The sequence below is a fragment of the Rhipicephalus microplus genome, chromosome 4, assembly GCF_043290135.1.
Source record: "Rhipicephalus microplus isolate Deutch F79 chromosome 4, USDA_Rmic, whole genome shotgun sequence".
Taxonomy (NCBI): Eukaryota; Metazoa; Arthropoda; class Arachnida; order Ixodida; family Ixodidae; genus Rhipicephalus; species Rhipicephalus microplus.
This window is the reverse complement of record NC_134703.1, coordinates 226,333,749-226,405,837: the sequence shown is the minus strand read 5'-3', so window position 1 is coordinate 226,405,837 and position 72,089 is coordinate 226,333,749. Positions and strand designations below refer to the sequence as shown.

At 44.7% G+C, this 72,089-nt stretch overlaps 1 long non-coding RNA gene across 1 annotated transcript; it reads right to left on the bottom strand.

Annotated features, from left to right (window-relative positions):
* Nucleotides 1-36,089: 36,089 nt before the first annotated feature.
* Nucleotides 36,090-53,877, bottom strand: LOC142814115 (uncharacterized). The gene is made up of 3 exons (XR_012894815.1): nucleotides 53,543-53,877; nucleotides 41,539-41,714; nucleotides 36,090-36,831 (listed from the first exon to the last, which is right to left on the bottom strand). It is a non-coding gene; the product is annotated as an uncharacterized LOC142814115 (long non-coding RNA).
* Nucleotides 53,878-72,089: the final 18,212 nt, after the last annotated feature.

The window sequence follows — 72,089 nt, the reverse complement described above, 5'->3', positions numbered from 1 at the left end:
ATGGATGTACTGACCCAACAGGCAGAATGCTAGTGGATATGTGTGAAGGCATGATTTAGTAATTTATAACAGCCCAGAGAAATGTGAAGGGCAGATAAGGTGAGAGATGGGAAGGCTAGGTTGAATGATCAGCTAAGGGCGATGAACATAGATGAATATAGGTCCAGAAGCTTAGGTACTGATCACAAACGTATCAAGCTGAGTTTTGGAAGAGAAATGAAATCGGAAATGTGGCATTACGAGTAACCACACAGTAATATTTATTTATAAAGACAAATAGAAATAGCAACTAAAGAGATTCAGAAAATAATCACTGAATATACTAAAAAAGAGTGGACGTACACAAATCTAGCTTGGTTATTTGAGTTTGAAATTGCTGAGGTGCGAGTCAAAACAACCGAAAAAAGCAGACAGAAACCCAAGAGCTGGTGGGTTCAGGAAGTTAAGAAGGCCATAGTAAGGAGTCAGGAAGCCTCCAAGGAGCACAGGTGTGCTCTAAAAAAGGGTGAACCTGACAATGACGTGAAAAAATGGGACAGCATTTGAGCTGCAGAACAGAAGCGTCTGATTTGATCAGTGACAAGATTAGAAGAAAGGGGGCCCAATGGATGAAGAAGGATAGAAAGGCAGCTGCAAAGTTTTGGAACCATCAAAATTTTCTGAGTAATACGACAAGCATGAAACAGAGGTTTATAACTACAGTTGAAGGCGTCAGACTAGAAGGGGATGAGGAAATGGAACATATAAAAACAATGAAAGTAGAAACTTTAAACATCAGGAAAGCGCTGCGTCCTTACTGAAAATTTCTATACGGATATGACCCGTATCATACGAAGATATTGCATACAGGTGATACAGGGATTACAGCCCATATAGGAGGTATAGGGATCATGGCCCATTTAGGGGATATAGGGCTTATGGACCATACAGGGTATATGCGATATACGGGCCATACAGGAGTTGTAGGGTTTGTGGGTAATATGGGTGATAGGGGTCCGATCGATTCTCTCGTTCCTCCTGAAAATCATAATGTAGAGCAAAAAAAGAGAGAACGGTCACACAGCACCACACACCATATAATTTTAAGCAAGCGTAAACTAGCCCAAGAACAAGTTCTTCTGCAGAACATCCCCTGTTCCTATGGGCAAGTAGTAAGGGTCATAAGTAATGTATAGTAATAAGGCAATGCCAGTTTATAAAGTGTAAAAAATACGAATATGCCACAATGGGCAATATAATGGTGTTTCAAAAGTGCAGTATACTAAAAGGGTGGAACAAAGTGTTGTATGTAGTGTAGTGTTGGGACATAGGAGAAAAACAAGAAGACAAATATTATAGCATCCTAGAATTTATTTATATGATAAAACATATTGCAACGAAGTGTTTTTATCTATCTCAGCCTGGTAGGTGCATGTATATCTGTTGGCTGATTCACATATTTTGCAAAAATATCTGCACAATAATGGGAAAGTACATAAAGCACTTACTAAATATTTTACATATTTGTTTATCTCTAAGTTAAATCAAAAAGCAAAATACCATAAAAAGTACTGAAACAAAACTTTGTGGCTCATATAGCCTGTGACATCGATTCCCTTGAACATGCGTATATCTACAAATTTGATGAAGAACTAGAGCTGAAATAGCCAATATATGAATATTGAAGTTGGCTTTCTTGATTCAGTGCTATATACCACACCTCGCATAACTGAATCGCTGAAAGTGACCTGAAGCTGAGTCCAAATTTCCAGGCGCCACCATTGTTGCCGAGCTTAAAGGTGGCACACCTACATTATTGACATCATAGTCGTTGAAGCCCTTTGGTCACACTATTACTAGCAGGCTACTATTCAGTGACTGCTGTGTCCATGCCTGATGTAAACATGTGGAACATGAGGATGTCTCAAGAAAACCTTCGCACCCAAACGACAACGATTAAGTTGACGACAACGACATTGTGCTGCATGTGCAGCAGCAAAAGAATGTGAGCACATGACGCAGGCAGCGCGGAGTGCGTCAGTGTTCTGTGTGTAAGGAGGAAGAAGAACAATACGCCATGGTGGGTCATCTCTTAAGCCAGAAGCGCTGAGTGCGAGCTGTTTGCCCCAGTGCCTTGATTACTGTGTCGGTTGTCACCGCCTGCTTTCACTATTGATAGACCTGCTGTGCAAGTGCTACTTAAGCCAGGAATACCCCTTTTTATGTGTGCCACTTTGCACGCTAGCTGGCATTTCTTACACCCGGTGGCTCGTGTTATCGAAGCTGTGCCAAGATAAAACTAGTCTATTTTAAACAGATAGCCATTGTTCACCTGTCCCATGCTGCAGCAAGCGATCCACCACATTGTGACTAAGAGGCAGTCAACAATGTTAATATTGCAAGAGCAAAATTTGCGTCAATACCTCTTCAAGCAATAATCACTAGCCACAACCTTCAAATTTTTCACTGTCAGAGTCGTGCAAAGGGGTGCCTGTTTGTCCTCTTGATGCGCAAATACTCCAACGCGGTGCTACTATGAGGCTTTTGTTCTGAAGCTGAAGGACTCTCCACAGGAGCTTTGTGGCCTCCTTGCATCACGAACGCAGCCAAGCCCACTGCTCCTTTTTTTGCCTGTCAGATGAACCTGCATTGAAAAACTGTCTCTGTAATCCTTTTTGTGTGTGGCAGTTAACATCGTTACACTCCCTCTCAAATTGTCGCTATTACACTTAAAGGTTTCTAGCTTAACCACTTCGATGAATAAAGTTTCAATAGTGAAAATTGACCCAAGAGGTTTCAAAATTTTGAATTCAAACAAATAAATAGAAGGTCTAACAGAAGAATATGCGTGGAGCTCTAGGCACGTGCATGAGTTCTGATCTGTGGCCTTAGCACATCATTTAGAACGGCACATGTCTTTTCTACTGAGAACAAAAAAATGGGGTAGATGTTAATTAACAATAAGTTGCGGTACACAAATATTCATATTCATGAATATCTTTTAAATAATGTTTGCTATTCGATTCAATTCGTATTGAAAATTTCGCTATTGGAACTATTCTAACTTACCAAAGACAAAAAATACGGTCAAGGTCTGACTGAAAGGGACCCTCCAAACTTTTAATGTTTCACCTCATCACACTCGTACTGCGTGAAAGCTGCCTTTCTGGCTCTGCTAGGGTCGCAAATGTACTGACTCTAGAAAAGGCTGATTCTAACAAGGAGATGATAGATGTGGCAGAGGCAAGGGCTTATTTGGCTTATTTATAGTGGTTTTTGACCTGAAATTTGATCAACTCTTTGGCTGCATGAAATCGTGTATATAAACACATTTGTGCATACATAAACTCTTTAGAACATTGCCTTATTCTTTATAAGGCAACTACAAAACGCTACCCTACCAAAACTTCATCAATTTTGCCAAAAGGAAAACTTTCATCTCTTAAGAATAAACTTTGGAAGCCTCTCCAACTTTTTTCTAGAAATTCACATGAAGTATTTGAAAAAATTCAAGAAGCATTCGAGAAATTTTAGAAAAATATTCAATTTGCACTCACACTTGAATATTTGAATGCACTTTGGCACCCAAACTACAACCATAAGTTTCAAGAGAAGTGAGAAAACCAGAAATAGCTGAGCAATTGATCGCACAGTCATGCCACAGAGAATTATTCTTCTTATTCTTCAAGCACTTTGATGATGTTTAAGCAGGCAAAACCATATAAAGCATAGCCAATTAAGAGCCCACTTGCGCCAGAGAGACGTTTTCCTCTTGTTCTTCGAGTGCCTCCACAGTTACAATAAATGCCCAGTAATTTGAGGGCTTGGATCATCTACTGTCATCACTTCACTCGTTTTCAAGTTGTTTTTATAAAATGCAGCAGAAGGCAGATATACAGAAATTAGGCATGCTAACATGGGTATTTCTTTCAACAATTTCAGTAAAGTATTCACAACACTCTCCATGAAGCAATTTAAGTGGCCCAGCAACCCTTTTTGAGCATGATCAGAAAATGCTGCCGAGGGTAGTCGAGGCACCTGAGAGCATGTGAGACAGACATTATAGGGCAGCACGCAGCCTGTTATTTATAATTTATAATCAGTCACCTGAAAAACACTGTTTTCTCTCAACAAAAGAGGCTCCAAATCCAACTGACTGCGCTTCAAGTGCAATGTGTACAAGCACAACCCGAGGCTGCCACATGCCCGTGCACCTGTTCGTGATTACACTGAGAAGAAGCCCCATGTTTGATGAAAATAAAAAGGGATGAATAAAAGCGCTCAATGTCAGGACGCACGTTTATAAATAGGCATAGCTTCTTGCCCCCTAGTCCTCCCCTCCTGCATGGCTTTGAGTGTGCTCACTCAAACGAAAGGTTAAAGAAAGCACGTAAAGCATGTGACGAATTCCTGTAGCTCTGCTAGTACTACGCAGATTGCAAAATTTTTCCCAACAGTCGATTTGGGATGAATACGTTTCTCGAACGAATACATTTGATGATTACTTGGAAAGCCTTTTCAGGGCTTCTTCATTACAAGGCAATGCGAACATGTGCCTGGCCTGAGGAAAAATATATTTCCTGATTGAGTGTGAACGACTCCCAGATGTGTTTTTAACCTGCGCAGGGTGCTGCTCAATATAAGCCCGCAGAGACAGGGTAAATGCAGAAGTTGTTCATTTGTTGAGCAATGTGTTTTAATGAGGAAGAGTGCTTCGGGTGTCCAGAGAAGTGCTGCATTATTAAGAACTGCCATCGATCATCTTACATAGCTGCCGAGAAAAGCACTGATCAGAAAAAAATATGAAACAACGCAGTGTGATGTTTCGCATACCAAACAGCTCCTTATGCTACCTAATTAGGGCATCAGTCAGTCAGTCTATGATGAAGGCTTAATATATAATACTGTGCAGTCACTGAGGAGGTGTTTTGAAAGAGAGTCTAACACAGTGACACTGAAAAGTAACAAGTATTCACCGACTGCAACAGGTGTAGTAATTGTAATTGTTACTGCAGCAGGTGCAGGAACACTGCAGTAATTGTTAAATCCATTTGAGATGTTAAGAGACTTAACTAGTCGTTCACTTAGAACAAATTATTGCAATGGCAATTATTTATACACTTTCAACAGCTGCTACTTTTGAACATAAGGGAGCAGTTACGAGTTCCGGTGCGTGCTATTTAGATAAATATCACTACACGGCTTGTTTGCGTGGTCTACTCTCAGCATTTCTTTTCGCTGAGACTATTGACAGCACGAAAAACCACTCACTCTCAGCAGCAATCACATTGTCTTTTACCAGTGTTTTTTGTGAGATTGAATCTGAAGAGTGATGTGCTAATCTTTGCATAGCATTCCCATTTACTCCTATTTCATTCATTGCTTCGTGCTTGTAACAAAACTCTGAGCTCACACTTTATCTTCGGACCCCGACCGGCATTTGCTGGTGTGCTAATACAGGGATGCAACAGCTGAGATACCACTGGGAGCAACTTTGAGAGCAGCAAAATGTTACTTTTGGAGCACGAAACTCCAAGTTCGGAGCATGGGATGGAAAAAACACATGCATTTTTATCATGACATTGCGAATTTGAAGAGGTAAAAAAAGAAGGCTTACATTTAGAGAAAGAAAACAATTAAAACAATAAACATAACCTAAACTGTGTAGTTTGATCATACTATTTAATACTTTTACTTTCACTTTTATTCCTTAAAGACCTCACCAGAGGGTATTACATAAGAGGTGGGTTACAATATGTATAACAGGTTGAACACTTCATTATATGGTATATTGTGATGTGATCGCTTCTATGAAAGCAGTAGGGCTTGAGTTAGCGATTTCTTGTGTAAGGTCATTCCAGTTGTTGGCTGCTCAAGGAAAAAAGAAGATGCAAGGGTGACTGTGTGAGCATGAGGACGGACAACGTTTAAGGGGTGACCAATGCGATAAGATATGCGTGATGGTGGCAAAATATACGGTGCTTGATATAGCGCGCTGTGGCAGAAATTATGAATGGTTCATGAACTAACGATGTGGCGTCGATTAGAAAGTGTTCGTAAACTGGATTTTGATTTCAAAGATGTTATGCTGATATCGTATGAAAAGGCGGAATGAATAATACGAATGGCACGATTCTGAAAAGCCTCAAGGGCGTTTGTGAGGAATATCTGGCGAGGATCCCAAATGGCTGATGCGTATTCTAGTTTGCGCCATATTAGTGCATTGTAAGATAGTAACTTGACATGCTGTGGAGTGCTTTGTAAATAACGTCGTAAAAACCCAAATGTTTTGTTAGATAATGCAGCAACGTTGTTCACATGCGCACACCAGTCGAGATTTTTCGATATCGTCACGCCTAAGTATTTATATTGGCATACGGTCTCTAGTTGCTGGTTTGCTATTTCATATTTGAGTTTTAACGGGTTAGGACTGCGAGAAAACGACATTGTTTTGCATTTACCAGTATTTAAAATCATTATTCAGCATTGACGCTAGTCCTTAATGTTGTACAAGTCCCGTTGAAGAGCAGACTGGTCAGTAATGTTAACAACTGAACTATAAATAACACAATCATCGGCGAACATGCAGATTTATTTATTTCTATTTATTTATTTAATACTGTAAGCCTTTCTCAGGTTCATACAGGGTGGGGGAGCAAATATACACAGTCGCGTACAAACCAGGCAATATCGCACATAGTGGAAGAAACACAATCACAAGATGATGGTGAAAATAAAACTTGAACGATGAAAGCAATTGTACGAAATCATGGACAGGTCACAAAACATCGAGGTATCAGCAGGGGGTACAGTGATCAGTGTGTTCAGAAGCGCTCAAGAACATCAAAAAAAACAAAAGTTGCTTTTAGTCTTCATAAAACAGGTTTTCTAGATTCCGAACAAATAAATCTGCAGAGGAAAGGTTAACGCATTCACGTGGCAATTTGTTTCACTCTTCCACTGCTGACGGGAGGAATGAATATTTAAAAGTGTCACAGCGTGACATGAATGGTCTGATGCGCTTATTGTGGTTGGTACGAAGGGAGTGATGGTTAGGCGGCTTTATATAGTTGTCTTTATCTATGTTTAAACCGTTGTGATACATAAGACAAATAAACTTAAAGGAAGAGACACGGCGACGGGCTGCAAGCGTCGGCAAGCATGCCCGCCTCCGCAGCTCAGTGACACTGTCATGCCTCGAATACATAGAATAGATAAAGCGGAAGGGCCTTGCGTTGGACGATTTCTAATTTATTGGAAATATATTTTTGGTGGGGGTTCCAAACAATGCTGGCGTACTCGAGGATCGGCCTTATGAGAGATTTATATGCTGTTACTTTTACAATAGAAGGCGTCAATGCAAGTTTTCGACGCAGGAACCCTAGCTGGCGATATGCTTTTGTGTATGTGCTGCTTATATTGCTGCGACATAGTACCTGCATTCAAACAACGCGCCCATCACCACGCGCACAGGGACATACATGCGCGCCGTCTAGTGTTGCGCAGAGATGATGATGATAGCACGGGAATCCAGCTGACCCCTGCTGATGTGCGCCACGCGCTTGGGACTCTTCTTGAAGAGGCAGAAGAAGAAGACATCGTTGGTGTTCTGCTGTAACGTGCTACGACCATAGTCCCTCTGAGTTGCGGGCACAGGTTCGCCCTTTAATAAATACGTTTTATTACACCCCGAGTCCTTCAACATCGTTACATTTCTGGTGGAGAAGCTGGGTATGAATCAAAGCCCTACGAACTCAAGACAGCGTAGCCCCGACCACCAGCGAGTTGATCTTGTGGAGCCAAACCTGTGCATCAGAGGACCAGTCGCCGTCTTCGAGGTGATTCACCAGAATTCAGTCGACTCCACTTCACGCCAAGAAGAACTCAGTCAATGGACGCCGCCACCATGACAAGTCATGTAACACTAGCCCAAGTGGTGATAAATCAGCCTCACCAGCCACCAGTATTTCATGGCGACTCGTATGAAGACGTAGAAGATTGGCTGAACCTCTTTGAGAGAGTGGCACGTTTAAACGGTTGGGACGAGAGAGAGAAGCTCCGCCGCGTATACTTTGCTTTTGAGGACTTCGCAAAGACGTGGTATGAGAACCATGAAACTTCCTTTACGACCTGGGATGAATTTCGGCGACAAGCTCTGGCGACTTATGCCAGCACGGATCGCAAAGAAAAGGCGCAGGCTGCGCTCGAATCCAGGAACCAACTCACCAACAAAAGTGTCGCAATGTATATCGAGGACTTGATCCGCCTGTTCAAGCGCGCAGATTCCCACATGACTGAAGACAAGAAGCTACGCCACCTCATGCGTGGGGTGAAGCAAGAGCTATTCGCTGTTATCGTCCGAAACCCACCGCGAACAGTTGCGGAGTTTCACATGGAAGCGACATTCATCGAGAAAACGCTGGAACAGCGGGCTCGACAGTACAATCGAGACATAAACTATGCACCTGCCAATGTCTTCTCTGGACGCCAGCGAAGTGACATGGACGCCCTGCGAGAACTCATCAGGTCGGTGATCAGGGAAGAGCTCTGCAAGTTGCAAGCACCTCACACTACAGCAACACTGTCTGTCGTCGACGTAGTACGAGATGAACTGAGGCTGATGATACGTGGCCCGGAGCGTGCGCCACAGCCGATCCAACGCATCCCAACGTACTCTGAAGTACTCGGACAACCCCCGGCGCACACTAATGCAGCAGTTGCGATGGCCTCACCTTGCCCACAAACGGTACGCTGCGCACCTCGTACACTGGAACTGACGGCTACCTACCTGCCACAAGCCCGTGGTGTAGCTCGCTACGTGGATCAAAGGCCCCGGAAAAGTGACATCTGGCGTGACCATGAGCGCAGGCCTTTGTGTTTCCATTGTGGGGAAGCAGGTCACCTGTGTAGGTTCTGCCCTTACCGACAGGCAGGATTACGGGGCTTTCCGTTGTACGCACCATGCCCTCGAAACGGTGAACGGCCAACGGAGATATAAGAGTACTTGTCCGCGTGCCAGAGCCCACTCACTCCACGCCAACATCAGCCAAGATCGCCGTCGCCCAGGCGTTACCGATCACCCAGCCCACGTGCTTCTTCCGCACGGTCTGGGCACCGTTCTACAAGCCCACACCAGGAAAACTGAAGCAAGCGACCTGTGGAGGTGAGGCCGCTGATAACTACAGTTGCGAAGATCCTCCATTACGGTTTCAAAGTGACGATGCTATGTTTACAGAGGATAAGCGCAGCAGTGCGAAGATTACTTCAGATTTGCGGTTGAAAATAGACGGATACGAGCTAAATGCTTTAGTTGACACCGGTGCTGATTATTCAGTAATGAGTCACAAATTGGCAAAGAAACTGAAAAAGGTTGTGACAAAATGGAGTGGGGCACAGATACGCACGGCAGGTGGCCACACTATTACACCGCTCGGCAGATGCACCTCGAGGCTCGAAATAAGAGGCTTTACTTACGTTGCTGACTTCATCGTGCTGCCGGACTGTTCAAGGGAGCTTATACTAGGAATGTATTTTCTGCAAGCCAATGGAGCCATAATTATTCTGCGCAGATACAGTGTAACGTTTTCGACCGAACAAGCTATGTCGGTGGAGGAATCGGAAAAGCGACGTCTTACTGCTCTGCGTGTTGTTGATGATGACGCCACAGTGCCACCACGCTGTAGTGTAATGGTGCTTGTTGAAAATAAGGCATTTTGTGACCACGAAGGAATAGCGGATGAAAACGTAGAGCTCTTTTTAAACAAAGGAATTCGCGTGGCGAGGGGTGTTGTTCACTTAAGGAATGGCCGCTCCGTTGTCCTCTTTACGAATTTTGGGAAAGAATGTCAGCACATCGCGCAAGGTATGGCTATCGCCTATTTCCACGAGTTCTGCATGGCGACTGAACTATGCAGTTTAGCGACAACGCCAACAACTCCACAAGAGACCTGCAACGTCGACGCATCAGTTAACGTCAACCATAGACTCCCAGAATATCAAAAGAAACGATTGTTCGCCCTTATAAAAGAGTTTTCGGACTGCTTCTCAACGTCCTCTAAGGTGCGACGCACGGCTATTGCAAAACACAGGAATATAACAGAAGAAGCCACGACACCGATTTACCAACACCCATATCGAGTATCGCAAAAGGAAAGAGACGTCATCAAGAAACAAGTGGAGGAGATGCTTTAAGATGACGTGATCCAGCCTTCCAGCTGTCCATGGGCGTCTCCCGTAGTGCTTGTTAAAAAGAAAGATAACAGCCTTCGAATCTGCGTCGACTATCGGAAACTGAACAGCGTAACGAAACGGGATGTATACCCTCTGCCGCGTATCGATGATACACTCGATCGACTACGGTGTGCGAAATACTTCTCCCTTGATCTCAAGAGCGGATATTGGCAAATTGAGGTGGATGAGCGCGACCATGAAAAGACGGCATTCATAACCCCAGACGGCCTCTACGAATTTAAAGCGCTTCCATTCGGCCTGTGCACAGCGCCAGCTACGTTTCAGAGAATGATGGACGCTGTCCTCGCGGGACTGAAATGTCAGTCCTGCTTGGTGTACTTGGATGACGTTGTCGTATTTTCCGCTACATTCGACCAACATCTAGAGCGACTCCGCACAGTAATAGAAGCCATTCGTTCAGCAGACTTGACCATCAAGCCAGAAAAACGCCACTTCGCTTTTGAAGAGCTTCGATTCCTTGGACACGTCGTCAGCTCCGATGGCGTTCGGCCAGATCCCGAAAAGACAGCTGCCATTGCGAAGTTTCCGACACCCAAAGACAAGAAGTCAGTACGTCGCTTCCTGGGTTTATGCACGTACTATCGGCGATTTGTGGAAAATTTTTCGAACATTGCTGAACCACTTGCTAATCTGACAAAAGACGAGGTGCCCTTTATGTGGGAAAGTAAACAACAGGAAGCATTTGATGAGTTAAGAACACGCCTGCAAGCCTCTCCAATCCTCGCTCACTTCGATGATACTGCCGAAACTGAAGTTCACACTGATGCGAGTAACGTCGGCTTCGGAGCCATTCTAGTCCAGCGGCAAAACGGCCAAGAAAAAGTGATAGCGTATGCCAGCCGCAAGCTTTCGAAAGCTGAGAGAAATTACTCTGCAACAGAAAAAGAGTGTCTCGCGGTCATCTGGGCCATAAGTAAATTTCGGCCGTACCTCTACGGTAGATCATTCCGAGCAGTCAGTGACCACCATTGCCTGTGTTGGCTGGCAAATCTTAAGGATCCCTCTGGCCGACTACCAAGATGAAGTCTTAGGCTACAAGAGTACGATGTTACTGTGGTATACAAATCTGGGAAAAAGCACAGCGATGCCGACTGCCTGTCACGCGCACCAGTGGAGACGAGTGAGCCGGAGGAAGAAGACTTCCCGTTTCTAGGCGTCGTCCAGGCATCAGAAATCGCTCAACAACAACAAAATGACCACGATTTGCTGCCGCTTATACAGCGTCTCCAAGGACTCAACGTTAAAGTCCCACGCACTTTATCCAGAGGGCCCCCTTCGTTATGTCTTCGAGAAGATGTCCTTTACAAGAGGAACTTCAAGCCTCATGGTGACAAGTTTTTACTCGTTGTATCTGCATCTTTACGAAACGAGATTCTGCACGCATGTCATGATGAGCCAAAATCTGGACACATGGGTGTCAGCCGTACATTCGCCAGAATTCACCTAAAATACTACTGGTCAAAACTGTTATCATCAGTTCAGCGCTACGTGAAAACTTGCCGTGAGTGTAAAAACGCAAAACTCCATCCGTGAAACCTGCAGGCCTCCTCCAGCCAATAGAACCACCACATGCCCCATTCCAACAAGTCGGTATGGATCTCCTAGGCCCGTTTCCGACATCGGTTGCACACAAGAAATGGATAGTCGTAGCCACGGACTATCTCACTCGCTACGCCGAGACTGAATCGCTGTACACCGCAACAGCTCTTGAAGTTGCGAAGTTCTTCATCAACAACATAGTCCTCAGACATGGTGCACCCAGCCTCGTAATTACAGATCGTGGCCCAGCTTTTACTGCAGACCTAATGAAATGTCTGATGCGAATGACCCATACAGACCAGAGAAGAACTACAGCATACCATCCTCAAACAAATGGCCTAACGGAGTGCTTGAACAGAACTCTGACTGATATGCTTTTAATGTATATCGACGTCGAACATAAACTGTGGGATGAAATATTGCCCTACATCACGTTCGCATATAATACAGCCGTTCAAGAAACAACGCGAGTGACACCATTTGAACTTGTATTCGGCCGAAGAGTCACCACTTCACTGGATGCCATGTTACCACTGAATGATGAAAGCAGCAATCCACCTGACCTAGACGACTTCCTGGAAAGAGCCGAGGAAGCACGACAGATGGCGAGATACAGAATACGCCGCCAACAGTGTATCGACTCCTATCGGTACAATCAGTGTCGTACCGAAGCGCGTTTTCAACCAGGGGACAAAGTATAGATATAGACTCCAGTGCATCGCCGTGGACTTTCTGAAAAACTTTTTAGCCGCCACTTCTGGCCTTACGAAGTACTCCATCGTGTAAGCGACGTAACTTACCAAGTCAGATCCGCTATACACGGGAGCTCAAAACGCCGCAACCCTACAGAAGTTGTACATGTAGTCCGGATGAAGCCTCACTATGAAAGATCACCGGAAGACCAGTGACGCCTACCACGAATCTATTCATTGCCTGACGCATCGGGACGATGCGTATGAAGAGGGGCATTATGCCGCGACATAGTGCCTGCATTCAAACAACGCGCCCATCACCACGCGCACAGGGACATACATGCGCGCCGTCTAGTGTTGCGCAGAGACGATGATGATAGCACGGGAACCCAGCTGGCCCCTGCTGATGTGCGCCACGCGCTTGGGACTCTTCTTGAAGAGGCAGAAGAAGAAGACATAGTTGGTGTTCTGCTGTAACGGGCTATGACCATAGTCCCTTTGAGTTGCGGGCACAGGTTCGCTTTTTAATAAATACGTTTTATTACACCCCGAGTCCTTCAACATCGTTACAATATGTGCATCCCACTTCAGTTTACTTGTAAAGGTAACGCCCGAGTATTTAACAGCGTCGTTTCTTGCAATGTTTGTGCCGACCAAATTGTAACTAAAATGCTGGATTGTTTTTCTGCGAGTTATGCTAAGGAAAGCTGTTTTTGACACGTTAATTTCCATTCCGCACTCAAGGCACCAACATGCAATATTAGCTAGTGTGGTATTAAGTCTAAGCTAGTCATCACTTGTGCGGATAGTGGTGTAGATCACGCAGTCGCCAGCGAATAATCTCAATTTAACGTTAGGCTCAAGGCACAAATAGATATTATTAACATATATTAGGAACAAGATGGGTCCTAAAACGGAACCTTGTGGTACTCCGGAAAAAACTTTCAAAGAATCAGAGGCTGTGTTGTTTACGGTTACATACTGGATTTGATTTGATAGATACATTTTTATCCATGCTATTATGTTACTGTTAATACCAATAGACACAAGCTTGTCAATCAATTTACTGTGAGGCACCTTATCAAAAGCTTTGGCGAAGTCTATAAATACGAAGTCGGTTTACGATGGTGAGTTAATAGTACTTACGAAGTCATGCGTTATTTCCAAGAGTTGAGTAACGGTAGACAGGTTTTTACGGAATCCGTGTTGGTTTGGGTGCAATAAGTTGTTATTCTCTAAATAAGTAATTATTGCCTTGTTGATTATATGTTCCAATAATTTACAGCAGCAGCTAGTTAGCGAGATAGGTCTGAATGTTTTTATGGACAGCTTGCTCCCGCCTTTATGAGTTGGGATTACCTTCGCACACAACCAGTCTGCAGGTAAAGAAGCTGTTAGCAGGGATGCTTTAAAAATTGCTTCAAGGAAGGGACATAGTTGCTTTGCGTACCGTCGAAGGAATACAATTGAAATATTGTAAGGACCCACTGATTTCTTAACATCGATCTGCAACAGCAGGATCAAAATACCTTCCGTAGTGACAACGACACCGGGCAAAAAGGATGCACCGGAGCAACAGCGCTGCTTGGTGCGCATGCACGTGTAAATACCGACTGAAAATACCTATTAAAAGCATTGGAAACGACCTGCGCGTCCTTTACGATAGTACCCTCAATTTCTACTTCAGTTGTTGGGTTTTCAGGCCGTGCCAAGAAACGCCAAAATTTTTGCGGCTGATCCGTCATGAAGTGGGATAACGTATGCGAAAAAAAAGTTTGTCTTGCATTTCTAATTTCCGCCTTAAGCTGAGATGCAAGCTCCTTTAAGATGATTGGATTCCTCTTTTTCTTGCGCATTTTCTGTACCCTTCTTTCAAGGTGAATGATACGGTGATTGATCCATGGCGCTTTTCTTTGTGTGCGTTTTAGTTTTGTTGGGATAAAACTTTGTTCACAGTACGTAATTATTTTTTTTTCAGTTGAATCCACATACCATTAACACCCTCACATTCCTCTAGAGAAAAAGCCTCTATAGTGCTGTGTCGAGGTAATCAATAACACAAACACAAACATCATTAGCTCTGGTGTAGTCTTTTACTGCTATCCGTGAATTTTTGCCATCGGGTTTGGTATTTAAGCATTCAAGGCTAAAAGTTATCAACATTTTGTGGTCAGATATTCCATCTTCTACAGTGGCTTTACCGGATGGGTTATCGGAAAGAAAAGCTAGGTCTAGTATAGAGCGAGTGATTCCTTGAATTCGGGTTGGTTCCTGGACCAACTGGGACAATGAAAAATTGAACATTAAATTGTGTAATAGCTCGCTGTTGGCGGTATTTCTAGTACTTGTAATGTTTTCCCAGTCAATAGCGAGATTGAAATCTCAAGTAAGTATTAATTTGTTACGGGGGGTAACCTTATCAACCAGATAGTCATGTATTTGTAAAAGGTAATCATCAGACGCATTTGGCTTTTTGTAGATGCCACCAATCAGTACTGGAGCATCGTGAGCAAATATTGTTCACCAAACGCTTTCGTGATTCGCGATACCCTTTTCTCTACGATATTGCAAACCACGTTTTATTGCAATGGCGACCCCGCCCGCGCGACCGTCACAATCTGACTGCAGTAGGAAGAAGGAACAATTTCAAAATCAAGAATGTCTGGGGGCAGCCACGTTTCAGTTATCACGACAATATCAGGAGTGTACGAAAATAACAATTCTTCTAGCTAGTCAGTTTTGTTAACAATGCTACGGGCATTCAAACATACCAATGAAAACGGTGTGGCGGCTTGCGGGTGTCACGCGTTGCTTTTCGCGCGACAATCGTGACGTGCCCTTCTCAGGGAATCTTGCATTTTTTGCTTCATCCCATACGTACAAGTCGTCATCTATCTTTAGTTTATCGAATACAAGTGTGACCTTAGCACCATTGTCCCGATCTTCCTTTGCTGATTGCCATAGTTTTTTGCGCAGGTCCCGAACTCGTGCGTAAGAGTCTTCGGATATCGATATCGCTGTTCCCTTCAGTTTGCCGCAATTACGAAGGACTGACATTTTTTCAGAAAAATTGTACAGCTTAAGAATTACTGGCCGCTCTTGACTTTGTGTTTTCCTGCCAATTCGGTGCATGCGTTCTACAGATGTAACATTCACCTTGAGGATGTCTTTAAAAATGCCCTCAACAGTCCGCTGTTGTAAATCTGCATTTTGTTCGTTATCACCCTCTTCCACGCCATAGATTATTATGTTATTCCGGCGGATCCTGTTTTCCAAGTCTTCTACCTTAACTGATAGATCTCGCACCAGTTTATTTGTTTCTACACTCATCACCTCATGCTCGGCGAGTTTATCCTCGAATTGCTGTAGGCGAGCTAACTCTTTTTCTATGGCTCCGGATTTTATGCTGAAGCTCAAGCGTGTGTGCTGACGTCACTCGGTTGACCACATGGTAGGGGAGGGGCACTTGAGGCGCTGCTTTCCATAATGGTTCTTCGTCGACAGGGCTGTCCGGCGCAGGCGCGACGATGTTTCCCTGCGGTGGGAAGAGTTACGCCGGGCCTACGACGGAATGCACCCACAGCAGGGCGATATGGACGAAAAAGTAGCGATTCATGAGCAACCGCCCGAACACGGTGCTGCCAAGCCCACTGAAAGACTGCTGAAGATAGCTTCGGGTTTTATGCTGAAGCTCAAGCGTGTCTGCTGACGTCACTCGGTTGGCCACAAGGTAGGGGAGGGGCACTTGAGGCGCTGCTTTCCATGATGGTTCTTCGTCGACAGGGCTGTCCGGCGCAGGCGCGACGATGTTTCCCTGCGGTGGGAAGAGTTACGCCGGGCCAACGACGGAATGCACCCGCAGCAGGGCGATCTGGACGAAAAAGTAGAAATTCATGAGCAACCGCCCAAACACGGTGCTGCCAAGCCCACTGAAAGACTGCTGAAGATGGCTTCGGGTTTTATGCTGAAGCTCAAGCGTGTGTGCTGACGTCACTCGGTTGACCACATGGTAGGGGAGGGGCACTTGAGGCGCTGCTTTCCATAATGGTTCTTCGTCGACAGGGCTGTCCGGCGCAGGCGCGACGATGTTTCCCTGCGGTGGGAAGAGTTACGCCGGGCCTACGACGGAATGCACCCGCAGCAGGGCGATCTGGACGAAAAAGTAGAAATTCATGAGCAAACGCCCGAACACGGTGCTGCCAAGCCCACTGAAAGACTGCTGAAGATAGCTTCGGGTTTTATGCTGAAGCTCAAGCGTGTCTGCTGACGTCACTCGGTTGACCACATGGTAGAGGAGGGGCACTTGAGGCGCTGCTTTTCATGATGGTTCTTCGTCGACAAGGCTGTCCGGCGCAGGCGCGACGATGTTTCCCTGCGGTGGGAACAGTTACGCCGGGCCAACGACGGAATGCCCCCGCAGCAGGGCGATCTGGACGAAAAAGTAGAAATTCATGAGCAACCGCCCGAACACGGTGCTGCCAAGCCCACTGAAAGACTGCTGAAGATGGCTTCGGGTTTTATGCTGAAGCTCAAGCGTGTGTGCTGACGTCACTCGGTTGACCACATGGTAGGGGAGGGGCACTTGAGGCGCTGCTTTCCATAATGGTTCTTCGTCGACAGGGCTGTCCGGCGCAGGCGCGACGATGTTTCCCTGCGGTGGGAAGAGTTACGCCGGGCCAACGACGGAATGCCCCCGCAGCAGGGCGATCTGGACGAAAAAGTAGAAATTCATGAGCAACCGCCCGAACACGGTGCTGCCAAGCCCACTGAAAGACTGCTGAAGATGGCTTCGGGTTTTATGCTGAAGCTCAAGCGTGTGTGCTGACGTCACTCGGTTGACCACATGGTAGGGGAGGGGCACTTGAGGCGCTGCTTTCCATAATGGTTCTTCGTCGACAGGGCTGTCCGGCGCAGGCGCGACGATGTTTCCCTGCGGTGGGAACAGTTACGCCGGGCCAACGACGGAATGCCCCCGCAGCAGGGCGATCTGGACGAAAAAGTAGAAATTCATGAGCAACCGCCCGAACACGGTGCTGCCAAGCCCACTGAAAGACTGCTGAAGATGGCTTCGGGTTTTATGCTGAAGCTCAAGCGTGTGTGCTGACGTCACTCGGTTGACCACATGGTAGGGGAGGGGCATTTGAGGCGCTGCTTTCCATAATGGTTCTTCGTCGACAGGGCTGTCCGGCGCAGGCGCGACGATGTTTCCCTGCGGTGGGAAGAGTTACGCCGGGCCAACGACGGAATGCCCCCGCAGCAGGGCGATCTGGACGAAAAAGTAGAAATTCATGAGCAACCGCCCGAACACGGTGCTGCCAAGCCCACTGAAAGACTGCTGAAGATGGCTTCGGGTTTTATGCTGAAGCTCAAGCGTGTGTGCTGACGTCACTCGGTTGACCACATGGTAGGGGAGGGGCACTTGAGGCGCTGCTTTCCATAATGGTTCTTCGTCGACAGGGCTGTCCGGCGCAGGCGCGACGATGTTTCCCTGCGGTGGGAAGAGTTACGCCGGGCCAACGACGGAATGCACCCGCAGCAGGGCGATCTGGACGAAAAAGTAGAAATTCATGAGCAACCGCCCGAACACGGTGCTGCCAAGCCCACTGAAAGACTGCTGAAGATAGCTTCGGGTTTTATGCTGAAGCTCAAGCGTGTCTGCTGACGTCACTCGGTTGACCACATGGTAGAGGAGGGGCACTTGAGGCGCTGCTTTTCATGATGGTTCTTCGTCGACAAGGCTGTCCGGCGCAGGCGCGACGATGTTTCCCTGCGGTGGGAACAGTTACGCCGGGCCAACGACGGAATGCCCCCGCAGCAGGGCGATCTGGACGAAAAAGTAGAAATTCATGAGCAACCGCCCGAACACGGTGCTGCCAAGCCCACTGAAAGACTGCTGAAGATGGCTCCGGGTTTTATGCTGAAGCTCAAGCGCGTCCCCTGACGTCACTCGGTTGACCACATGGTAGGGGAGGGGCACTTAAGGCGCTGCTTTCCATGATGGTTCTACGCCGACAGGGCTGTCCGGCGCAGGCGCGACGATGTTTCCCTGCGGTGGGAAGAGTTCCGCCAGGCCAACGACGGAATCCACCCACAGGAGGGCGATCTGGACGAAAAAGTAGAAATTCATGAGCAACCACCCGAACACGGTGCTGCCAAGTCTACTGCTAGTAACATGCAATTTTGCTAGTAACATGCAATGGTAGGTAAATAATATATATTAGAAAGAGTAGGGGGCCTAATACTGAGGAGCTCTGAGGGGCGCCAGATTCTACTGAAAGAGGCTCAGAGTTGTTGTTATTGACGCGCACTGTCTTGAGGCGGTTAGTGAGGAACTGCTAAATCCATGTTAGAACTGCGGGGTTTAAATTCAGTCTGGAGAGTTTTAGTAGTAAGCGTTGATGAGCAATTTTATCGAATGCTTTCGCAAAATCAAGAAAAATTACATCAGTTTGAGTGTTAGCATCTAGATTGAGGTGCAGGTCATGGAGAAAGGCAGCTAATTGTGTTTCGCAGGATAATCCCTTGCGTAACCCAAGCTGAGAATGGTGAAACAAATTATGAGAATCAAGGAAACTAATTATATGAGTGTATATGACATGCTCCATGATCTTACAAGGCACTGATGTGATGGAATTGGGGCGGTAGTTTAAGGGTGAAGTCTTGCTGCCTGATTTGTAGACTGGAACGACCTTGGCCATTTTGCACTCGTTTGGTAGGTTTCCAGATAACAGTGACTGGGAAAACAACAGCGTTAGATAAGCCGCGGAAACGAATTTGGTATTCTTCAGAAACTTCGATGCAATTTCATTGAAACCTGCGGATGATGACAGTTTAATGTTTGCAATTATGTTTAAAATGCCGTCTATCGAGAAGGTAATGGGAGGCATTGTAGCCTCTAAAGGGGCAAGAAACGTAGGTAATGGTTCATCAGGTTTTTTGGTGAAAACAGAAAAAAAGGCGGTGTTAAACATGTTAGCGGTGTCTTTAGCTGATAGCGTTTCACCCTGTTCGCTGGGTAAAGATATAGTGCGGTTTGACTGTGGGTTGGTGGTTTGCCAAAATTTTTTAGCGTTTTCAGTAATCATCTTAGCCAGGTTGTAGTGAATGAAGGTGTACTTGCTTTTCCGGATAGCTGTAAGATATGTACGTTCAGCTTCGTAGTACTTTTCCCATGAATGGTGCTGTGGGTTTTGTTTAGTCTGGCGAGAATGGCGCTTTTTCTAGTTTTCAAGTTTTTAAGGTTTTTTGTGAACCATGGTTTATGCCGGTTAGCATTGATTGATAATGTTGGAATGTATTTATCGGTTAAACATGCTATTTTTTCTTTGAAGAGAGACAAGTTTTTATGAATGTCACGCTATTGAGATGCTGCTTCGTATTCCTCGTAAAATTGTTCAATTTGTTATTGATCGCTAAGTAATTCTCCTCATTATATATACGGATGATTTTCTTATGTGACTGATGCACGGTCTGGGTTATAGAAAAAGTGGCATGAATTACTTTGTAGTCAGTTATTTCTTTAACGTAGATGATGGAAGATAGTGTTTCAAGGCTTGAAGACAATACTAGATCAAGGATGTTAGCACTATCCAGCGTGACACGTGTTGGCTCGGTTAAAATTTAAGTGAGGTTGTAGTTTAAGCAGACGTTTACGGATTCTTTAGATTCCAGATTTCCAGTACTTAGTGAAGGGTTTGACCAAACAATGTGGGGGTAATTAAAATATCCGAAAAGTAGAAGGAGCGCAGTCGGGTACTTTTTGACTAGCTGGCTTAAGATGTTTAATTTCGTAGAAAAATCTGAAGAATTGTTCGGGGGGCGATAGCACACACCAACGAGAGCAACTTATGGCTTGGAACGACATACGATCTATAGAATTTCCAGGTCAGAACGTATATCATTGGTGCAAAATGTAAGTTCTTTCTTAATTGCAATGAGGGCACCACCTCTGCTTCCCTGCTGATCTTTGCAGATTAGTTCGAAATTTGGCAGGTCTTCTAGTGTTTCCGTATCAGGAACATCGGCATTGAGTTACGTTTCTGGTAATATGAGCAGGTAATTCCGAGACGATGACACGAGGTTTGATATTGCATATCGTTTTGAAAAAAATGCTTCGTATCCCTACTGAAACGTTCCGTAAGATGCGGAGACCTCAAGTACGGAATTCTTGGAATATGGAAGACGTATGATGAGGACTCCGCATAAGACATATGATGCGGACTCCGCATTTTATGGAAAGACGTATCATGTGGAAATTACTGAAATGTGTGCATGTTACGTCTGAATCTAGTGCAAAGCAATATAATGTGTAAATTGAATAGACGTCCACATCTTGAGTACATGCAATACTGTGTACAAATCACAATATTTCTTAAATGTGCATGATGAGGGATTGAATCATCGGCATCTTTCTAATTGTCATGGTGCGGAAGCAAAATTACCTTTTAAATAAAATACATTACAAAACTACTAAATTAACATGCTAGCAATCAGAAATGGTGGTTACATTGCAACACATTAATGCAGTGTTCTATGCAAGACTTAAAGAACTTATAAAGTTATTATTATCAATAGAGAAGCATTATTGCACACATCAGCCCTGCTACAATCAATATATTTTTTTATTTGTCTGTATGCTCCAGCTGTGAATAGTGACATTGCAGTGTTGATCGTACACAAATGAGGTGACTGCACCGTAATTTCACAAGCTCCACCTAAGCCATAGGATGGTGGCACAAAACACAATGTAACAGCAACTTTAGAACGAAATGTTTAAACATAAATATTAATCATAGCACTGTGAAAGTGTGGCGCTGTATTTATCTCATGAATGCCTTGTGGAGATCGGCGAAATGCTGCTTGAAGCTCCGGCACCACTGTAAATTTCGAAGGTCACTGCCATAGAACTTATGTGTCCTTCATAGGCACCTGAAAATGAAAATAATTGGAACAAATAATGTCAGAGACACATGTTAGCACAATAGTTCACATGCACAAAAAATATAACACACAGAATGAAGCTGAAAATGTAAGGCACACAATTCTTCATGTTATGCATATGTGAATAATAGAAGGAATGAGTGTATAGATTAGTTCTGCTACATCAGAAAAAACAGCATGCTTATCTTAGTGAAAATAACTAGGTTGTCACGATTTTCAAAGGTAGAGATAAGCGATTATTATGTCCTTATGAAATTATAATTTAAATGCTTCCTGCACAGTAAAACTTTAGGAACTGCAAGTGAAAGCTTTCAATGTACATTTAATAGTGTGTGCATGTACATCTGCTGCCTTTAACCTATACAGTTTGTGCACAAAATTGGCATCTTGAACAGTTTTGAGAGTTACACCTATGCAACCTATAAAGGTTAAAATCATCATGAAAGCAAGCAGGACCAGGCAGGTGCCATAAAAAATTTGTGCAAGCCAGATAACTATAACCGAACTGCACACATATAGGGGAGCAAGAGTAACAGAAATTCGGCTGCTGACCCGCATGTCGCGGTATCAAACCCCGGCTCCATTTCCGATGGAGGCAGAAATGCTGTAGACACGTGTGCTCAGATTTGGGTGTACGTTAAAGAACCCCAAGTGGTCGAAGTTTCCAGTGCCCTCCACTACGGCGTCTCTCATAATCATATAGTGGTTTTCAAACGTGAAACCCCACATATAAATCAAGATTAACAGAAATAAACTGCCAACAGAAAAGTTGGGTGCATGTGCTATCTGTAAGTGCTTACACCTTACTACATACAGCATGCTCATTCTATTTTGAATACCGATATTGAAAATAACTGCTCTATTAGGAATGTAAAAGGTAAGGTAGAACTGAACGACTCTACAAAAGGTGACCCTATCATGACATCACGTTTTCTTATAACAAAATTGACTAAGACACTCAAATATCATTATGCAAGAAAAAAATCTTCAAAAGAACAATCAAGTTTGAAGTCATATGTTTTAATATGGCTACTATGACTATAACCAAGAAATCGACCTCAACATGGCTTATGTTAGTTTTTAAGGCCTATGTTCACTAGACAATGAACTATACCACGAAAAGCACAGCGTTCAGGCAAAGCACCACACAAAAAAAGAAAGCAGTCCTTTTTGTTATTACCTACAATGCCTTTAAAATTGTATTTTTACCTCTACTTTCCGCTTTTTATCTAAGTAACTGGTGTGAAAAAAGTTAGCTGAAATGCACTGTGCCTTCAAAACCTGTTCGTTGAATCTGAATTTTTTATAAATGGTGAAGCTTGCACTAAATTAGGCTCCACAAGCCTTGGAACAGCGACACTACATGACTCTTAGGACTACTTTGGTTACTTGTGTTTTGTTTCTGAGCCTAAGCATAAAGACAAGGGCTTAACTGAATTGCTGCTAACAAACAAATGCTTTCGAAATTGCCCGAACGTCAAAGGATGCTCAGCCATTTGTTGTTTTTCGCACTGGGCTATTCTACACCAAACATACAAACCATAGTGCCTGGCGAACATCACAGATGTATAGTTTAAAAAATGATGGTAATTTACTCTTCTGAAAATAGTTATTTGCAGAAATGTTTTGAAGAGAAAAAAGTAGTGGTCACGTGGGTACCTTCAGAATTTCGCAGAATGTCGTGCGGGTGTTATTTGTGAGAAAAATGTCAAAGTACCACTTTTTCTTGCCATATCAAATTTGATCTACATATTAAGTAAAGGTGCTTCTTAAAGTATTTGAAGCCGAGTAACATTAGTGCAATTTTTCCGCTACATAGGCTTTGAAGAATTCAGCCTAACCGTTTATTGTTTGCATTTCTTGTATGGCAATACTGCATTTTGTATGAATATTTGAGCCACAAATACTCACTGCACAGAAGTTATATTTCACGAAAAAAATAATGTTAGGTCCAGATTACAAATATCACTATATAATTGTTTTTGTCCACATTGAGATGCAATTTGAGCTGTGTGTTTGTCTAATTGAAAATTACTTTTATGTGTAGGTTGAAAGCAAATAAACAGTTCTTGTTACATGGCAAGTGTTATAATTACAATTTTTGTTTAAATGAGGAAAATGATTTTTGAAGTCTCCTACTGAGGGCCATTGGGAACTTCGGAACGGAAGCTGTCGTATATCAAATGCAGAAAACAGACTTCATAAGAAAACTTCAAAAATTCATTTCTACTTTAAGACAAAGTGTAATCATATAACTTGCTATAAAGAGAACTGCTTCCTTGCTTTTGATGTGGCGAAAAAATTGCACTAATATTACTGAGCTTCATGCACTACACACAATCACCTTTACTTAATACCTAGACCGAATTTGGTGTGGAAGAGGCAGTAGTTTTGAAACACTTTTTACTTTTTACAAACAAGACCCGGACGACATCCTGGGAAGTCCAGAAGGCACCAACGTGGCCTAATATTTTGTACTCTGCGATATACTTTAGCATTTTGCTGTTTTCAGAAAAATACAGTAAACGAGCACAATATTTTTTTTTTCAAAACACATTTAGGAAAGTTGGCAAAATGGCTGGGATGTTTGATGCCTAATTGCCTCACTGCCAGCATTTATTCTTCCGAAGCTCAAGCTATCACCTCTCTGTTACTGCCTCCCTCACATACAATGCCTGCATAGGAAAGAAAAAGAAAGGCAGGTCCGACAAAGTTCACAAGGCAAGATATTTCCATGTTGGATAAATTCATTACCATAAACAGCAGCAAAATAACATTCATTTTGAGTAGTCCAAGACACAAGCTATATACCAGCATACTAAGAGCCAAGCACAAACTTTTCATTTGAACATGTGTGGTGATAGACAGGAAGCACTTATTGCAAGACTGATCAGTCTGTAATTAACTGAATGAAGTACAATGCACTGCTCAATCCAACATCACATAGGCATCTTTGCTATAGCGAAGCCATGTGTCATTGATTCATGCACTAGATGGGACAATGCAAATGTAACAAAAAAGGTGAAAAAAGAAAACAAGGGAAAAAAAAGAAGAAAAGGGGGGATGCAAAGTAGGAGCAGTGTAGCACTACTTTAACTTTGCATTCCCCTTTTCTTTCTTCTTTTTTCTTCTTTTCTATTATTTATCTTTTTTTTGCTTTCCTTACCCCCAACCTCCGACAGGAGAACACTTTGTATCAGCGCAACCTAACTTGAAAAGAAGCAAGGGCTGCGCTCTTCTGCGTTATAGGTTTTTTTTTCAGACAAACATTTCCAACAGGCACACACGCCTACACCAAAAGATGATGTCATTACTGACCCCATTTAAACTAACACGCCAAGGATGACAAGGTGACTTCTAAAAAATAGGTCCTCCTATCGCAACATCGGCCAGCCTGTCTGAAGCATTTCTACTGTTCACTCTGATAACCCCACTAGATGTTTCCATCTGTCGACTCACATCTTCATTTTGGATAACACTAAGACGAGCTTACATTGATGAATACGCACGAAAGTTTAGTGATGTGTCATGTATCAGATTAAGCAACTCTGTTAAAAAATTATTGATAGCTTGCTTCCAGGCTTTTTATACTGTAGCCTGAAACTTCGTAATGTCTTCTATGCACATGAACCAGATTGACAACGTAATGCACAACATGCTTAAGAATACTGCGAGGAACAAGATAACGACAAAACGACCAGCCGCCCAAATTTTTCGCTGTACATGTTTATAAAATGTTCATGTACCCCAAACGAGGTGCTTATGATACAAGCCGAAAAAACCTACAAGTAGGGCCTTGGAGTCTTCTGGAAGTAGACGTGTTGCATTTTTTCTGTAGAGGGCTTTACACCCATAAGGGAGGAACAAAACTCCTGTATAATGAAGAATGTTGGCAGCTATCAGTTATAGAAAAACCTAATGCAGCTAATCTTCCTCGACACATCTGTACAGTTAGAGAGGTGACGTAGCTTCTGTGATTGTGGCAGTAACTCCAAGAAGACCAGTGCAAAAATTGGCACTACTTGGCTAGACAAATGTCCAAACGTGCCTGCCCGACTCCCTCTAGCCATCCTGGCTGAATCTGACACATGATTTCTTAACTGCTGGCTGGACAAAAACAAAACCACTGAAGCACTCACAATACACAGCGTGAAGTTCCTCTGGAGTGGTCAACTTCGTCTTCTTCAGTGAAAGAGCAGCACAGTGTACTGATAAGGCACTCCTTGCAATGGTTTTCAATGCCACACAGTGACCTTGCTGTTCCTGTCGAAGAGAGCTTCGGGAGCTTGAAGGGTGCTTGCTCTTTTCTGCGGGCTGCTCCCGCTCCTCGTTTTCTGCTCAAGGTCAACCTGCACAAAGTTGTTGACGAGGCTTTAAGAGTTGTATATAATGATATACAAAGTTTCGCTGAACACACATTTCCTCGTGTGCACACTGAGGAATTTCTTATAAAACTTAAGGCCTCGCATATGCAAACATTTACAATCAATCCGAAGATGCACTCGACTCTAAAGGAGCAAGTTTGTTATGTAGTGTATATAAAGAAAGGTCATTCAGCACAACCACAACTACAGTTGCACACGAAAACGACATTTTACACGATTTTTTTTATTTACATGGTCCATTTCATTTTATTTACGTAGTCCATTTTACACGGTCCCGTTTTACACGATCTGGTCTGCATGAACTCTTGAACCGGGCACCATATAGGTTGAAAGATACACACAGAGTTTGGGACAAACCTAGTTTCCCGTAGAGCATCCTCTTGCTCTATAACAACACATCTCAATCTAGTTAGTTGGTCAGAACGAGGTGAAAACAGCTCGCACTTGAAAAGCACGGGCAGAAGGAATGACGCCTGCACCCTGTGCTCCCTGTACATTCTCGTTTAGGGTGCAGTTTTCACTTTATCCTTATGCAATTTCGCATTTATAACATTGTTCGCTGCATAATCTTTGTGGCGTTAAAGTGTGTGATACCGTCATGTGTATCCCATGTAATTTATAAAAATAGAATACAAGATAGCTTGATTCAAAAATAACAAAGTTCCTCCAGCGCCATGTCCTGTAGCCATTCTTTAGGCAAGTGGCAGAATGATTTATTCTTCAAAACATATCTCACATGTAACCACTACAAGAGCTAACTCGTACACTGGCACATTATGTTTGCCTCTTCAGAGTATAGGGTACCTTTTTTACACCAGAACATCTTCAAGAAGAATAGAAGTGTTGTACTTGTGAAGAAAGAAAAGTAGAAGAAAAAAAAGATAACCTGCCCTGTACAGGGACCGAGCCTGCGAACTTCGAATAACATGTCCGATGCTCTATCAACTGAGCTCCCATGGCGGCTATCCCTCTTCCATTTTGTACGGTATATATGTGCATTTATACATGGAAGAGTCAGTCAGCGCTGCCTTTTACCATTATGGCGAGTGTGGGACACCTTTTTTTTGCCTACTGGCAATTACAATACGATTGCAATTACGTTACGATTACTTCCAATATCCCTATACTTCTTTGGCAGCATTATGCATCTGTCAGTTCTCAGAAAATCTGCTAGTCACAAGAGGAGGCAATAGTTTGCCCTCCCACCTAAATGCATGTACTTGAACACATGCACAAGTGATCAAAAAAAAAACAAGTCACACACTGCTAAGATTACTGAGATTCCCTGTTTCAGACTCATGAGTAAAGAAAAGAACTACAAATTGAAGGGTTTGTTGTCTTTGTTGAACACATTATAATGAGAACTAGCAGAAAATGATGCCAAACAAACTATAGGGGATGTTATCAAAAGTAACTTTAACAAAATTGTGAAAAGAAAAGTGAACAAAAACGTAACTTGGCAACGTTTTTTGACAATTGAATTGACATTACTTTTTATAACATCCCTATATTTTACTGGGTAATGTTGTCGGGTAGTTCTCATTATTAGAGTGGTGAGTAGGCTGACAAAGAAAGTATATGGCATTGATACTTCTTTTGAACACCTAATAGTTTGAGGACCATAAAAGAGCGGAAGCTACTTTGAGTAGACCAGAATACTTTGTTGGAGCGAAAAAAAAAAACGTACACACATTTTTACCAGGCTTTTTAGCACATTTTGAGACATAAAAGTGTATGCTGCCAGTAATGCTAAGTACCATTACTTTTGTCACAATATGCACTGTAGCAGGCGTAGTTAGAGTGGTCATAGTGAAGGATTAATCAAGCACGCCACCAGCTGCGTTCACATCAATGGTCGCGTATTTTAAAAATAAACCTGCTGTATAATAAAAAAATCTTTAGAGCATTTATGATTTTGTCCAAATCAAGTTAAACCGACTGGGTAAGCAAACCATTTGCATAAAATCAAAAGGCATAAAGTGATTCATGTATTATAATTATGTGAACAATTTCAGCAACGCAGGGCAAAGTGACAACAGTTCTATTAAAAAACCCTCTCATTATAACATGCATGAAAAGCACCACACCAGAATATTTTATGGTGCATGTAATATCGAGACTACTAGACTGTCTATTGACCTTTTAGAAGAAGGGTATCTCCTTCACGTTCAAGGGGCAACCACTTAGCCTTTTCCTGAGCTTTTCTGTGATTATTTCCTGAATTTCAGATATTATTAGGATTGATTTAGAGTGAACAGATTTTGCTTACGCATTGAAACCTAGTTCTGTATGTAACTACAATTATGGGTGCCAAACCACCTCCAAATAATTTTTAACATTTATCCTATTTTTTAACTGCAGCAGCACAACTAGCTATGGGTGTCCAAAAAGTAGCTAGAAACAATACCTTTACCTATTTGAGCCTTTTGGAAGTGTTCAGCTTCTCAGTGCTCACCTTACAACATTTTTTTAAATACGTGTTTGTGTGCCCACTGCTCTTGCTCCTTGTACAGTGAGGAGGAGCACATGGCAAGAAGAGACAAGAAAGAAGCATAGCGAAAAAAAGCGAAATAAGCGAGGACTTCTTTTGTATCGTACAATGTGTGTAACATTACTTTTTCGACAACATATAGACAAATTATCACGGCTATGCATCCATTGTAGAGTCATACACAGCTGCAACACCATGACTAAATTTCAACCTTGTGTTGGTTTAGGATACCTTTATAGTGGCAAGCTAATGATATCTGCATTTGTTTGGCCCATATTAAGATGCAGTGAAATGTGATATGGTAATCTCATTTAGAATGCACATTATGTGGCTTCATTGTATATGTGGCCACAAGTAACTCTGGTTGCAAAGCAATATGACAGAGCCTAAACAGACGTCACCAACCACTCCAATCTGAACTTGCCTTTGCTACTTGCCCGTTATCATCCAAGCAAAAAATGAATAATTGAATCTGCTACAGATATGTGCTAGCTTATGCTAAGCACCAAGTATGAAGGGTGTTTTGTCATTATTGAGATCAGTTATTTGTTCAAGAACACTTGCTGTCAAACACAAATACATTGCTGTTGCAGCATCAAGACTCAAATATGAAGCAAAAAGAAGTGTCTCTTTAAAAATTACGGGCCACAAGGTGCAAGATAAATATTTGATATACTTGGGATGTAAGGCACGCACAAGAGGTGCTGCCATATTATACTTTTCCTTGTGTTGAAACCTGCTTGCTTTACTCACCCAACACACCTGTAAAGATGCCGTGAAAACACCAAGGAGCTGATGCAGCAAGGTTGAACACATGTCCAGGGATTCCACCATTGCTAAGCAGCCCTACAGCCTCCACAGTCCTGCAACCATTTGTGAGATAAATATAGTTTTACCCAAAGTTCTTGGTTTACAGACACACATGCAAGACACATAACCACTCTATAGGAAGTTTGCATGATAATGCGCTTGGTAGCAAAACGGATGCCAATATCAAGTATCCCGGCCTGCCGCTTCTTTCTTTCTGTTCTTAATTAATCAATCCATGGTTATTAAATGTTCCCCCTATGTGAAGTGTACTGGCAGTCCGGTGAAGAATTGCAATGCATTTCAAACACAGTCCAATTCATGGCAAGTAAGCATGCAATAGCGTTTTGTCAGCTGATTGAGAAAAGAGCATGAAGTTTAGCTAAAACCCATGTTTTTATAAACACCATTCAATTAGATATAAAAGTTGTGAGCATTATGTGAAGGAACACGGATTCATGTTTAATCAATGATTTCTTATATTGTACTGATATGAATGCAACTAATTGAATATGAAACGATAATTTTTGCTTGAGAATTTAGAGTTATGAACACTATCGCACTTGCCAGCTGCATCTTGTCCAAAACAGCGGCAAGATAGGCTAGTTTCTGTAGGTGAGCAGTAATGAGCAGTGCAAAGTAACAACAAGAAACACCAGTAACAACAGTATGGGGCAAGCACAGACTGCCAACTGTATGATTTATTGCACAAAAGTTCGCCTGAATATCAGTCAGACAACTCGTGCAAATGAAGGTCCAGTTGGGAATGAACAAGTTACGAAATCAACAATGCCTGCTTTCACTAACAGTACCCTTATTCACATAAAGTATGCAGCGATAGGCGCCTACCGAGATACGTCACAGCATGATGTCACTGGCACATGTAAAAAGGTTTGGCTGGAAAAACATTCCTGGTGGTGGTTCAGCCCGGTACAGTCGTGCGGAGTTTGGGGCAAGTCTTAATTTTCCAAAGCTTGCACTTCACGTTACAATGTCGACATTAGCTGTAGTATGTGTCAGCAAACATCTAGCTGTGTGGTAAACTGTGTGGTAAAATATTTGCCACGCTGTCTGTTTATCTTGAAGAAGTGAACACACGGGGTGGCCGGTGCGAGGAACAGCGGCATAGTCTTCAAAAATGTGCACTGTTGATTGTGGCATGTAGTGTGCATTGAAAAGTATTGAGAATATCGGTTCAACTGAGAATATTGTGTGTGGTGTGTGCAGTGTCAATAACAATGTGTCTTGTTTGCGAAGACGTTAGCACTTATGACAGGGACCGGTCGATGAAAAAACTTGATTCGACATTCTAGTCAAAGGAAATATGCACTTGACGCGACCATATTCGAGTGGGTACATCTCGGTGTTTGCGCTGTGTGCAGAAAAAAAATTGCATGGTCACCGGGCTAGAAGATACCATTTGCTGAAGCTGCATGTATGAATCACCCCGACGAGTACGCAAGCCCAATAAAGGTATAACTCGTTTTATCGAAGGCCTCACATGTCTTCATGTAATAAGCAGAGATTCTTGTTTCACATATACTCAGTACCTTTACCGCTCGATATTCATGAAGTGACAATGCAAACAACAAGTTTGTGTGTTAGGTCCTAAGGGAGCAATGTAAATATGCAAATAAGTTGTAGGTGTCAGATGCAGCGATGTAACTGCACAAAAGATTACGTATATATTAGGCTACAGGTTTAGAATCACATACATCTCAGTGGTCTCTCAGGAACGTCACAAACAACTTCCTTGCCAACCAGCCCTTGCACAGAGGGAGGGAATGGCTGGCATGGTGCTTGAAGTGACGTCACACTGTTTGCAAACATAGAGAGGTTTCTTACTTAGGCAACATTTTGCACAATATATTTTTTAGATGCAAGACTGTACTCGCCCACATTGATCATACTGATGTATTTTGTTGTTACCTTGTGCTGTGAATCACTAGGCATTTAGTCACCATGATCTTTAAAAGCTAATTCCAGTGTTCTCTCATATTGCTGACAACTGTGTTGTTGCATAAATTGGGCAAAAAAGCAACACAGAAAGGCTGTCACAATAAATACATCAACATGGGTATTCTCCTGCAAACAAAAGTCGGCACTGGTCCTGTAATTACCCGTCTTCCTTCTCTCTGTGCCTTGTTTGTGCTGAAACAGCCAAACACCTGATGAGTTAGATGAGAAATATTAACGCATCAAAACTATAAGTGCTTGCATCCCTGCCACACAGCAGCGAAACCACACCCCTGCCACACAGCAGCGAAACATATTTTGAACATGCTCGCAGTGTATTATTTTATAAAAAGCAACTCTGGCAGACTACAAAATCTCACATTGTGCATGCAAGTTTTCTTCAGTCAGGCGTACAATGTAGGTGCTGGCTGGTACATTATTAGTTACAAGCAAAGGCGTCTTACAGGTACACATGCAGATTGCACGAAAACCTCTCTCTCTCTACACTAGGCACACACATTATATCTTTTAACAAGCACACGCCATTGTTTAGGGGCATAATAACGCTCTACCGTGAACGTATGCTAATCAACCCACTTAGGCGGTTGGCTAGGTGAATCGAGCCAAGTTACAAATTGTATCGCCCGCGAACGTAAACAAAATGCTGCTTTGCATCAAATGGCACTGCAGGCTTCGTTTAATCAACAACGTAGCAAGCGCCACGTGCGTCATCCTCACTACATTGCACTTATGAAAAAATCGATCACCATACACATGTATGTTGCCGCAGTTGTCGCGAATGAGCTCCAGTAAGGCCGCGCCGATGCGCCATGGCTCTGCTGGGGTTAGCGTTGTCAAAGCGAATCGGCAACCGCACTCGCAAAGGCGCGTAAGGTTGCCGTTTCACGACGCTTCGTTTGAGTGCAGCAACACACACTTGCACTGAGTGGCATACTTGGTCTACATAAGAAAGTGTCCCCCTTACCTTTAGTTTCTTTCACACTGTCCTGAGGGAAGCGACCACAGGCGTCAGCCATCACCTCGGAGTCCTTCGAGCGCCCGCCAAACCCGCTGATTCCTTGGACGACTCGCACTTGATCCGCACTCGAACAACCGCAGGAATAGGGCGCAATCTTAGCACATCACACGAACGAGGAACGGCGCTTACTTGCGTAAATTTAACATTTCGTGCTCTCGTGTGTAGCAGCGCGAACACATGAGAGACGCACCGACACGGCATGCCCACGAAAACAAAGAAGACAAACAACATGTGGCTTTAGCTGTGAATGGATTTGACTTGGATATCTGTGTGAGGGAAATAAAAAAAAACATCCGTCGCTGCTATAAACTGAAAAAAATGTATATTATCTGGCAAAATAACTTTAAAAGTGATAAACGGTTATTCAAAAGACAAGTTGCAACTTATGAATACTTTCCAGGTCTTTGTTTGGTTTTTGTTCTAGCAGACGACAGCCTCCTACTGCTTCTACGACAGACGTAGTGCGGTTTCACGTTCGGTGCGTGTCGCCGACGCAAAGCTCTACAGTAGTGATATCAGAGTTATCAATTCTCAATGAATCATAGGATGGCTACAAAGCAGTAACATTTTGACATAGTGCAGTACGCAATATTTCAAGGTATGACATTTCTTTGCTCTGAAGCAAATCGAAGCAAGCCGGCCGGCGCAATGAGCTGATGTCGCCACTACGCGAGGCATGGTCGTGCGCAATAGCGTCGCGCCCCGCGCTCGATTTGTCATCAAGCGATAGAGCTACTAAGTGGAATACAGCTAGATGCAGGGATTATAGGCGTATCACTCCACTCTAATTCCCTGTGGTGGCCGACTCATTCGCAAGAGAGCCTCGGGAAACAACCTTCAACTGCTCAAGCTTGTGTGTGGGTGTAAAAATACTTGTTTTCATCCGCGGCGGGGCAGCAATCTATAGTTGAAAGACATGCGAAAAGCATGTGACGTATATACAATCCCAAAACATATGCACACAGCAATAGATACGATCGCATATCGTACACAAATATGCCAACACATAGCGTGTAAAAAGCAAATTTATATACATAACTTAAACTCACGCCACGCTTCAGCGCGAATAGCTTAGCAAGCTTACGCACTCAGTTCACGTACGCGAGCACAACTGAGTGGTGCAGGTTCGAGTCCCGCCAAGTCTAATTGTTTTTTTGTTTTTTTTCAACGTTTTTATTGTACTGCTTTCTTTTTTAATGCCTTAGGTTCTAAAACAAAATAAAAGCAATATTGCGTTCAAGTACGTATGCGGGACTGTGTTTTTTGCGCAACAGTTATTAGTATTGTTATTTTAATATCAATTTTTTTATTTATTTCATAATATAACAAAATTAAGGACTAAGGCGAACATTGGGTCTGCTTGATTGTGAAGGGACTCGAGAAGTGAGAAAACTCAAACCAAAAAATTTATTTGAGAAGAAACTGAGCATTTCACAGCCGGACCAGTTTCTTCAAGGGTAGGCCCTAGGTATGCGCGAGACTTGCTATATGACTCATCTCAAGCTGTGGCAGTTGAGGGAAGGCAATATCACCGAGAAGCAGTTCCAAAATATATTTTGGTGTATGTTTTTTGGTTGCTCCAAAATAAGGGCTGCACAATTGTGATCGAGCCAAACCAAGAATTGCGGGCACGAAGTGAGACAGAAAATGAATAATGTTGATTGTTTGAAAAATTGCCCTTAATAAAAGGAAGAGTTATGGAGTGCTACGTAGCTTAACTCGGAGTAGGAATTTTATATATACATATAGACAGTTTAAAATGGACAATGTTTCACACACAGACATTGGTTAAATTTCTTTGCAGCACAGTTGAAGCATCTATGTAGAACTGAAGCATCAAGAGAAGCTCATGCGTCCTCACTTTACTGCGCTTTACATAGCTTGTATGCGTCCATGCAGCCATGATATGATATATTTTAAAGCATTTCTTTCACCTATAATCTTCTTATTGATTAAAGCTGGCCCATAAGTTGTGTCTTATGTAGCACTACAATTGAAGCGTAATCTGCATGGTGGTCTGAAACAATGCTTTTGAAAATCTCAAAACGACCCAGCTCTATACACGACCATCCGTGCATCAATGATAAGCACCATTATGTGTTTGTACATATCAGTTGTGCTCTCATACTTAATTATTTTTCTGACCACTCCCTCTGCCCCTACCTCGTTTCATTCGTGAAGCTGTGGCAAGTTGTGTATAGCTGTATTAATATTGTAGGAGCACATACTATCAATGAAAAATTATTTTTAGGCTACATGCAATTAGTTTTCATAGATTTTCATTTCTTTTGTCGGTGCTCAGGAGAGCTAAGCTCTTGGTCGATATTTTCAAGTGACATTTCTCTTTGCCAATGTTAATGAGAACAATTTCAATAATATTGACAAGTTCATTCGCATTGAATTTAGTTCTCATTATTATTGTTTCTACCAAAAAACAAGCCCTTGAAGTTATGCATTTTTGCTTGATTTGTTTTCGTGTGACAGCATGCAAGTAAAATGACAGTTAGTGTCATTCCTTGTAAATGACACATTTTCCGTGTGACAGACTTTAGCACCTGGTCATCTGCAGAAGTTGTATTCATTCTGCAAAAGGGCGAACAGCGGTGACTGACAACACAGACTAGCCTGCGTTATTCTTTTGTACTATATATGTCACTGTGCATTCATTTATAACTTTATAGAGCTCGGATTTTCTGCTGAAAATGTGACAACAACTGTAGAGTTTCCACATTTTTGCAAAATTCCACATGCCTTTCATACACTATTGCACATTTTCGTAAGAACCTTACAAAATCTGTATATTTCCGTAAGACCTTACATTCTGCATTTTCCTTATGAAGGCTTCTGTACACTCCATACACTTTCGTTATCCTTCCATATCTTCCATCATGAACTCTCTGTATGCTTAATAAGTTTCCTTATCTTTCCTTATCTTTTCATATACTCCATAAAAAGCTTTCCATATATGCCATACATTTTCCTTATCTTTCCCTATACTCCATAAAAAGCTTTGCGTATACGCCATAAAATTTCTATATCCTTCCTTATACTTCATAAGAAGCTTTCCGTAAATGCCATACAACTTCCGTATATTTCCATAAAACTCCATATTTTTTTCGTATGTAGCATAAGGAAGTGTTACGGAGTCCATATACCTCCTGGGGTTCTTTAACGTGCACCCAAATCTGAGCAGATGGGCCTACAACATTTCTGCCTCCATCGGGAATGCAGCCGCCGCAGCCGGGATTTGATCCCGCGACCTGCGGGACAGCAGCCGAGTACCTTAGTCTCTAGACTACCATGGTGGGGCAGTGTAGATAACCGAAAAAGACGTATGCGCACGAGCAGCACGTGTAGCGTGGCAGGGCGTTTCAGTACGGCATGATAGGGGAGACCCACGCCGACCGAGGCGTTGCAGAGCCTGGTGCTGTCAGTCAATGCGGGAAGAAAGCTGGTTACTTGAGTGTTGACCCTTCCGCTGTCCCCTTCAACCTGCCTTGAAAACGCGTTGCTTTGCTCACACGCCGCACGCGTTCTACACGTGTTCTTGAGAGTTTCGCGTCACGCGCGTTAATGATGTATACGCTTCTCTCCGCGTTTAATAGGATCGCCGCAATTGAGGATTTTTTTCGTGGCAACAATTTGGTAAAAGGACAGCGTCTGCTCAGCCATGTAGCCGATGCGAAGGAAGTTGTAGCAGACGATGCCGTCCTCATCAGAGCGAAGTGCGTTTCACAAGTGAAAGGCGACGCTGTTTACGACTTGGAGTTAGAGGTGAAAGAACTTTCTGTACGTTCATAATTATACACCTGTCTTATTTGGTAGGCTGTGTGTACTATGCACTATGTTTGTTACTGGATGCATAGGTCAGGCCGCTTCTCGTGCTTTAGGTTAAGCGGTTTTTGCGCTGTCACTGCTAGTAGTTGGGATACCTTAATTTACTAGCACCCACCCATGTTATCGTGTGGTATATACACAGCACTTCAAAATTTAATCGTCTATTTGGGGCTTCTTTCTGACCCACAACAAAAATTTACATCTATCTCGCGTGTCTTTCCTTGCATTATCACCGTTCTCATCGCGGGTACTTCGAGTTCACGAACAGCGTGCGTGCCATCATGATGAGCGCCCAGCTTTCAGAGAAACTTTTTTTGTGCGTCTAATCTGCAGGGGAAGAGCACATTGCTATAAAAGCATTTTATTTTGATCACTAAATGCACCGTATTGTTTGGGCTGCCCCTGCACACTTAGTAACAACTAGTTCACTGTGTCAAACAATGGACGTGCAACATTTTATACAGAAACACAGCAGGTGCAACATTTTATACAAAATTGGACAGAAACATTTTATACGAGAACTTCACGGAGATAGCTACGTACGAAAACTTGTTACTGTGCTTGTTACTAACCGTGTTCCAATCTTACCCCTAAATTGCAGTGGTGTGAAAGTGTAATGTATGTTTAAAATCCTTCTATTTTAGCTTTACTTGATATTCGCACATACGCAGAACGAATTCTCGCTGAGCTTGAAATCAGAAATTAACAGTCCTCAGAAAATGCTTTAGAACGCACAGTTATGTGGTTCACTGCCTATCATACCTCTGCGCCGTTTTCGAGTGAGGTGCCCATTTATTGTAAGCCACTGGAAACACTGTCGGCACATACGACAGGTGCAGACTTGAGTCATTTTTGCAGTTTCTCACAAAATGTCTGCTACAATTCATTGTCCAAGCTTTTGGCATTACACCGGCCCTGCATAGATATAAAACATATATAACCACACATCACATATACCACATGTGTACACAGCTTCAACTACTACGTTCCCTACAACACCCAATAATAGTAGCAGCATAAACACATTTCTTGGCATTTTTTCAACATTGCTCTAAAGACGGAAGTTGTAAGTATTATGGTAATTTATACTTTTAGGATGGGGGCGTGCATCTCTCAGTAACTCGATAGATAAGAGGAATGGTGACGCAGGAATTAACGCCCGTTATGTTGAATGCATTGTGCGCGTGCTAATTTTATTTAAAAATTGTTTTCTTATTTTTCTCGGTGCACTGCCTTAATCTATTCCTGTTGTCTGCTTTTTTCGTACCATGTGTTTGGAAATCGGTAGAATTTCACTGGTGGAGTCAACCCCTTTGTGTTTCCATGAATTGTGACAATTGACGACGCAGCAATAGTTTCCCCTTTCTGTTGGGGTGACATCGCGGAACGAGGGGGGTTTCACGTGCAGCGCGCCCTTCGCAAATGCATGGAAGCTAAAGGGAGCAGAAGGGTCGCTACACGCTACTAGTGTGCGATTTTTCTAGCAGGAGAAGAGCAAGCGCTGGCGTCGGCGGGCAAACTTGAGCGGGTCTCCCCTATAGCTATGTTAGTTCCTCGACACTCTCAGATGACTCGTTAAAGACATATCGCTTCGAGTTGACGTGCAGAGTTTTTTAATGAAGCAAGGAAAGAACGGATTTGTTTCTTGCAAAAGCAGCGTGTTGCTCTCGCGCGTTTTGCACTCGCCGGGAGAAGTCTTCACTAATGCCGAAAGAAGTGCCCTTTAATTTACGGCCGTTGGATGGTATCACTTCCTTGGTTTTATAAAGATTGAATTTTACAATAATTGGTAAGTTTCGACTTTGAGTGTGTATACCGAGTCGATGTGCTAGCTCAATTATTTGAGGGTCTAATGTGAAGTTGAGGTGTTCAGCGCTGTGGCGAATACTTATATCTTTGGAGCACACGAATGATTTTGAGCGCACGAACTATTTCTTCGGAGCGCATGAATCAGGAATGCCGTGGAACAACAAGTTCTTACACCTTGAATGGTTTTCAGCTTTGTCAAGGTGGTTTTCCAGTCTTACAATTTGACTAGCCGAAACAACTATGTCTGATTGTATCGATTCCAGCTGCTCCCGCATGGCTTCAATACAATGGCAGCTCGTCTGAACACTAGCCAAACGCCTGCTTAGGTCAGAAATGGCAGCGCTGTTCTCAAGGAAACGGGTTTTGATGTCCTGTATTTCTGTTAGTAACTGGAATTGTCGAGCAGACAGCTTTTTCAGCTCGATGAGAATGCGTGCCGTTACTGGTCCTGGGTTAGTTTCTATATCTCCCGCAAGCAATAATATATTGCGGAGAACCGCAATACAATCGCAACAGATACACATCAAACACTGCGGGCTCGGCAGCTGTACCAACATGTAGTTACTAGTTTTTTGGAGTGTAATTGATACGATGGACCGACCTGCATGGCGACGCGGAGCTGATTAGTTGGTGCTAGTGTGGCACAGCCACCAAGCCCACATGCGGTGCAGATCCATGCGGCTGCTTTATAGGCGACACTGTGAAGGTTGTCGTTGGCGATGGGGCCAGCCAAGGTAGATTGACAAACAGCGGGTGTGGGTGCGATAGTGGAAAGGCTGTTGATATGTTGCCTCCTGTGCAGCTCCCACAGATACGCGGCACGAGCACCAACGGCGCAGAGATTTGGTTGAGGAGACTGTAAAGTGCACGCTTAAACAGCATCCAGGTCAGGAACAAGCACTAGCAGGAGGGCAGCTTGGATGAAATCCTGCATGGCGAAGCGCAGCGGACCAGTGGGTACTAATGTGGCACAGCCACCAAGCCCACAGCTATTTCAACGAAGGTAGTATATTGAACCACCTCGCTAAGGAACCAATAAGAAAGTCCATATAACATTTACTGCACCTGTGAAATCATTTGACAAATTCTGAGACTTTTAAACTTTTAATATCAATCTGCCGAGATTGCGACTTTGAAATTTGGGAGATTCGTAAAACCGAGAAGTAGAGCTGGGGAAAAAAAACTGGCACACAATTTAGTTTTTTTTCTGAGGGAAAGAATTAATGTCACACACTGCTGCAAATGATTGCCAGTAGCTTTTTTATACGTCAGTGATTATACTGGTACTCAGAATTGAACAGTGAACTAATGCATGAGTAACTTAGCAAAATGTGAAGTGTCCCAGTATCGTGAACAGCCCCTTGTATATCTCAACACGCTTTTTCGCGGGGCACTGGTCTAGTGCGGCAAAGGGGACTCAAGCAGCTTTAGAACGAAAGTCAACAAATTCTCTAACGTGCACTCACCATCCCCTTCCTCGTCTACCTTGCAACGCGCGTTCGACCAGGTAAAGTAACAAAGGCGCGCGCCCGTTGCCCCGGCGACGCTACCAGATATCTATTGCCAGAACCGTGGCAAGAACGACGCAGCTTCCAGACAAAAAACATGTTATGTGCCACTGCTAAGGTAATAAACGCCGGCATCTGGAGCACGTCAAGCCTTCATAAGCCATAGCCGCGTTTTCTGGCAAGAAAACTCGCATGTTCCGCGAAACGTTGGTGGCTACATGAACACATTTTTGTTTTGAAGTTGCGACGTCCCGCTTATACGTATCTGTTGCTGTCAACGGACCGATGGGCATGCAGTGTTGTTACTTTATCTGGTCGATCACGTCTCACCAGCATAGTCTGGGTAACTAGATTATTTTAGGTATATGCTAGACACTGTAGTTCGGATCTGCGCGCTTTGACTGATGGCGCAAAGCTGCAGGTGGCCGACATGGCCTGCATTGCTGACAAAAATTAGCACACCTGAAAAAAAATTGAGGCTGACTGAGTATTTTGGCGCAGCATTGTGCGAATTCAACGACTTAACGGGTTTGGCGCAGCTCGGTGCAGCTATCGGGAATTGTATCAAATTGGCGCAATTGGCGCAGCTGTTGCACCCCTGCTAAAAGGACCTGATATTTAACTCTTGAAGCTTCAGCAGTGCATTTTGGGGGCTGTTAAGTCAGCCATTTGAGTCTACCCAGTTACAGCCTCCTATTAAGGGGTAGTGACAATAACTTTTCTGGACCATCTATCTACGTTGCCATTTTTAATAAGACAGGTCTGTGGATGTATGTTAACTCTGCCTTATTTCAGAGCACTGTGTCGCTTAGAGAAGACCGGCCAAGTCCCAGACTTCTACGTATTTTTTACCCTGTAAAAACTTATTTTTACCCTGTAGCCCCTGTAGCATGTAATAATGATAGCGACCAGATATTTATACTAATTTGTTCAGAGCCTTGTGTTTTATTGACCGAACCAAAGTATGGTTTAAATTACAAAAAATGCATTTTTTGCTCTTGTACATAATTTTAGACAAGTTTGACAAACTTTTTTTAGATCAAATGAAAGTTATTCTGAAGCATCAAGTTCAGTTCAGTACACCACCATGTGTTGCTTGAGTATGTGCACAAATAATCAGCATGATACTTTTGCCATTTTAAACTTTTAATACTGACTTAACAAAAAATGCCATTTCGAGAAGATCGATTTCAACCTTTTTTTTTACTGTGCCAACTGATGTATTTCACTGTGTCTGACTTCAGTAAATGCTTAAACATTACTAGTTGGACGGTTTTTTATTTTCCCTAAAAATACTAAACTTCATGCTTTTTGTCAGTTTACAAAGAAAAGAAGCTATAAATATACTATCTTTAAAAGTGCCATTTGCTTTCAGGTTGCCTTTTTCAGTTGATTAAAAAAAAGATACGCAGGATGAGGAGCAATACTGTAATATCTCAAGAAGTAACCCCCCCCCCACCCTAAGGATGTGCCATCATCTCTCATTTAAGATATTTAAAACGTGCGCGAACATCTGAGCAAGCACACCCCTCCCCCCTTGCCTTCCTTCCATTTCTGCAGTTTCCTTCACTTTCTTTATTTAGAAGTGCAACGAGGTTGCAGAACCATAGTGAATGCATGCATATTTATTAAAGTGTTTCAGTTTCGTTGAAAACACATGCGGCTTTACTACCACCATCTAAATTTTTGACGCAAGACCGAGCAAGAACCCCACCCCCCTCCAAATCTCGTCAATTTCACCTTAGTGGGAGCACTTGCTCAGAATTGCAGGGTACATGAAAATTGTGGAAAAAGAATCTGCTTTCATATCTGGTAAACAAGGTAAAAGTACGTTTTTCTAATTTTTGCTTGCCCTGATACACAAAATAATAACACAACCCTTACAAATATTATTTAGTTCTGCACACCATTTCGCAATGGAATAAGCGGCCAACTGATATTGTGAACTGCTCGTCTGTCAAATACGTGAGCAGAATTCAGAACTTATATGAACATCTTGTTTACTGTATAATGCGCATATTTCTTGTTCTTACTTGCTTTATACGTAACTTCCATTTATTTTCCTCCCATTTTTGTGTATTCAAGTTCAACCCATTCCTGCATAAGCCCGAGGAGGAACCTGCAGTATTGTAAAATAAAATAAAAAAGCTACTTTGAAATTCACATACACTTTGTTCTCTGCACCGACAGACACACGTAGTTTTAACCCTGGTCAAGAAGCATGAAGTGGGTAGACTTTTCAGTTGATCTGCCCATTGAAAAATCAATGCCATTGAAAGCTAAATAAAAAAAAGTGCACACTTGCCTGATAGCTTCCTTTGGAAGCATGTGAAGCCCTGTCAATGTGAGGCATCACTGGGATGGACTGTGGTAGCGGCTCAGAAGTGGTGATACTGGTCGTGATGCAGAAATGGCTGAAGTGAAATCTTGGCCGTGGTGGTGGAGGCAGCAGCTGCAGTGTTTGTGCCGAAGGTGGCTGACCTGGAAGATATGACTGAAACCTGAGGGGTGACAGATAATAGGTACCAAAAAATCATGAGAAAGAATGTTCACTACATTATAGAAATTTACAACTCATAATGAATAGCTGAGCTTGTTGGTAGAGATTCATGTTGGACTTCTGTGAACATAATAAGTGAGAAGCGTAGCAAGTAACGGGTGTGTCACGGGTAGTCCTTACATTCAGAATATAGCTCAGAGGCTTAAGAAAATAATAAATAGATAAAAAATAATATATTATGGCAACCAATAGACTAGGTACAAGGTGAGATTTGTGCCGTCGTGCTGAGAAACAATGAGAGGGTACAAGAAGCTGGACTCCCATTTGTTTCGAAAACACACCAAAAGACTTGTTGATGATTGATTGATTGATATGTGGGGTTTAACGTCCCAAAACCACTATATGATTATGAGAGACGCCGTAGTGGAGGGCTCCGGAAATTTAGACCACCTGGGGTTTTTCAACGTGCACCCAAATCTGAGCACACGGGCCTACAACATTTCCGCCTCCATCGGAAATGCAGCCGCCGCAGCCGGATACGAACCCGCGCCCTGCGGGTCAGCAGCCGAGTACCTTAGCCACTAGACCACCGCGGCGGGGCAAGACTTGTTGATGACCATACAGGTGCAAAGTAAAATGTTCCTTTTAGCTTCGGCCATTGCTACATAGGGCAGATGGGCCAGTGTTAGCCAGAGATTAATTTCGAATCCTGGCTGCAGCGGCTGCATTTCCGATGGAGGCGGGAATGTTGTAGGTCCGTGTGCTCAGATTTGGGTGCACGTTAAAGTACCCCAGGTGATCGAAATTTCCGGAGCCCTCCACTACGCTCTCTCTCATGATCATATGGTGGCTTTGGGACGTTAAACTCCAAATATCAATCAATTCCCCAGAGAATAATGAAAGATAAGAGAGCGCGTACTACAAGCTCACCGAAAATTCTATCTTTAAATTGTCGAAGGTGCGTTGAAAGCACAGGCCGAACAAAAAAAATGTGAAGCTCACTCAATCACAAAATGTATTTGCACATACGGCTGATTCAGATTCTCATTTATGGTCCAGTACGAGTTAGAGTGACTCGGCTTGTGAGAAAGTTAGCCGACCATTGGCTGACAGGGGTTCTGAAGTCTGCCATTCCTTTCCTCCAAAGCCTCTATTTGTTGCCCAATCCACTCGTTCTATTGTAATAATTTTCTTCTCTTTCGAGAGGAGGCTCAATCAAACAAGCTTCTAATCGCCAGAGCCACCCTTCTGGGCTTTTTTTCTTTCTTGAATCGCTGCCTTCTGTGACTTTTTTGGAGGGAGGAGGGCGGGTCTTGGGAGTGAAAATATTGCCGCGAAGCGTATTGCGGATAGCGTTACGCATGCCGATACCACCAGTACGCAGCCTTATCGTGGTCCAGGATGCACCACAATTTATCTGCGAAGATCATGGCCCGCACGTCGACCATTGGTTGATTACGAGATAGCCCCAGATTCTACGACGACTGTATCTCGGATGGTGAATGCGCCTTGCAATCGAGTGGGGCATTCTGTTCTCTCAGAGCCGTCGAATACGCTGTCCGCCACCCGCTAAGCCGATGTGTATATTTTCCTTCAGTGGGCCCAAGTCCGCCAAATAAACGGATTCCCTTCTATTTCTAAGAGCCTCCCGGTCTCCTGTCTTCGGGCTACCCTCACTCTTACGTGACATCTGGTGGAGGTGCTGGGTATGCACAAGAACCACCTTAAAACAGCCACTGCAGAGAACGAGGACGCTGAAGACACGAATACTCGAAGCAGCCGCCACCTCCGAAACCTGCCACCTAAGCTGGGACTGCTACCAGAACCCACGCGACCACAAAAGGACACTTCCACAGCCACCATGAGCAACCCGCAATCACCCAACCCGGTCATTCTGCAGCAGCCGCGGGTGCCCCCAACTTTCCATGGTTATGCCGCTGAAGACCCAGAAGAATGGCTCGACCAATTCTAACGCGTGGCTATCATAAACAGGTGGGATGAAGAAATGAAGCTGCAATACGTTTACTTTTCTCTGGACGGCCCCGCCAAAACGTGGTGTGAAAACCATGAGGCCACACTGACCACCTGGGAATTTCAGAAGAATGAGGTGCTCAGGACCTTCACCAGCATCATGCGAAAAGAAAGGGCCCAGCTGCTGCTGGAATCGAAGACCCAACAGCCGAATGAGACCCTAAACGTGTACTTTGAAGAAATGAAACGTCTTTTTCGGCGAGCGGACCAAGACACGACTGAAGACAAAAAGGGCAGATACATAATGCGAGGGGTGAAGGAGTCGCTTTTCGCCGGCCTCATAATTAACCCTCTAAAACAGTCGCCGAATTTACTGAAGAAACTCACACTATAGACAGGACTCTGGACGCCCGGACTCGGCAATACAACCGCCCGTTTCAGCTCAGCTCGCTCTACTCGGAACCGGTTCGAGGTGGGCTAACCACCAACGATCTGCGGGAAGCTATTCGAGAAGTGGTTAAAGAAGAACTACGTCGATTACTACCTTCTCCCCCCAGCCCACCCAAGCAGCATCTCTCTTGGACATAGTGCGTGATGATGTCCAGCAGGCGCTTAGCTCTTCATCAGCGACGACTGGAACAGAGGCCGAAGCAATGACTTGCGCCGCTGCAGTGAACTCTAGGCCACACCGACGAGACGAGCCCAGTCCTCGACGGTACCCTGCAGCCCCAAGTAGCTATCCGCCCTTCCCCGCCCAACCTACATACGAGAGACGCCCAAGCCCAAGAAAATGCGACACCTGGAGAACTCCCGACGACCATCGTTATGCTTTCACTGTGGTGAGGCCGGCCACAATATTCGACACTGCCCCTACAGGCGGATGGGACTGCATAGCTTCTCATCTCGGGCACCACGGCCACGCCCTGGACAAGGACCTCCGGCAATCGAAGACTACTTGCGCCATACAGAGTACTTGTCCAGCCGTTCTCTTATCACCACCATCTCCATACTTCGCGTCACCGAACCGCAGCGACAACGAACGAAGAAGGTCCCCAAGTCCCCGTAGGGGAAGCTAAAACCAGCAACCTTTGGAGGTGAGGTTGCTTCAAAAGGAAAAGCTGAAGACCCTCCACCGACGACCATATATGAAGGCAGCACATCATCTACGACGACGACAACGCACAACAACCCAAGCCGCGAGACGAAGCAAAACGAAGCAACAAGACAAAGCCGTGACCCGAACCCAAAACCAACGCGCAACTCCAGCCCACGTGTCACCAATTTTGAAGTATTTATCGACGGCCACCCGGTAACTGCCTTGATTGACACAGGGGCTGAATACTCGGTCATCAGCAGGCCATTGACAGCACAACTGAGGAAGATTAAGACGGCTTGGGACGGCCTGCAGATCCGCACAGCGGGAGGCCACCTCCTCACCCCATTGGGGCGATGTACTGCAAGGGTGACATTCGATGGTCACACATACCTTGCGACTTTCTTGGTGCTCCCACAGTGCTCCCGTGACGTCATTCACGGCATGGACTTCTTGACTCAACATCACGCGGTTATCGACCTGGCATCCACATCCTTCAAGCTTTCCTCGGATGAAGCCATAAATTCATACTCGGCACCACATAATCGCGCAGCCCTCCGTGTGCTCGAGATTGACGTGAGCGTCTCACCCCGATCAACCACCCAAATCACCTTAACCACTGGTACTGCCAAAAATGCCCATGGCGTCGTCGAAGGTAACATACAGCTTTTGCTTGGCCGTGATATCGCAATCGCAAGAGGCATTGCGGACTTCCGGAATGGACAGGGCCCAGTGCTGCTAACAAATTTCAGCCAAGAACACTGTCACCTGGCCAAAGGCACGAATATTGCCTTTCTCGATGAAACTGCTGAAGTCAGCGCCACCCTCGCCTTTTCGAATCCAGCGACCATCACCCCAAAGACCCACAACTCGCAGCTGTCATTCGACATTACCCCTTCCTTGCCTCAATGCAAGCAGCAACAGCTCCAGAACCTTCTTCGATGTTATGACGACTGTTTCGTCACTTGTTCACAAGTCCGACCAACTTCACTCGCAAAGCATCGAATCATAACACAAGAAGACATCCGCCCTCTCCATCAAAGCCCTTATCTTGTGTCAGCACGTGAACGCCAGGCCATCCGAGAGCAAGTTGAAGAAATGTTACACGCCGATGTAATTCAGCCATAGAAAAGCCCGGTCGTCCTTGTCAAAAAGAAAGACGGAAGTCTTCGGTTTTGCGTCGATTACCGACGGTTGAATAGTGTAACCAAGAAGGACGTGTACCGTTACCAAGGATCGATGATACCCTAGATCGTCTTAGTGATGCAAAGTACTTCTTGTCTATTGATCTGAAGACAGGGTATTGGCAAACTCAGGTTGATGGAAGAGACCGAGAAAAGACAGCCTTCATCACGCCGGACGGATTGTATGAGTTCAAAGTAATGCCATTTGGACTTTGTTTCGCTGTAGCAACCTTCCAGCGAGCGTCTAATGGACACAGTACTGGCAGGCCTCAAGTGGCAAATATGTGTCGTATACGTGGATGATGTGGTCGTCTTCGCCTTCAACTTTAGTGACCACCTGAAAGGCTCCGGACGGTACTGGGCGCAATGAAGTCATCAGGGCTGACACTGAAGCAAGAAAAATGCCATTTTGCCTATGAAGAACTAAAGTTCCGTGGCCATATTATAAGCAAAGATGGCGTACGACCAGATCCCGAAAATACAGCCGCTATCGCACAGTTTTCTCAGCCGCAAAACGAAAGAGCAGTGCGCCGATTCTAAAGACTGTGCGCCTCTTACCGGCAGTTCATCAAGAACTTCTCACACCTTTCTGACCCTTTGACACAGCTCACGAAGTCGCTGCCCCTTTCAATTGGAAAGCTGCGCAACGTGAGGCATTCAAAGAACTTTAACAACGTTTACAGTCGCCGCCGGTGCTGGGTCACTGATGAAAATACCGAAACTGAGATACATACAGACGCCAGCAGCATCGGCTTAGGTACCATTCTCGTTCAGAAGCACAAGGGCTGTGAGTGCGTCATCGCGTATGCAAGCCGCTCACTGTCGAAAGCGGAAGTGAACTATTCCACGTCTGAGAAGGAGTGTCTTGCGATAGTATGGGCCACCTCAAAATTCCGCCCATACTTGTATGGCAGACCCTTCAAGGTTGTAACGGACCATCATACGTTGTGCTGGTTGGCCAGTTTGAAAGACCCTTTTGGCTGCTTCGCTCGATGGAGCCTACGGCTTCAGGAGTTTGACTTGAAGGTGATCTACACGTCTGGTCGTAAGCACTCCGACGCAGACTGCCTCTAAAGAGCTCCTCTCGGCGCACCATCAAGCCATAAAGACGACGATGCCTTTCTTGGGCCTATCAGCAGCAGCACCTTTGCATTACAGCAGCGCTCAGACCCAATCCTACAACAGTTGATCAACTACATCGAAGGAAAGGCCTCCATACCGCTTGCACAGTTCAAGCCTGGGTTATCCTGCTTCTGTGTGCAAAACAGGGTGGTCGTTAAAAAGAACTTCGCACCGAATAAGGCAGCTTATTTTCTTGTCGTCCCAAGCAGCCGCCGAGAAGAAATTTTACAAGCGTTACGTGACGAACCCACTGCCGGCCACCTCGGTTTTACACGCACACTCCACAGGATTCAAGAGCGATACTACTGGCCCCGCCTCTCCTCACATGTTGCGTGGTACGTCAAGAGTTGCCGTGAGTGTGAGCGCCGGAAGTGACCTCCAACAAAACCAGCTGGATTGCTCAAGCCAATTGAACCCCCGTCGAGACCATTCCAACAGATTGATATGGACCTGCTTGGACCTTTCCCCACGTCAACGTACGGTAACAAGTGGATCATAGTGGCCACTGATTACCTCACCCGATACGCTGAAGCTAAGGCCCTTCCGAACGGCCGTAGAAGTTGCCAAATTTTTTGTCGAATCAATTCTCCTCCGGCATGGCGCACCTGAGGCACTAATAACAGACAGGGGAACGGCATTTACGGCTTATCTTGCTCAGGCAATCTTACATAAGTCTTAGAGATCACCGAAGAACGACTGCGTACCATCCGCAGACAAACGGTCGCACGTAACGCTTGAAGAAGACCATTGTCGATATGCTCGCTATGTACGTGGACACAGAACACAAGACCTGGGACCTAACTCGGCCTTACGTGGTCTTGGCCTACAACACCGCGGTGCAGGAGACCACTAAAAGGACAACATTTAATTTCGTCCACGGGAGGGATGCCGTTACTACCCTGGACGCCATGCTGGCTAATGTCAGCGATAAAAACAACCTAAACGTGGCCGCCTACCTTCCGCGTGCAAAAGAAGCTCGGCAGCTTGCGCGTCTGCGCATAAAAGGCCAACAGCGAAACGACGCAAGACGCTACAACCTGCGGAGACGCGGTTTAACATACAGGCCAGGTGACAGAGTCTGGGTTTGGACGCCCGTTCGCCGCTTCGAATTAAGCGAAAAACTCATGCGCCGTTATTTCGGCTCATAAAAAGTCATGCGTCAAGTGGGTGAAGTGGACTATGAAGTGGTCCCTGATGGGACTAGCGCATCCCAACGACGCTGCGCACAAGAAGTGGTACACGTCGTTCGTTTAAAGCCCTATCATGCGCGCTAAAGGACGCTCCCTGTTGGCATCTCTTGTTTTGCTTATGTGCGCGTGATTCGCGCTTATTTGCCGTTTACCTTCGCACAGGCTGTCCGTTTTTGTTTTATTGTAAACAAAGCTTTGGGTTGATGCTTACGTTGAGGAGGGGAGCAATGCCACGAAGCGTATTGCGGATAGTGTTACGCATGCCGATACCGCCGGCACGCGGCCGTATCGTGGTCCAGGATGCACCGCAATTCATCTGCGAAGATCGTGGCCCGCACGTCGACCATTCGTCGATTACGAGATAGCCCCAGATTCTATGACGACTGTATCTCGGATGGTGAACGCGCCTTGCAATCCAGTGGGGCATTCTGTTCCCCGACGGCCATTGAGCACGCTGTCCACCACCCGCTAAGCCGATGTGTATATTTTCCTTCAGTGGGCGCAAGTCCGCCGAATAAACGGATTCTCTTCTATTTCTACGAGCCTCCCGATATATATATATATATATATATATATATATATATATATATATATATATATATATATATATATATATATATATATATATATATATATATACATATATATATGTACCCAAAATATCAACACTCAGTATAGATGATCTAAATGCCATAACATCCAAAGTAAGCACTCCTAGCAGAACAAGCACCTCCCTACTTTCTTCAAGAGGTGTTAAGTAAGTAGCCTCTTCTCCTCTATCACTATTTTCACTGTTTCTCTTTGCCGAGTGAATGCGAAATCAAGCCATGTATGCTTGGGCATTCAAGACAGTGCTTCAGTAGACGCACAGAATTGCATTTTTCATTTTCAGTGATTCTTCTACTTCCACGTTAAATAAATACCATTGACTGAGCAAGGGCCTACTCTTCAAACCTTGTCGCATTCACTCTCCAGGAGCACTTGCTGAAACTTTTTCGGTAAACACAACATACTACGATGTCTGTACTTTAAGTAACACGTACCTCAGAACTAGAGCTGCAGTAACTGTCTTACTTAAGTCATGTATTACTTCATAGGTAGCTATGAATATTTACTTGTCGCATATCATACTGCCTGCTGTGTTGCTGACCGCAACAGCTGCATGTGCTCCCTAATTTAAAACCATGCAATTGTTCCACATCATATTTGCAGGTTGACGTTTATGCAGTGATTTAGCCACATGAATTTATGAATAATTGCATAAATAACTGCTTCATTAACGTACATGCAGTCAGCATGACTGCAACTTGAGAAGCTGGCTTTGGCACGTTGACACTCCAGAGATACATTTTAGCTCGTAAAGTACGATGTCACTATTTTTCAAAATTAAAATGGCCCCCGAGTAAAAAGCAAATAACATTTTGTGATGCAACGCATATGTGTTGTGCGATTTCTTTAGTGTGCCTGTCTATCTTATGAGGCCACAGCTCTCAGTTCTTGACGAAAAGCACCCTTGTAAGCATGCCTCGAATTAGGGGAAGTGTGTACTATAATTCAATTTTGCGGTGCTGAGCAGTGCAGTGCAGCTGAAATTTATCGAATATTGAGCAATGTGTACAGCACGATGACTTTCAATACATGAAAGCAAGGCACTGCAATAGTGTAGGAACTTAGAGGCATGATGCACAATATTTACAATGCAGACTGACTGGGAATAAAGCAAGTGTAAAACAATGATCTTGTTGACTGAACGAATCAGATAATTCGGGAAAATTATTGGGTGAGAGTTTTTGGACGAAGTAATTCATTTCCCAAAATATTTCAGTTAGCTCCATACAGCTCAGATGGTATACAGTGGTTGGACAGAGAGAGAGAGAGAGACTCCAGTGCTGCAGACTGCGTGCAGAGTCAGTTCCTAAAATGCTGACTGGTCATGAAAAAACGACAAACGGGTGCCATTTTGACATTTCTCTTGCACTACCATGACGTACTCGAAAACTGAAGAAATGCAGCTGCATTACAAACAGTGAAAGCATTCTGATGAGCGCAAAGAAGTTCAAGTGAACTTTCTTCAAGAAGGAGTGTATGCCTGCTGTGTTTGAGGAGAGAAATGGTAATATTTCCTTGGTAAAATAGGTGAGGCATAAACCCACAAAGCTCGTGAGATTCGCCATCTGCATCGGCTTCTAGTTCAAGATATCCGTGGCATGCTGTTTCGCTGGCTGCGTTCTTAGAGCCGTAGACAGGGCTTTTCTTTCAATTGTACGGCAATCTAGTCACTTGCACAATCATAGTCGGATTTGCAGCTGTCAAAAACAACACCAAACGGGAAAAATGTTCAGGTTTCCTAGGAACAAAGAAAGAAAATTGAAGCGGATTTCGTAAAGAGACATGGTGAGTGGTATAGCGTTTGGATGCCTAGCGTCTGGTGGGTAATCGTTAACGAAAATCCTGCATAGATGGTTTTGTTTGACACATTCGGTATTTACGTACAGGTGCTCCTAGCAAAGATCCATGGCAGGTTGACTATGGGCCGTTAACATATTGGCACGTCGAAAGAAATTCAAGGTGCCGAGACTGAAGTACAAAAGTAATTTGGATGTGTAGTTTTCATCAGCACAACCATAATCACTATCTATGCAGCTACGATAAGCATACGGCATTTGCCCTAAAACGCATGGCGCCACGCAGACAGAGCAGCCAACAGCCGCACGGCATCATGCCAGGGGTGACAGCGTTGAATCCACGACACCAACTGCAGCGATGTATACACAATCAGTAGTGGTTAAGAAGGCGACGACCTCACCCAGTTGGAGAAAATAATGTGTCAGTAACGCTATGTAGAAAGAAAAAGCGCTCCACTACTCTACTCATATAACAGGTATACAATAGGTTGCTAGTGATTTCAACTGTTCTTCCAAGCATTTATTTCGTAGTAGTCAATTTATTCATACCTGATCTGGTGCACATGCGAGCAGGACAAGTAACTATATAGGCTTAACAAACACGGTTTCTGACTGTGAGGTGATTGTCGCCTAGACCCCCTTGTTCACAAACGCGATGCGATGTGGAAATGCTTAGAAGCTAGAAGCTCGACTTTACTAAATAATTGTTACCGCTGACAGATTTCGCTCTTGAAGCTTCTTTAGCACAGCATTCTAGTCAATGTCATTCACGATCATTTGAACATTTTGCCAGGCCGCCACCGCTGAACACGTAGTTTTATTAACATATGATACTCATTGCAGATGGTGAACATTGTTACAAGATACTTTATACCCAACAATAGGAGACAGCGATAGAGGGGTGCAACTGCAAATGCAAAAACAGCTGAGTGCCCGCACTGAAGTAAACACGTAAAAAATAAGCATATTAGTCGGTGATGTGCGTTAACGTGCGAGTGTAAATTAGTTTAATGACCTGACAACCAAGGCCACGCCACTTAAAAAAACATAATTGTGATAGCAAATACAGTCGGTTGTTTGCCACTTAAAATCAAAGTATTATTTGGCAATCACAGCACATGCTTCTCTTTCGTTGTCAGTCGTAGGTGCGGCCATGCTATTGTGTGCTAGAAATTTGAAGCACACGCGTTGGGTTACCAAGAAGAAAGCAAGCGACACGGATAAACGCCAATACTCAAGAAGTGATGCAGCACACGTAGAGCCTTTTAAATGGTAGCTGGTGCAGGATGCGTGCATCCCCTGAGCTTTCGCAAGTTTATGGCTCCCTTATTTATGTGACATGGCATGACCCTTACTGCACTATTGAAGGTCTAACTCTCAAATGCCTACAGAGCGCAATTAGGAATAAGCAAAGAGAGATGTTGTCATAAGACACTGTCTTTTTTTTTTAATACAACAATGGGCCACAGAGGAAGCAGTGGGAAATTTTCAGTCACCCATCGCCATACAGACTCGACTTAGCTATCTCTGATTGCCATATGTTTGCTAACATAAAATACTTGCTAGGAGGCCTGCGCTTTCAGCCAGTCCTGTTCTCCGCTATGCTGCCGGCTGCAGACTCGCTCACCGAACTTCTAGGCTCACCAAACTTCTTCTAGGGTAAAAGAAGTTGCAAGGCAGACAGTTCTGATGAAGCCCTTGCTCAACTTTTGTTGTGCTGAATAAGACTCTTACATTACTAAGTCCCAAGTGTGGTTGCTAATTATTAGTGCTGTTCTTTTTATTTGAAGGAATCATCTTGGCAAAGCTGACATATTTGCGTGTGGTGCCAGTATGGTTATTAATTATTTCTGTACAATTCTCCTTTCTTGTAATTCCACTGCAGCTTGGGCTGTGCTAGCCTGCAGTATTGTGAATAAATAAGTGAGTGAGTTGGTGCTACACACTGAAAAATGTCTGAATCTAAATGGCAAATATGTACAGATGTAGCTGACATATGTACCTAAACGTTTCAAAGGAAGCAGTTTTCATTTTCGTTCTGGTTACTACTTCGCTACCGAACAGATCCTGAAAAAAAATGTAACATAGGATGAGTTACCCTTGCCTAGCCAGTTAGCGCAAATGTACTTAAATGAGTGACTATTGTAGAGACGTTTGGCTTAAGCAAGCAACCAGGACATAGGAAGTTAGCATTTTTATATGCTGTTAAAATCAGTTTTACTATTAAAGCACATTTACCTTTCAAGTTCTGACGTTCCTTTCACAGTCACTCTGATAGAAAAGGTTGTGTTGCACGGTGAGTCGTTTTTGTTCTCCATGTGCACGAGGTGAGTAAATATAGCTTAACCAGAGAACACATGAAGTAGGAAAGCAGGTTACTATAAATAACCACGCAGAAATGAGAACGTAGATGTGTTACTATTATACGCGAACAATAAGTAAATGCAATGTAATGCAGGTTGGTCATCAGGAATAGCGACGTCGACTTGTTCATATATCAATAACTCTACCGGTGTCACACCGGACATTTTCAGCGCCATCAGGGCTGACCCGAATGTGGTTTTTTGATCGCGATCAACAGTGGCATCTACAACTTATGTCGCTGTGCAGCCACACATAATAGAAACATTTTAATCCAGATCGGCCATGACCGCGATCGAAAGATCCCATGGGACACGAGCACGCGTTATCAGGTGCAGCACGCCAACATACAGAACACACGGATAAAATGTGGCACATAAAAATTAAAACGCACGCATGCTCAAACATGTTTTTGTTGTGCCTTCCTTTTTTCGTCTAAATGCACGCCAGGGAAAATGTCATGGAAAATAAAATGACACTCACCTCGAAGAAGGTGGACATCTCTGCAAAAGCAGCTGTTCTTGATGTCCTTACCCGGCTCACTTTACCGATAAAGGCCTCTTTTGGCATATCGGCAACGCTCAGCGGAATGAAGCCTTTTACTAGGTTGTCCACAACGGCGCGGTAACCATCTCCGCAAACGAAAAACGTGACTTTTGGTTTACCTCACATTTCAAATGACTCTTCACGGTTTTACTGAACCACATCTGTTTTACACCTGCCGCACAGTTCGAAGAGGCATAGAGGCTGCACACAGAAGACGTATAAACACGGTAGCAGAAGACAAGCAACATAACCTATCGCACAACCCGCAAGCGCCATATTGACAACTAATGACTCCGAAATGGGCTTGTCTTGGCCGCTTGTAGTTAGCTGACTATACCGAAGCTCACATGAAAAAAAAAAACTCGAAACTGGCGAAAAGAAGAAAACTCATTCACACAATTTCAAATTCATAAACTCACATTTTCTGCGCGCGTAAAAAAGCCTGCAGTAAGTTTGATTGGTCTCAATTGTTTTTTTTCACGCTACCGAAAATTGTATTCTGGCTTCCGCACTGCGGCTGTCAGGTGTGGTTGATTTATGGCTTGTAAACATCCGGTCGCGCAAAAATGCAAATAGCAGCTAAGCATTCTGCGATGATCGCGTTGATTTTCATCGAATCAGTAACAAAATATACCTACCTACAGTAGAGAGCATGTGAAAAAAAGCATTTTTGAACTTCACTAAGCTTCCCAGCTGATTATTGTTCAGCAGCATGCCATGACTGCTTACGTTGATCGATATGGGGGGTTTAACGTCCCAAAACCACCATATGAGTATGAGTGATGCCCTCGTGGAGGGCTCCGGAAATTTCGACCACCTGGGGTTCTTTAACGTGCACCAAAATCTGAGCACACGGGCTTAAAACATTTCCGCCTCCATCGGAAATGCAGCCGCCACAGCCGGGATTCAAACCCACGACCTGCGGGTCAGCAGCCGAGTATATTAGCCACTAGACCACCGCAGCGGGGCAACGGCATACGTTAACTGGCGTACATAAACATACATAATCGCCAAAAGAACGCGACCAGACACCCAGCTTCGAGGAGACCAACAGAGGAAAAAAAAACACATCAAAGTTAAAATTTATCTATGTTATTCTAGATTAACGACGAAAACATGAAGCGCAGATCTGCGAGATGTTGACTATTTTCCGTTCAATACACAGGGTAATGGTAGAGATATTCGTGTCTGGGCCCTGTAATTAGTGTGTGGTGTTGTTTAGAATTCTTTCACGAGCCGTAAGTGTTACATAGATGAGTATTAGGCTGACCTTACTATATCTGTAAGCATTAATATATTTTTTATCTTGTATATGCATATGCAAGAACTCAGCGTAATTGTGTAAAAACAGCTGTGCTGTGGAGAAGAATTATCTTTGGCTAAGCAGTAATAATACGGGAGACAGCTTAACGCACCAGACAGGACTGCACATTTGTCAGGAATTTTTTTGTTAACAAAACACTTGACTGGCACAATTTTATGTTTCTAGAGCTGCAAGGCAGTGATTCCTGTCATAGTCCATGCTTTACCCATGTTGTTCGAGGTATAGCGCATCCAGGACGGGACAGAGAAGAAGACACAGAGCACATACACGGCGCTAACTTTCAACAATGCAGTTTAATCCGAGAAAGAGCAACACTTATACCCAAACATGGCGTGTGACAACCACGTGCTAGAACCAGAAAATTGTGATCTACTGCAACTCATGCGACATCCAAATAATGCAATTTTTTCAATGATAATGATACCGGTGGCTTGCTTATACAGGCGTCCCCAAACTTAGCAATGAATTTCGCATCTCTAATGAGCCTTCTCATTTGGTTAGTGCTTCTTCCGATTATGCTGGTGCGCATAAAGAGGGGTTGGCACCCGCATTCTTTGCAGTGAATTGCAAGAAAACCCCCAGGCTGTGCTTTGGCCACGTTATACGGGTGCCAACCCCTCTTTAATAGCACCGGCATAATCGGAAGAAGCACTAACCAAAAGACAAGGCTCATTATAGAAAAGAAATCAACTGCTAAGTTTGGAGACGCCTGTATCAGCAAGCCATCGGTATCATTATCATTGAAAGAATTGCGTTATTTAGATGTCGCATGAGTTGCAGTAGATCACAATTTTCTGGTTCTAGCGCGTGGTTGTGACGCGCCATGTTTGGGTATAAGTATTGCTGTTTCTCGGATTAAACAGCATTGTTGAAAGTTATAGCACCGTGTATGTGTTTTGTGTCTTCTTCTCTGTCCCGTCCTGGATGCGCTATACCTCGAAAAACATGAATAACCAACAAGCCCGCCGTGCAACCTTAATCGACTACATGCTTTACCCCCTGGCAAAAAAAAGAGATCCCTCCGGTATTAGCCACAGTATATTCTAGTGCACTTTCCCCAGTCACACTCCATTTTTACTTACCAAAAAGTTCTACGAAGATTACAATTCTACCTAACGCGAATTCTACGCGCAGCTTCTTGCTGAAGCAGTGCTAACTGCAGCCACATGCACTCCGCAGTTGTAGAAACGTAACAATAATTCGTTATATGTTGCCACTGAAACTGCCAGTGCTCAAGCTTCACGCACACCACATTGTGCTTTGAAGGCGCCGCGAACAAAGCGGTACGTTTACAGCCACTTTACGATAATCGAAGCCTGCCGCACTGCTTACGCTCAAGCTTCGACTATAAGGAATGAAAGCAAGGGGTGGGGAGACAGCCTGTGTGACTGAGGAAGAAAACGAGGCTACAGTCGCTCTTGATATCTACAGACTCCGTGTTTACTTTCTCGTCTTCGATCTATCATTTATGCCTCCAACGCAGACAGCGATGCCGCATGACCCAGAAGCACACGCTTAGAGATTAGCTCTCAAACACAACTGTATTGTCGGTGCCATAAGTGCATGGTCATCGGCACGATTGTTTCTTGGGGAGCGCAAATGGCTGGTGTAGGGCGAAAGCACTGGCGTAGCTTAGGTGGGTGCAAGTGAGGCTTGAAAAGGACAACTACCCAATTCGCTCCCCTTACCGACGCCCATGCATAAGTGTGCAAAGCGAAATAAGCGATAGATACTGACAATCTTGTAAATAATAGGTTAAACAAGGAACAACTCAGCATGCTTCCATACGTGACTCCTAGCTGGCGGTAAGATTCAGTGTTTCTCATGAGCGCTAATAATATTAACATACTGATGTGAAAGCGACACACAAGGCTAACACTAGACACTTCTCTTCAATTCTTTGGTGAATGAAATCTCTCTGCAGAGACAGTACACCAACGTTTTTTGAAACCATGCTTGCATGGCATTGGTGTCGGGTTTCAGTGACGAACGACACCGGGTTGAACACGAACGGGAAAATGCCCCCGTACTCTTTATTTACTCTCTATATATGCATGTGCCTGTATGGCACGCATGCGCAGGGCGTTGCCCCGGTAGGGGCGGCATGGCACAACGTAAACATAACATCTGAACGATTAAGCCACATCTCCCCTTTTAAGCAGAACTTTAAGAACACCGTAAAAAGCATTTCTTATTGCATTCAGACTAACCAAACCGAGCGAAAAAGAGGCACACACACCAGTCAAAAGTTACCTGCACACACAAGTCCAAAAGTTACCTACTGCACTACATTCAGAACTACCATAACGGTCAGGTTTTCTTACAATTCTACCGAATCGGGTGACATCTTCGCCTGGTATTCGTGGCAGTTGAACATTACTGCGATCGTCTGTGCGATCATAGGGGGGAGCTTGGGAGTTAGGCTGGCTGCTAGCAATTGAACTTTCCAGGCCAGGGGGAACGTCGTACGACGCGTCGTAGGATTTGGGGACTAATTGGTGCTTGATTGACTAACAATTTCCTGTTGCGTACGATCTGTAGGCCGCTTTCCAAACCAACAACATACGACCGCGGCCATTTAGCACGCCGACAGATGACGCCTTAACGTCTGCAGTCCTTAACCCAGACAATGTCTTCGGGCGCCAATCGGACATGGTGGCGGACAGCGTGGCGGCGATTGTGATTTTGTCTCTGCTTGTCTCGGACAGCCGCATCCTTTTCCTGCACCTCTTTCAGGTTGGGCGTCCTTGGAATCAACTTGTGTGGATGGAGAGGCAGGGTGGTACGAAGCCACCGTCCTTTGAGCAGCTCCGCTGGTGTTCTGCCTATTAGTCCCGGGGTGTCCCTGTAGGCTAACAGAGCCAAATAGGGATCATGAGACTTTAAGAGTAGCCCTTTTAATGTTTTCACCATTCGTTCTATCTCCCCATTTGTCTGCGGGTACCTCGGGCTACACGTCACACTCTGGAATCCATAAGCCCCCGCGAACGCCTTAAATTCCTCACTAACAAATTGAGCACCGTTGTCCGTTAGCAGCACTTCCGGAATACCGTGCCTTGCAAATACATCTTTGATGTGAATAACAACGCTGGTGCTGGTAAGAGATGGAAGCAAACACAGCTCAGGAAAGCATGATATATAGTCCACTAAAAGCAAGTAGTTCCGGCCATGGAGGTGGAAGATATCTGCGGTGACCCTTTGCCATGGGCGATTCAGTGTCTCGGTTGGGATCATAGGTTCACTCAGCTGATCTCGAAAGTGAACAAATGCGGCAATCACCAACCACGGTAGCAAGCTGAGAGCTTAAACCAGGCCACCAAACGGATTCTCTTGCTCTCGCCTCACACCTCACGATACCCTGATGGCCTTCGTGAAGCAGACTTAACATTCTATTCTGGAGCGAGTGTGGTACAACGAGGCGCGTGTCATGTACGAGCGCTCCTTTGCAGACGCTCAAAGCTGCACGATCCTGCCAATATGGCCTCAATACGCTTGACATCGAAGCTGGTCTCGGCCATCCTTTGCGAAGATAACGGCACAACATACGGCTGGTCTCGTCCTTTGCCTGCTCTTCGGCAACCAGTAGAAACTGGTCCGACTCGCCCAACTCTGGACACACCACAGAAACAAACGAGTCTACCTCGTCTACCGAAAGGACGCCCTTACTGTTTTGCTGTCGCATAGGTGGTCTAGAAACTGCGTCAGCAATTTCAGAGTTTTTCTCTAGAATCTATTCCACCTCGAAACTGAATCGCATCAGACGCATTTGAAATCGCTGAATGCACGGCGGCAACAAATCAAGCGGGGTCCTTCCTAGCAATGTGACTAGCGGTTTCTGATCTGTTTCCAGCGTTATGTAAAGCCCACGCACTGAACTTTCGAGACGTTCGGCCACCCAGGTTAGAGCTAGGGTCTCTTTTTCAATTTACGCATAGTGCATTTTTGTTGGTGTCAATGATCTGGAAATAAACACAACTGGCCGTCTTTCTTTGTTTTGTTGTACCTGAAGCAGAACTGCCCCTAAACCGTACGAAGATGCGTCTGCAGAAAGAATAGTTGAATTATGCGGATCAAACTTTGCCATACATCTATCGGAACAGATGGCCTGCTTTACGCTGGCAAATGCCATCTGCTGAGGTGCAGATCAACTCCACTCCTTGTTCCTTTGCAGCAACTGACGTAACGGCGCGGTCTTATCTGCTAAGTCGGGTATAAATCACGAGCAATGATTTGCGAGACCAAGGAATCGGCGCATGTCGCTTGCATTTTCTGGTGGCTTCATATCACTGATCACCCTAACTTTAGCTGAGTCCGTTCGTATGCCATCTTTGCTCACTCGGCATCCCAAAAAACACAGCTCTTTTACAATAAACTGGCATTTTTCCAATTCAGGGTTACGCTGGCTTCTGCAAATCAGTTTAAAATCTGGAACAGTCGCTCATCATGCTGTTTCTGAGATGAACCAAAGACCAGTACATCGTCGATTAGGTTTATGACCCCCGGCACTCGATCAAGGATTTCACACATCTGCCTTTGAAAATACTCAGGAGCAGATGTTATTCCGAATGGTAGACGCTCAAAGCAATAACGTCCAAAAGGAGTAATAAACGTTGTCAGTAGCTGACAGCCCTTGCTTAGTTTTATCTGATGGAATCTCGAGTTCGCGTCAAGTTTAGAAAACACCATTGCTCCGCTAAGCAGCGGAAGTGTCTCATCAGCAGTGGGGAGCACAAACCGCTCACGCTTCACACTCTTATTCAAATGCGTAAGATCAACACAGATCCAAACTTGCCCGGAAGGCTTCAAGACGAGCACTATGCCAGCACACCATTCGGTCGGCCCTTCAAATTTACGAATGACTCCGTTTCTTTCCGTTTCCTGTAGCTCGCATTTCACGCCATCCCTCAGTGGGATGGGTATGCGACGAGCGGTGTGAATAGCATAGGGCACTGCGTCTTCTTCGAGACTAATACAGTATTCTCCTTTCATGGTACCTAAACCGTTGAACAGAGAGGGGAAGCGCGTTTGTACAGTTTGATGAACTGAGGCCTCGTCTACAAATTTCACAATTCTTAAAGCTTCTATTTCTGGCAAGCCAAAAAGACATTGCTCGCCGAGTTGATGACAAAAATGTCCTGCCTAACCTGACATTGTCTCCACGGAATATTGGCAGTTAATTTTCATTTTAGGTTCAACACTTTACTGCCTGGCCCCCGGCCCCTTCAAAATTACGCTAGACTGCTGTAGATCTTTTGGTACACCAGGGAAGGATGCTGGAACAACGTTGACCTCTGCTACTGTGTCGACTTTAGCAGATACGGTCACCCCGTCAATAGCGACTTGAACAAAGCGAGCTATTGCAAACGTACCAGCTAAATTTCCAACGAAGTACGTTACACCCCTTTGACCTAATTGCTCACTCGAAGCATGACTCCGGCAAATACTACACAGGCCTACCTCGGATGCACTTGCTTCGGCATTCGTGAAGTCCTGCCCTTGCGGGCACACCGCAGCGAAGTGTCCCCGTCGTTGGCACCCGTAGCAGATTGCTCCTTTTGCAGGACACGATGACTTCCAATGACGGGCTCTGCCACAGGCCGCACATTTTCAGACGTCTCTGTTGACTCCTTGGTGCTCTGCCCACCCACACGCTTCTCGATGAACTGCGTCGACCTCAAGGCCGGTTGTTTTCGTTCTTAACCTGGACAATGCAGTTTTCAGATTCAGTGTTGCGTCCGTTTGGAGGGCCTCGGACAGCTTGGAGTCCCGTAGTCCAACGACGAAACGGTCTAGGATCATCCTCTCTTTCATCACGCCATAGTCAGACCTATATGCCAGCGTATGTAACGCCGTCATGTACTGGTTCACCGATTCAACTGCAGCTTGGTGGCGACGATGGAAGTACGCACTTTCATAGACCAAGTTCCATGTGGCAACGAAGTATGCGTCGAAGCGTTTCTTCGCCACTTCATAGTCCTTTGAATCTTCTTTCGATAATTCAAAGGTCCATAATACGTTGCGAGCATGTCGCCCTATTGTATACATCAGCGTACATACCTGGGCTTCCCCAGTTCACTCGCTAAGACTGGAAGCAAATCAATAACCATCGAAGTCTTGCACCGACGCCGGCCACTCTGACACCTTGTCAAACTTGAAGCTTGCTGGCCGTTGTACCGGCAAGGGCTGGCAGAAACCCGTATTTTCTGCACTCACCTTAGCTCAAAAAGCAGTGCGCAACACTTCTGACACCATGTCGGGTTTTCCTGTTCGTGTTCACACGAACGACACCGTGTTGAACACGAACGGGAAAACGCCCCCGTACTCTTTATTTACTCTGAATATATGCATGTGACTGTATGGCACGCATGCACAGGGCGTTGCCCCGGTAGGGGCGGCATGACACAACGTCAACATGATAACATCTGAACGATTAAGCCACAATTGGGAGATTACGTACTTCAATAAAATGGGAGAGGCATCTTCAAATTACGTTTTCTAGGCCTTTAAAGAAAATTCAAAACAGGCAAACAGAAAATGTAACTCTTTGTGCCAAACATTTACTCAGAAGAAACATTTCAAATAATGCACATTCACGTACCCTATCATTCGAACTGAACAGCTAATGGTCACGGTAATCATGTCTTGCAAAGAAGAGTGGCTCAAGTTGTTGTTTTGAGCTTCCACGCATTGCCTTAAATAGTTTATCAGTGTGTTTGGTGGTACAAGTTTTCTTCTTCCTGATACTTGGCTGGGCTATCACAGAGAAGGTGCACAATAGCAAACAATTCTCCACGCTTTGTATTGTGCACTTCCATGCGAACCTTTGAAAACGACTTATGGTACACTTGCGTGCACAGCATCATCCCCATTGGACAGCTATGTGTAACGATGCTCATGCCTTGCATACAATAGGGGCCTTTTTAGCTTCCACGTAACACATGAAATGGTTGATGAGAGTGTTGTTGTGGCTCAAGAATTCTTGTCTGTGATAATTGGTTGCGTTTGTCACTGAGAAGGTGGACAAGAGGAAACAATTCTCTATGCTTTGTTTTGTGAGCTTGCATGTAATCCTTTATTTCTTTGAAAAGAGCTTGTACGTATGCATGGAAGCATCGTCCTCACTTGACCACTTGTCGCTGTACTTTTGTCTTGCAAACATAAGTCACTCGAATCTTCGTTTCAGTTCTTACACTGTTTGAAATTCTTCAGACTGTTTTGGTGGCGAAGAGTTTATTCTTTGTGATCACAACTTCACTTTGGTTATCACAGAGAAGGTGCGCAAGAGCAAATGTTTCTCAATGTTTCGTTTTGTGTGCATCCATCTGAGCTTTCTAAAACAGCTTGTTACAGCTTATTTCACATATGCATAAAAACTTTCTGCCAAGCAGAGGACTATACATGTGTTGCAGTACTTGTGTTCTTGAAGCAAAAAGACAATCTTGAATTTTCTGTTAGTGTTTCTATGCAAGGGTTCACATGGAAGCATACAAAACAGAGCATGGAAAAGTATTTTATCTTGTCCGCCTTCTGAGTGATAAACACAGCCAAGTATCACAGACGAGAATTCTCTTGCCACAAAAACACTCTCATCAGCCATTTCAAGAAAAACGTGAAAACTCAAAATGAAACATTGAGCCCCTTTTGTTTGCAAGACATGAGTACTGTTACAAACAGCTGTCTAATGGGAATGATGCTGTACATGCAAGCATACAACAAGCCGTTTTTAAAGGTTCAGATGGAAGCACACAAAACAAAGCGTGGAAAATATTTGCTATTGTGCACCTTCACTATGATAGCAGAACTGGTTATCAGGAAAAGAAAGCTTGTGCTACTAAACACTCTTGTCAAACATTTCAAGCAATGCGTGGAAGCTCAAAACAACAACTTGAGCCACTTTTGTTTGCAAGACATGAGTACTTTGACCATTAGTTCAGTTGGAATGATGTGGTACATGAATGCGCAAAACAAGCTGTTTTCAAGGGTTCAGATAAAAGAACACAAAACATAATGTGGAGAATTATTTTCTCTTGTCCACCTGCTCAGTGATAAACACAGTCAAGTATCATAGACAACAATTCTTGTGCCACAAAAACACTCTCATCAACCATTTCAAGCAACACGCAGAAACTCAAAATGAAAAATTGAGCCCCGGTCCAATGGGGATGATGCTGTACACGCAAGTGTACAACAAGCTGTTTTCTAAGGTTCTGATGGAAGTGCACAAAAAATGCGTGGAGAAATATTTGCTATTGTGCACCTTCTCTGTGATAGCACAGCCACGTATCAGGAACAATAAAGCTTGTGCCACTAAACACTCTTGTCAACAATTTGAATCAATGCGTGGAAGCTCAAAACAACAACTTGAGCCTCTCTTGTTTGAAAGAAGTGAGTACCGGGACCATTAGCTGTTCATTTGGAATAATGCGGTACATGAATTCACACAAGCTTTTTTAAGGGTTCAGATAAGAGCACACACAAAAAAGTGTGGAGAATTATTTTCTTTTGTCCACCTTATCAGTGATAAATACAGCCAATTATTACAGACAAGAATTCTTGAGCCACAAAAACACTCTCATCAACAATTTCAAGCAACACGCAGAAACTCAAAATGAAAAATTGAGCCTGTTTTGTTTGCAAGACATGAGTACCAATACTAATAGCTGTTCAACGGGGATGATGCTGTACAAGCAAGCATACAACAAGCCATTTTAAAATGTTCATATGAAAGCAAACAAAACAAAGCATTGAGAATTACTTGATATTGTGAACCTTCTCTGTAATAGCACAGCTCCGTATCAGGAACAAGAAAGCTTGTGCCTCTAAACACTCTTGTCAACCATTTCAAACAATGCGTGGAAGCACAAAACAAGATCTTGAGCAACTCTTGTTCGCAAGACATGAGTACCGTGACCATTGGGTGTTCAATTGAAATATTCCGGTACATGAATGCGTACAAGTTGTTTTCAAGGGTTCAGATAGAAGCACGCAAAACAAAGTGTGGAGAATTATTTCCTCTTGTGCACCTTCTCAGTGATAAACACAGCCAAGGATTACCGACAAGAATTCTTGTGCCACAAAAAACACTCATGAACCATTTCAAGCAATACATGGGAACTAAAAATAAAAAAATGACCCCTTTCCTTTGCAAGACATGAGTACCATTGCAAATAGCTGTTCAATGGGGATGATGCTGTACATGCAAGCATACAACAAGCCATTTTCAAAAGTTCAGATGAAAGCACACAAAACAAAGCGTTGAGAATTATTTGATATTATTTATTTATTAAAAATTCCTTACAGACCCAACAGGGTGTAGCGGCCGGGAATGTCGGCTGCCGGAGGCAGCGAGAAAGGAGACGTGAAGCTGGTTTGGAGTTGCAGGGCAACACTGTTTATTTCCACTCTGTGCGAGTGACAAGAGCTCCCCTCGACGAGGGAGAGAAGGAGGCACCCCCGCGTTCTTCTACAAGAAAGAGGAAAAGGGGGCCCCCGAGCGAGCAGACGTAGCTTGCCGCCGGTGCTGATCCCCGGAGCCAGCCCCGACAACACGTTGTTCCCCGAACACGGAGGAGGAGGCGCTGGCGCCGCGAGTAGGCGCGCTGTCGACGGCCGGCTGCAGACGGGATAGAAAAGAATGCGGTGGTGCTGAGCAGCTTCCGCTACAAAGGCTCCCCCCCCCCCCTAGATTGCGGAGCTTTAAAGGAGGACCGCAGTTACGGGCTGAATAGTGAAAGGTCACAGTCCAATGGTTAGCACTGAAATCGTACGTGAGAGGCTGCTTGAATGGAAACCTCAATATGAGCAGGCTTGGCGCGGTCAACGGCGACGACTTCTCGTTTCCCCCGCACGTCGATTGCGATGGTTTTGTTAGTACGTCCCAAAACTTTGAATGGGCCATCGTACGGTGGAGTAAGAGGCGGCTTCGTTGCGTCGTGTCCCACGAACACAGGGGTAGCAGAGCCCATGTCAGGAAAAGTGAAAACTTTCCTGTTGCGGGCGATGCGAGGTGCTGTTGGCCTGAGTTGCGCGAGCCATGCGCGCAGCTTCTCGATGTGATCGGAGGCTGTTGGGGCGGAAGGTGTCTGGTCGGAGAAGAATTCTCCCGGGAGGCGCACTGTTGAGCCGTAGACCATTTCCGCTGCGCTGAAGCCGAGGTCTTTCTTCACCCAGTGCTGACGGGAGCTTCTCCAAGAACGAGCGGGAGCTTCTCCACCCAGTGCTGGCGGTCGAGTTTCGCTGCCAGTGCGGCTTTGAGTTGCCGGTGGAAGCGCTTAACCATTCCGTTGCTGGCGGGGTGGTAGGCGGTTGTATGCTGCAGCTTCGTGCCGAGAAGCGTTGAAAGTGCGGAAAAGAGGTTGCTCTGGAATTGCCGTCCCCGGTCAGTTGTTATGCGGGTGGGGCAGCCAAAGCGGGACACCCATGTTTGAATGAAGGCCTGCGCGACGGTCTCAGCTGATATGTCCGCAATTGGTATAGCTTCGGGCCACCGGCTGTACCTGTCGATGCATGTGAGCAGGTACCTAAATCCTTGGCAGGGCGGTAGTGGTCCCACGAGGTCCAGGTGAACGTGGTCAAACCGCGACTCAGGAGTCCGAAATTCCTGTAGTGCAGCCCGATTGTGGCGAGTCACTTTCAGTTGCTGACACGTTTCACATGTCGGAGCCCATCTTCGCACGTCCGCGTTGACTCCGGGCCAAACGAAGCGTTGCGTTATCAGCCGCTGGGTGGCGCGGACACCTGGGTGGCTGATGGAGTGGAAAGTGTTGAATACCACGCGGCGAAAGTTCAGTGGGACGAAAGGTCGTGGTGCTGCCTGGGAGGTATCGCAGGTTATTGTGCTCTGGACGTAGGGAAGTGCAACCTCCGAGAGCACGAGTGAAGATCCCCCTCCCTTCAGTCTCGTCAACTCGGGGTCATCGCGCTGAGCTGCGGCCATAGCTTCGAAGTCCAGGACTTCTGTGCCGGAAGCGTTGACGCGAGACAAGGCGTCAGCTGCTTCGTTTTCGACCCCGGGAACGTGGCGGATGTCTGTAGAAAACTCGGAGATAAATGAGAGCTGATGGATCTCTCGTTCTGAGTAGGAGGAACTGTTGTTTTTGAATACGTAGGTGAGGGGCTTGTGGTCTGTCAAGATGTAGAACTCACGGCCTTCGAGGAAGTAGCGGAAATGCTTAATGGAACAATAGATTGCGAGCATCTCCCTTCTAAAAGTGCTGTACCGTGCTTCTGCAGGCTTCAGACGTTTCGAAAAGAAGCCCAGTGGCTTTCACTGGGCGGCCTCCTGTTGCTGCAGCACTGCTCCGACTGATGTGGAGGAAGCGTCCACCATGAGGCGTGTAGGAGCTTCAGGCCGTGGATGAATGAGGAGGGTAGCCGCGGCTAGCTCATCCTTAGCTTTCTGGAAAGCGTTCTGGTGTTCGTCAGACCAACAAAATTCTGGTGCCTTTTGGTCGTCTCGGCGCAGCAGGTCGGTCAATGGCTGGAGCACTCTAGCACAAGACGGAATGAAGCGCCGGTGGAAGTTTAAGAGCCCGAGGAACTCCCTCAGCTTGCGAAAAGATGTTGGAACTCGAAACTTCTTGACGGATTCCACCCTCGATTCCAATGGCATAATGCCTTCAGCAGTGATGTGGTGGCCGAGGAAGTTGAGCGCCTCTACTCCAAACACGCACTTTTGAGGTTTCAACACCAGACCGTGCTCATCCAGACGCTGAAAGAGCTGGCGGAGGTGCTCTTCGTGCTCCACAGGCGTTCTGCTGGCCACCAAAATGTCATCCAGGTAGACAAAGATGAAAGGAAGACCCCAGGTGACCTCATCTATGAACCTTTGAAAGGTCTGCGCGGCATTTTTCAAGCCGTAGGGCATGCGGACAAACTCAAACCGGCCGAACGGAGTTGTTATGGCTGTTTTTGGTATGTCCTGTGGTTCGACGGGGATTTGGTGGTATGCCGCTACAAGGTCGATCTTGCTGTATATTTTCGTACCTGCCAGCCGCGCGCTGAAATCGTGAATGTGTGGCAGAGGATACTGGTCCAGCGTTGCGGATGCGTTAAAGGCTCTGTAATCACCACACGGGCGCCAATCGTCGTCCTTAGGCACCATGTGTAGCGGCGATGAATGGTTGCTAGACGAAGGGCGAACATTTCCCAGCTGCAGCATACGCTCGAACTCCCTGCGTGCAGCTTGAAGCCTTTTGCTGGACAGCCGTCGTGGCCGGGCGGTGACTGGCGGCCCGGTGGTGACGATGTGGTGAGTCACGTTATGTTTCACCGGCTGTTCCGTGTTGCGGGGCTTGGTGAGTGAGGGGAATTCGGCCAGTACGTGGTGGTAGGCTGATACTGGCTGGAAGGCGCAGATGCCAGATGAGCAGATGTTTGACTCCAAACCACGTACTTTGAGGGATGTGTTGTTATCCTTGAGGCAACGGTCACGTACGCTCACATCCAGGTTGAAGTGCCTGAGAAAATCTGCTCCGAGTATGGCGAAATTAACATCCGCCACCACGAAGACCCAGCGAAACAGGCGCCTGAGTCCGACGTCTATTGTCAGCGAGCGGAAGCCGTACGTAGCGATGGCAGTGTTGTTCACTGCCTGCAGCGACGATGTGTTCTTGCTACGTCGGTGATCCTCGGGGGTTGCCGGGACAATAGAGATTCCGGCTCCCGTGTTGACTAGCAGGCGCGAGTTGCTTACGCGCTCGACTACGAAAAACAGGCGGCTGGGTGGAAGGCCGATGTCGTAAGCCGCCGTTAACGACTGGCCGGAGCGTTTCCCGGAAACGAGCAAGGTTGAGTGCAGCGGCTAGCACCCGTGCCGAAACGACGGTGGTACCAGCAAAGAGCTTGGGTGTCTTGAAGGGGATCGGTTGCGTCGTTGCTCGCCCTGTTGGGGAGCGCCAGATAGCACAAGTTTCTGCATGGTCTCGGTAAGGTGTTGCAGTTTCTCCTCAAGGCGCGACAGTCGATCTGGTTGCTCATGTGTTCTTGCAGCAGCTATGGGCGCAAAGGTTGGAGTTGGGTATTCCGTGATGTGATCGGCAAGTTGCGCTAGTTGATCAAGGGACGTCTCATTTGAACCCGCGAGAACCACGCGCACCGACTGGGGGAGCCGTTGCAGAAAAAGTTCACGAAGAAGTGGGAGCTGGCCGTCCTGACGCGCGTGCACACCGAGTAGTTGCCGCATACGGTGCAGCAGTTGGGAAGGTCGTTGGTCGCCCAGCTCTTCGCGACACAAGAGCTGCTGCAGTCTGCTTTCTTCAGGTGCCTCGAGGCGGTCCAGCACCGTGTTTTTGAGGGTGTCATATTCTTCTTGCGCGGGGGGTGAAACCAAAATGTCGTCGATAGCGTTGGCGATTTCGGGGGGCAGGGCTGCGACGACGTGAAGGTATTTTGTCGACTGCGAGGTGATGTGCCGGAGCTGAAAACGGGCCTCCACTTGGCTGAACCGAACTCTTGGATTTTTCGGCCAAAAATTTGGTAGCTTCAGTTCTGTGGCGATGACCGCAGGCGTGGAGGCAGCAGCGTTGTCGTCGGAGCTCATCGCGGCGTGTTCGTTGAAGCGTTCGGGTCACCAATTTTGTAGCGGCCGGGAATGTCGGCTGCCGGAGGCAGCGAGAAAGGAGACGTGAAGCTGGTTTGGAGTTGCAAGGCAACACTGTTTATTTCCACTCCGTGCGAGTGACGAGAGCTCCCCTCGACGAGGGAGAGAAGGAGGCACCCCGGCGTTCTTCTACAAGAAAGAGGAAAAGGGGGCCCCCGAGCGAGCAGACGTAGCATGCCGCCGGTGCTAATCCCCGGAGCCGGCCCCGACAACACGTTGTTCCCCGAACACGGAGGAGGAGGCGCTGGCGCCGCGAGTAGGCGCGCTGTCGACGGCCGGCTGCAGACGGGATAGAAAAGAATGCGGTGGTGCTGAGCAGCTTCCGCTACAAGGGCATTGTGTAAGGGGAGCATAAAAGAAATACATACACGAATTCGTACAATTTTCATGCAAACAATAACATGGTCTAATTGTCAATTAATATACAAGTCCTAACAGTACTAGCAATGAGAAAATATTCAGAATAATTTTAATAGGAATACAACGGAAATGAACATCAGATGAGTATACGCGTGAGATAATGACGTGAAACAAGTTTAAAAAACAAGCACGAATTGTGAAATGACTACATTATTCAAAATAAAACATCACCGAATAAAACACAACAGAACTGAATTGCATGTTAGTATTCAAACCATCAAAAAAAAATAAGTTTAGTGTAAGAAAAAAAAGCGAGATACTAGCAGTGAATAATTTCGTAGGTGCCGATTCTGATATGAATAAAACGAGCAGTTAATCCTGAAAATGGGTGAGCAGAAGGTGCCGGAATTTTTCCCGATTGCATTCAGCTACGATTTCTTCTGGAAGGCTGTTCCACATGCGGATGACACGGGGGAGTGAAAATGAGGTAAAAACGTATGTTTTACCGTGAATGAAAATTTTATGCGTGTGAATGAACGATGATTATTTAGTCTCTCTGATGTGAATGCAGATGTTTGCAATGTCATTGATAATGGCCTTGGTTTATGTACGTATTTATGAAATAATGAAAGGAGGTTTAGATCACGTCGGCTGCTCAAAAGGAAAAGTCTTAAGTTTTTTTTTAATTTGTGTTATGCTTGCGCTATCATTGTAGTTTTGTGAGATGAATCTAGGGGCTCTATTCTGGATCGATTCCTGCATGTTAGTTAAATAGCTGTAATGAGGAGACCAAATTGCAGAAGCAAATTCTAGATGTGAACCTTCTCTGTGATATCCCAGCCAAGTATCAGGCAGAGAAAGCTTGTGCAACCAAACACGCTGATAAGCCAATTACAGCAATGCGTGGAAGCTTAAAACATGAGTGTCTCTTAGTTGCAAGACATGAGTATTGTGACCATTAGCTGTTCAGTTGGAACAATGTGGCACATGAATGTGTACAACAAGCTGTTTTCAAGGTTTGAGATAAAAGCACACAAGACAAAGCGTGGAGAATTATTTCCTCTTGTCCACCTTCTCAGGGATAAACACAGCCAAGTACCACAGACAAGAATTCTTGTGCCACAAAACACTCTCATAAACCATTTCAAGCAATACGTGAGAACTCAAAATGAAAAATCTAGCCCCTTCTGTTTGCAAGACATGAGTACCATTACAAATAGCTCTTCAATGGGGATGATGCTGTACGAGCAAGCATACAACAAGCTATTTCAATATGTTCAGATGAAAGCACACAAAACAAAGCGTTGAGAATTACTTGATTTTGTGAACCTTCTCTGTGATAGCACTACCCCGTATCAGGAACAAGAAAGCTTGTTACACTAAACACTCTTGTCAACCATTTCATGCAATGCGCGGACGCTCAAAACATCTTGAGCCTCTCTTGTTTGCAAGACATGAGTACTGTGACCATTAGCTGTTCAGTTGGAATGATGCGGTACAAGAAGGCGTACAAGCTGTTTTCAAATGTTCTGATGGGAGCACACGAAATTAATCTAGAGAACTATTTGCTCTTCTGTAGCATTTGAGCAATAAACACAGCCAAGTACGTTTCATGAGCAAGCCAGCTTGTGCCACCCATACACTCATTTCACTAGTTAAAATAATGTGTTGAATTTTAAACTGAATATTTGAATCAATTTTGTTTTAAGACATCAGTACCATGAGAAATACTTAGTTGGCTAGTGGTGAAGCTGCTTTGATGTATTCGTACAACAATCTGTTTTCAAAGGCTCAGATGGAAGCACACTAAACGAAATTTTGATAATTATTTGCTCTTATTCTGTCTGAGGAATAAACACAGCCAAGTACCGTTCACAAGTGAGCAAGCTAGTGCAAAGCCAACCAAACTCTCAGATCGACCATTTCGAGCAGTGCATAGAAAATTGATCTGAATATTTGATGTAGTTTTTGTTCAACAACACCAGTACTGCAAAACCTTTTTAATGTATTTTTATGTAATTACTTTGTACTTGTACAGATCTTAGACTTTATTGAAATCTTTCAGTGTGTGTGTTTAGACCAGAAAGTGCAGTTACCACTTCAGAAGAGAGACGCCTTGCCACTCGACCATGTATTGTGCACTTAAGCTAGGGTTGTGCCTCGAGGTTCAAGCTGTGTAGAGCTCATTTGCACTCTTCCTTGGTAGTCCTGCATAGCCCCTTGTGCTTTGTGCCTTGGGGCAATGACAGAGCACGTGAGTGAGACTTTGTCTATCTTTCCTGAATATAAGAATGAATTGTCTTTTATCTCCTTGTGTATGTTCATATGATAGCAAATTACTCAATCACTATTTACCGTTAGAGATTTCCAATACAAAGATTATTCAGTGAGCAAATACAACACTTAAGTTATTGTTTTTCTCATAAACTGCACAGCATTATTTGTGTAAGTATAACACGTGTACAACTAAGGTGATCAAATCAAATTAAAAAGCTTTGGTAAATATCTGACATACTTATTTATCTGTTCCACTTTAGCACATAATTTAATCTCATGACATATACTACTTAAAACTGGTTATTTCTTGAGGTTAGGTACAGCCCACTTATGGAGCGGGAAAACTGAGTATTTAAAACCCTTCAACGAAAAAAAAAAACGAAAAAGTTATGCATGCCTAAATCTTTGGTCTAATAAGTTTATTCATGTCCTACATTGAATATGGAGGTTGATATTGAGCCCTATGCAAGTCCTATGTATGGCCCCCAATCAGCCTCATTAGCTCCTATGTTGTGCTAGATGGGACCTACATACCAAACCCATAATCCCTACATAGCTCCTCAATATCATCATGTAGGTCCTGTATAACATCTGTCTACCCCAATTTGCTTCCTGTACAGCTCCTGTATTAACTCCTGTAACTCCTGTATTGAAGCATACGGATCCTTTATGGAATTATATAAAATTTTTCAGTAGGGATGCACCGCACCAGATGAGAATGAACCAATTAGTTCAGTAACTCCGCTGACACAACGAGAGTGAGAAAGGGCAGACAAAGGAGTTCCTAATCGCATGTGAAAAGGCCCTGACGGCATTCCAATCATGCCAATAAAGAAACTAGGACCAAACTCTAAGCAAACATCAAGAGAGGCAGCGAGCAAAGCAATAGTGAATAAGCTCCTAATGGGTGGAAACTAAACAGG